We start from the raw sequence: 72,089 nt of genomic DNA on the forward strand, positions 1-72,089 counted from the left end.
TGCTTCCATTGTCATGAAAAAGGGCACTGGAAACGAAGTTGCCCCAAATACTTGTAGGACATCAAGGATGGGAAGATAAAACCCACCTTCACAGGTATTTATACTATTCTATCTAATAATTCATCACATGCTAGTTCTTGGGTCCTTGATACAGGATGTGGTTTTCACATTTGCTTTGATTTGCAGGGTCTAAAAAGAAGTAGGGATGTGGAGCACGGGAAGATGAACTTAATCATGGGGAATAGGAAAGTGTTTACTGTCACCAAGATTGGAGTCTATTCTTTATTGCTTAGTAGTGGGTTAAATTTAGAATTGAATAATTGTTGCTACTCGTCTGATATGGCGAGAAATATTATTTATTTTCATGGTTTATATGAGCAAGGTTTTACCTTTTTCATTTAATAATGAGATTGGTGGTATTAATGCTTATTATAATGGTAAATTTTATTTTGAAGCATTACCTTGTAATGGTATATATGAACTGTGATGGTTGTAGATAACTTAGGAAATAATGTGTTGCATATCGATTCATCCGATGATTTGGATAAAGCATTCTTTTGGCATTGTCGTCTTGGACATGTCAACAAGAAGCGCATAGCCCAACTCCAAAAGGATGGAGTGTTGGAATCATTTGACTTAAATGAGAAGACACATGTGAATCTTGTTTACTTGGAAAGATGACCAAGTCACCCTTCACTGGTTCTTGTGCAAGGGGTGAGGGTTTATTAGATCTCATACACACCGATGTGTGTGGACCCTTCAGATAGGGATGCTAACCGATTCTATGTGACTTTTACTAATGATTATAGTAGATATGGGTATATTTACTTAATCAAGCATAAGTCAAAAACCTTTGAAAAATTCAAAGGGTTTAAACAAGAAGTGGAGAATCAAATGTGCAGGAAGATAAAGATGTTTCGATCTGATCGAGGTGGTGAATATCTTAGTATCTAGTTCCACGACCATCTTAAGGAATGTGGAGTTATTTCAAAATTGATGCCACCTAGGACACCGCAGCTTAATGGTGTGGCTGAGAGGTGCAATCGAACCCTGACATGGTTCGTTCCATGATGAGTCAAGCTTCATTACCTATCTCATCCTTGGGGTATACCTTAGAGACTGCCACCCATATCCTTAATCTAGTCCCAACTAAAAAGGTTTCCAAAACACCTCACGAGATGTGGACAGGGAAGGTTCCCTCGTTAGCACATATCAAGGTTTGGGGTTGCGTGGCTTTCGTAAGACAAGAGACTCACGACAAGCTCGAACCTCGTATTGAGCGATGTATTTTCATCGGCTACCCACATAAGTCCTTTGGATATCTCTTCTATAGACCGAGTGACAATGTTGTCTTCGTTGCGAGGAGAGGGTTTTCCGCGAAAGAGAGCTCATATACAAAGAGGACAGTGGGAGGCAAATTGACCTTGAAGAGCTTCAAGAGTTAAGTTATGAAGGAACCTCAAACAGTAGCGCTCAATCCAAGGAGGAAACTCCTGTTGAACTGATTGACGAGTCCGTACCTCTGAGACGTTCCAATAGAGTTAGTGTTTCACCTGTGTTATATGGTTTTCATATAACAGTTGAAGGTGATACATTTATCAGTGATAGTACAATGGTAAATTTTGATGAACCTAACAACTACAAGGAAGCCATGGCAGGTACCGATTCTGTAAAATGGAAAGAGGCGATGGATAGCGGGATTCGGCCCATGTATGATAATCAACTTTGGAACTTGGTTGACAATGTACCAGGTCGTAAGACGGTCGGGTGCAAATGGATCTTCAAGAAGAAGACCGACATGGATGGGAAAGTACACACTTATAAGGCACGATTAGTTGCAAAGGGCTTTACTCAAACTCCTGGAGTTGACTATGATGAAACCTTCTCACCAGTAGCAAAGATTAAATCTATAAGGGTTATGCTAGCCATAGCTGCATTTCATGATTATGAAATATAGCAAATGGATGTCAAAACCGCTTTCCTTAATGGGAAGTTGGCTGAAGATGTTTACATGAGTCATCCATAGGGTTTTGTCAATGGAAAGTACCCTAATAGAGTGTGTAAGCTTGAGAAGTCCATTTATGGATTAAAACAAGCATCTCGCAGATGGAATCTTTGTTTTGATGAGAAAGTCAAAGAGTTTGGTTTTTCGAGAAGCGATGATGAGTCATGTGTATATGTTAAAGCTAGTGGGAGTAAAGTTTGCTTTTTAGTATTGTTTGTAGATGACATAATACTCATAAGAAACGACATTCCACCCTTGCAGGAGGTTAAGTCCTGGCTTGGAAAGTGTTTCGCTATGAAGGACCTTGGGGAAGTTGCTTACATTTTGGGGATAAGGATATTGAGAAATAGGAGTAAAAGACTAACAAGACTTAGTCAAAGTACCTACTTGGACAAGGTGTTGAAACGTTTCAACATGGAGGATTCCAAGAAAGGAGAATTTCCTATCCAGAGCAATACCAAACCGAGTAAGACTCACAATCCGAGTACCGATGCTGAGATAGCATAAATGAGTCGAATACCATACGCTTCTGCAATTGGCTCGATCATGTATGCTATGACATGTACTCGCCTTGATGTAGTCTTTGCTTTAAGCATGGTTAGTAGATATCAAGGGAACCCTGGTAAAGCTCAATAGATTGCAGTAATGAACATTCTTAATTACCTGCAGAGGACTAAGGACTGGGTCCTTATCCTCAGTGGGAGTGATGACTTGAGAGTGACAGGGTATAACGACTCCAAATTTCAGACCGACAAAGTTAATTTCCATTGTCAGTCGGGCTGGGTATTTACCTTAAATGGAGGAGCAATAACTTGGAAAAGTTCCAAACAGGACATTGTAGCTGATTCAACGTGCGAATTAGAATACATAGGTAGTGGTATTATTAGATGTAACGCCTGTGTTTCTGGGCCTGTCATTAATGTTGATATAATAGTCTAGGTTAACCTTTGTAACCCGTTTTGAAATAATAGAAGTATATTATTTGAGTATTATGTGTTTTGTGCTTAATTGCTTAATTATGTGGTTCGATTAATTAAGAATAAAAATAAGCGTCAAAATTTAAGTGTAAAATAAACTTGATATCTTTGGATAATGTTGTAGTAGTTGAAACGAGGTTTCCGAATATATAAAGAACGCCCAAATCTGACTTCGTATGAGGAAGTTATGATTTATTGAAGTTTCGACTTAGCGGTATGCAGCCTGAAATACTCGATTTGAGATCGAGCAGTTTTTAGCCGAAAGAATATAAACGAGAATCGAAGATCTCGTTGTTGGTATCGAAGCGATAAAAAGTTAGGCGAGAACGGATGTCAAACGAAGAAGTTATGAATTAAAACGAAGTTTTTCTGTTCCGGCCTACTAAAAATAAATAATAAAAATAAATTCAAGATTAGCCGACGGAGTCTAAACGAAAGTTGTAGAGCGTAGTCTCACCTACGCGTGGATATAAAGAACGTCGAAAACGGAGTTTGTATGAAGAAGATATGAATTTTCGAAGTTTATTAAATAATTAATACTTAAATTTAATTATTAAATCCGACATTATCCGAAGAGGAGTCATCGGACTCATCCGAAGTACGCCCAGTGTACTAGCGTATGCCCCGCGTATAGCGAAGCATGACACGCCTCGCACTCGAGTTCTTCGGATACGTAAGCAATGACGATTCTGAGGCAGTACGCCCCGCGTACTCCGAGGCTCCAGCCTCCTATAAATAGGATGCGAGGGCAGCCGACTCCTTTCCTATTTTCTCTCTTCTCTCTCCCGTTTTGCATCGATTTGCGTGCCAGAAATACCCCGAAGCCCCGGTATTATTCTCGAGCCCCGAAGCAAGTCCCGAGATCCCGAAGATCCCGAGAAGTGCGGTTCCCGAGCCGAAGCTCTGCCCGCGAGAAGTTCGATTTTTGTAGAGATCTTCCAGATCTGCTGAGGATTACTACTTTTGCAAGCCATAGTGCTGTCTGATCGTCTTCTGATCAAGTGAGTGTATACTACCTTTCATAAACACGATAATAATACAAGTATGGTTTGAGTGTATTAAGTATATTGTTGTTTATGTGTATAATTTTGTTGTTATAAGTGTGGATGTATATTCATTCTCTTCTATCTCATAGATCTGATTTACTTTCTATGAAATACGTGTTATGTGGGTGTGCCTCATCTGTTATGTGGAATATGTATTGAATGAAATTGATATACATGTTTTAAACTATGTATGAAAATATATATTTTTATCTACTAATATGTTGGGTAGAACATGGGTAGAGATAGTTGGTGTGTAATAAACAGATGAGAGCCCTCGATGTTGTTGTTGTTGTTGATCTAGTTATTCAGCGGAGTATGGATAACGACCACAGACTCTTTCTAGACAGTCCTGTGGAACGCTAGCAGGTTCATAACCTGTAGGTGTTGTGAACGATGTGTTCATCGGTGTACTCTATCCCCCTCATGGTTGCCTTTAGGATATCTATTGTTGAGGAAACCCCTTAGCAGTAATGTCCGTCCCGATGAAAATCCTAGATTAGGTCCCTTGAGATAGATGTTATTTTAGGGACGTAAAGTGAGGATAACGGGAATGGGTAATCGGGATAGTGATTGGTTGGTGAAAAGAGGAAGTTGGTGAAAAGAGGAAGTTCGATGGAACTTCAGGGTCCAACAAGAAAAACAAGTTCTCGAAATCTGGTTCAAGAGGAAGTGGAGGAGGTGAAGCGAAATGGTGCGAAAAATGTAAGAAGAAGCATCATGGGAAGTGTGAAGTGGTGGCCACATGCTACAAATGTGGAAAGCCAGGGCACTATGCCAATGAATGCACACATACCAAGAAAGTTTGCTATGGTTGTGGTGAGGAGGGTCACATGTCGAGGGACTACCCTAAGAAAAAAGAAGCAGCAAGACCCAATATTCCTCCAAAGCCAAAGGCGAGAGCATTCCAGATGACACTGGAAGCTGCTAAAGATGAAGTTGATGTCGCTTCAGGTACCTTTCTCGTAAACACAATGTCTGCCCAAATTTTATTTGATTCTGGAGCCAACTACTCCTTTATATCGCATGAATTTGGTAGAAAACTAGCTTTGCCTGTTGTTAGACTAGATAATGCCTTATTAGTCGAAGTTGCTAGTGGCAAGTTTGTACCTGTTAGCCATCGTATGAAAAACATCTTAATCGACTTGAATGGGAATAAGTTCCACGAGGAATTATTGCCTATAGGACTTAATGGTTTTGAAATCGTCTTGGGAATGGATTGGCTTAGTGCCAATGATGCCGAAATTTTATGCAAGAAGAAGATAGTTAAAGTAAACCCACCTGGGAAAGATTCGTTTATGGTGTATGGGGACAAACGCAGAGTGAATTCTGGAATCATTTCCCTAATGAAAGCCAGAAAATGTTTGACCAAGGGATGTACATCATATTTAGCATTCGTGATCAATGCTAAGAAGGAAAAGAAGGTGATGCAGAATATTCCTATTATGTGTGATTATCCGGAAGTATTTCCCGAAGATCTTCCTGGATTATCGCCTGATCGACAAGTGGAGTTTAGAATAGACTTGTTACTAGGAACAACGCCAATTGCAAAAGCACCTTATCGATTAGCACCGACGGAGATGAAGGAGCTGATGATGCAACTTCAGGAGTTATTGGACAAAGGTTTCATTAGACCTAGTTCATCGCCCTGGGGAGCTCCGGTGTTATTTGTGAAGAAGAAAGATGGAAGTATGAGAATGTGCATCGATTACAGAGAGCTTAACAAGGCAACAATAAAGAATAGATATCCGTTGCCAAGGATTGATGACCTGTTTGATCAATTGCAAGGTTCGAGCTATTTCTCGAAGATCTACCTAAGGTCAGGATAACATCAGCTGAAAGTAAGAGAGCAGGATATAAAGAAGACTGCATTCAGAACCCGATATGGACACTACGAGTTTTTGGTTATGTCGTTTGGACTAACCAATGCTCCAGCGACATTCATGGATTTAATGAACAGAGTTTGTAATCCGTTCCTAGATAAATCTGTGATAGTGTTCATAGATGACATTCTGATTTATTCGAAAAGCCAAGAGGAGCATGGCAGACACTTGCGAGAAGTGTTAGAAGTCTTGAAGAAGGAGAATATGTATGCTAAGTTCTCCAAATGTGATTTTTGGATTCGTGAAGTCCAATTCTTGGGTCACGTGGTCAACCAAGAAGGGATAATGGTTGATCCAGCAAAGATTGAAGCTGTAATGAAGTGGAAACAACCGAAAAGTCCCACGAAGATCCGAAGCTTTTTGGGATTAGCCGGATATTACCGAAGGTTTATCCAAGGTTTTTCTTCGATCGCTAGTCCATTAACAGCTTTGACCCACAAAGGAGCTACTTATGCTTGGAGTGATAAGCATAAAGAAGCATTTGAGAAGCTAAAGAAGAAGCTATGCGAGGCACCGATACTTTCTCTACCCGATGGAGTTGAAGACTTCGCTGTTTATAGCGATGCGTCTGGGGTTGGATTGGGTTGTGTTCTGACCCAAAGAGAAAAGGTGATAGCATATGCGTCTCGACAGCTGAAGGAGCATGAAAAGAATTACCCGACTCATGATTTGGAGTTGGCAGCGGTAGTTTTCGCTCTAAAAATATGGAGGCATTACCTCTATGGCACGAAGTGCAAACTTTTTACTGATCATAAGAGTCTCCAATATCTCTTTAATCAGAAGGAATTGAATATGAGGCAACGACGCTGGCTAGAATTACTTAAAGACTACGATTGTGAGATACTTTACCACCCTGGTAAGGCTAATGTTGTTGCTGATGCTCTCAGTCGGAAAGTCAATCTTGAAAGGAAAAGGCCAAGAGCGTTGAGAATTGAAGTTGTCTCGACCATTGTGGGAAGTATAAAGAAAGCTCAAGAGGAAGCTTCTGAAAAGAATGGCCGAAAGGAGGAACGTTTGGGAAAAACGTTGGTGTTTGATACAAACGGTCATGGACTGAAGGTATTCCAAGATCGTATTTGGGTACCTAAGTCAGGAGGAATTAGGGATCTTCTGATGGAAGAAGCTCACAAAACCATGTACTCGATTCATCCTGGTAGCACTAAAATGTATAGGGACCTGAAACCCTACTACTGGTGTCCGACGATGAAGCTTGATGTTGCAAAGTATGTGGCTGAGTGTGTGACTTGTGCGAGAGTAAAGACACAACATCAGAAACCATATGGGAGTTTAGAACCTTTGCCTGTGCCTATGGGTAAGTGGGAAGACATTGCTATGGATTTTGTCACTAAACTGCCCAGAACAATGAATGGTCACGACATGATTTGGGTGGTCGTTGATCGATTCACTAAGAGTGCGTATTTCATAGCAGCCAAGGAGAAATGGTCTATGGAAAAGCTTGCGAATTCTTACGTGAAGGAGATTGTGCGCTTCACGGTGTTCCGTTAACGATTGTGTCGGATCATGATAGCCGTTTCACCTCAAGGGTTTGGAAAAGTCTACAAGAGGAATTGGGTACCAAGTTGTGTTCAAGTACAGCTTACCATCCACAGACTGATGGTCAGAGTGAAAGAACGATACAAACACTTGAAGATATGCTGAGAGCATGTACTCTAGAATTCCTAGGTAATTGGGATGAACATTTACCTTTGGTAGAATTTTCCTATAATAATAGTTTTCACTCGAGCATTAAGATGGCACCTTACCAAGCTTTGTATGGACAGAAGTGTCGTACGCCGTCTTGTTGGCTTGAGGCTGGGGAAAAGCAGTTTATGGGACCGGAGATGGTTCATCAAACTGCTGAAAAGTAGAAAATAATTAGGGAAAGAATGTTAGCAGCTCAGGATCGCCAAAAGAGCTACGCTGACAAAAAGCGAAGACCGATGACTTTTGAAGTTGGAGATTCGGTTTTGCTTATAGTCTCGCCGTGGAAGGGACTTATAAGATTTGGTAAAAGGGGAAAGTTGAGTCCAAGGTTTATTGGACCGTTTAAAGTTCTTCATAGGATCGGGAACCAAGCTTACAAGCTCGAACTACCAGAAGAACTGAATGGAATTCATAACACTTTTCATGTGTGTTATTTGAGGAAGTTCACAGGGGAAGTTCCCGACATGATTCCACTTTCGGAGTTGAGAATCGATGAGAACAAAAGGTTGATTGAAGAACCAGAGGCAATCGTTGACCGAAAGACTAAGAAGTTGCGACGCAAGATGGTAGAGTTAGTGCTTGTCCGATGGAAACACACGAATGGGCCGAATCTCACCTGGGAGACAGAGAGTGACATGATGGGTCGCTATCCGCAGTTGTTTGTTGATGTGTGATTCCGGGGACGAAATCATTCTAAGGTGGAGAGAATTGTAACGCCTGTGTTTCTGGGCCTGTCATTAATGTTGATTTAATAGTCTAGGTTAACCTTTGTAACCCGTTTTGAAATAATAGAAGTATATTATTTGAGTATTATGTGTTTTGTGCTTAATTGCTTAATTACGTGGTTCGATTAATTAAGAATAAAAATAAGCATCAAAATTTAAGTGTAAAATAAACTTGATATCTTTGGATAATGTTGTAGTAGTTGAAACGAGGTTTCCGAATATATAAAGAACGCCTAAATCTGACTTCGTATGAGGAAGTTATGATTTATTGAAGTTTCGACTTAGCGGTATGCAGCCTGAAATACTCGATTTGAGATTGAGCAGTTTTTAGCCGAAAGAATCTAAACGAGAATCGAAGATCTCGTTGTTAACGATGTGTTCACCGGTGTACTCTATCCCCCTCATGGTTGCCTTTAGGATATCTATTGTTGAGGAAACCCCTTAGCAGTAATGTCCGTCCCGATGAAAATCCTAGATTAGGTCCCTTGAGATAGATGTTATTTTAGGGACGTAAAGTGAGGATAACGGGAATGGGTAATCGGGATAGTGATTGGTTGGTGAAATTAAATATAATTAATTTATTGTGTGTTGAAAACCCTATATGCTCACCAAGCTCCCAAGCCTGACCCACTAAGTTTTATTTGTATTACAGGAAGTGGCGCAAGGGCGTAAGATGGATGAATCATCGAGTTGTTTTGTTTACAAGTCTGTATATGTATATATTTGTTGAATCACTTGTAATGTTATCGTTTATGCTTTATGGTCTGTATCGGAACATGACATCCCTAGTTTTGACTATATAATGAAAATGCATCTCTTGATGAAATGCTTTGATAAATATTATTTTATCATGTTTTGTTTTGGGAACAAATTCTGCAACACTTTTAAATCAAAAGGATTTACTTTGAAATTATTTTAAAAAGCATAAATGAAATCGGTCTTTTCTGGCCGTGATTTTGGGGATGTCACATTAGACTCAAATAATTGAATAATTAATATGGATTTAATGCCTTAACGTTATGGTGGGATCGTTCAAATTTTACTAAACTAATTGAACAAGAAAGATACTCCCCTTTGGAGATATAGAAACTCAATACGCTATTGTTCTGTCTTTTAGATGATCAAGAAATTCGAAAGAAATCTTTATCTTTTGAGAATGCATCTCTTATTTCTTGTCACACCCCAAAACCAAGAACGGCGGAAACGTTTTGGGGCGGAGGACGTCATGTAAAGTATCACAACACAGTAAATGTAAATAAGCAAACAACATAATCCATTGCATTAAATATATAAGTTTAATACAAGCGTGTTCTGTACAGTTTTAGACACCAAAAATATAAGGTAAATCAAAATAATAATATGATGAGTCTTGAATGCGATCCATCTCCTCAAAAGCTGGCATCGGTACCTATCTATTGATGACCTGAGAATACAAGTGGTTTTGAAAGAGTTTATTAGCATTAAGCTGGTGAGTTCATAAGTATTTTAGTGTCGGTGTTTGTTATCAAAAATGTTTGAACGTGTCTCAAGTATAAGTCCGTGAAGTGTATGTAAGTGTTTGTAAAAGTTTGAATCTCTCATAAAAACCTATATTTTCTAATAAAGTAGCCTTCTACCAAGGCTTAACTGTTTTGTATGTTCGTTTGTTGTAAAAGTGTGTAATTTCCCAAGTGCAACTATCTTTTAACAAAATATAGTTTGTATATTAAAGTTCAAGTGAGGTTATCACTAAAAATATGTAATTGGTAAATCATTGTAGTACTGTAGATTAGTTTTTTTTAGTAACTTCTGCTGTACTAACTACTTTAAACCGGATTTATATTAAGGTAAAATGTGATAATTGCACCATGCTATCGACTGGTAACAACGACATACGAATGGTCGTAATAATGGAATGACGTTTGGCACCCGCAGACCTGCAGGTCCGGCTGTAGCTAGCAACAAGGTGTAGGATAGTCAATCCAGTATAGATCTATACGCAAACTCAACGCTCTCCCTCCAAGAGAATTCTGGCTACAACTTGGGCCATGACATTTAAGGCATGCTCCGATACAGTGGATCACAATTGTTAACGTATTAATGTAAGGGTAGTGTTTCTCGTTCTAGTGTAGTTGTATATGTTCTCTTCCTAGTATAGTTGTATATGTTCTCATAGTATAGTTTTATATGTTCTCATAGTATAGTTGTATATGGACTCATGAATGAACTGACTCATTGATCTAGTAGTTGTAATAGTATGATCCTGTGTTACCCCGATGGTAACTTACTAATGGTGTGTCTAGTACGTATGAATATGGAAGTACTTTTATGTCTATATATGTATATTTGATATATATTTAATATTGAAACGACCTTCGGATGGTCACCCGAAATCCCACTAGACCACATCCAAATCGAGAAAAAGGAAATAGGGCGGATGGCCTTCCTAAGCCCTTTAAGCATTATTTATACATCTATACATATATGGGCATGCAATTTATAATATGAAAGCATAAATAAGTTTTTATAAGACATTTGAAACATAAGTATTATTTTAAGAAAAGATCGACTTGATGTCAATCTATAAAACAATTTGAAGGCATAGGTTTGATAAAACAGTTTAAGTATAAGGAACATTTGTTTGAATCACAGTTGTAAATAAGTTTGAAAAGTAAAAGGGTTTGTAAAACATTTTGAAGTAAAACAGTTTGATAGACAGTTTGAACAGTGATAAAATCACTGGTTTCCCTAGTTATTAATCACACGTGATTAATGCAATCACATGTGATTGAAGCAATAACTATAAGTATTTAACTTGTATTCCCCCCCATAAGTATTTAAAACATTTAAAATCATTTCAAAGGTTGATTAAAGGGGTATGAACTCACTTGAAAGTTTGAAGATAGCGAGATGGAAAACCGGGCAGAGTTTCCTCTTGGGAAACGGATTTTTCTCGGGATTCTCAGGAATCTCGGGAGTAAAATCGACCCTCGGGACTTGAGCAAAAAGACTAGAGCTTCGGGTTTGAACGGGCACGGAAATCGAGGCAAGATCGTGAGAGAAAGGAGAGAAATGGGGTGATTTTCCCGGAACCCTCGCATTTCTATTTATAGGGGGTCTGAGAAGCCTCGGTACGCAGGGCGTACGCTTGTACGCAGCGCGTACGCATACGTCATGCATGAGCGATTCCTCGACTGCCTCGGATTCGGATGGGACGGATCGGATGGGACGGGTCGGACGGGGCGGGTCGGATGGGGCGGGTCGGTAGCTTCGCATAGGGGCGACGTGGACGATCCGAGGCCCTTGATTCGAGTACGCGGGGCGTACGAGGGTACGCAGGGCGTACTCCGGTCCTATCTGCTGACTCCCCTTCGGATATTACCAAGAATTTATATTTAAATTTATATTTATTTTAAATAAACTTCTAAAATTCATATCTCCCTCATACGAACTCCGTTTTCGACGTTCTTTATATCCACGCGTAGGTGAGACTAAGATCTACAACATTCATTTAGATTCCGTTGGCAAATTATGAAATTATTTTTATTATTTATTTATTAAAATGACGTGATTAAGGAATTTCTTCAAAAATTCATAACTTCTTTATCCGACGTCCGTTTTGGACGTTCTTTTTATGTACGCTCACGGTTTGAGGTTATCTATAACTTTTATTTAGATACTTAAGGCTAAAAACTATTGTATTGAAACGTCGCGTTTTTCGTTTAATCACTGTTGCCGGTTTTGCCGAGAATCTTCGGTTGGTTATAACTTCTTCGTTATAACTCGGATTTTAGGGTTCTTTATATGTACAAAAACCTTGATACGATTCCTACTACTTTATTTAACCCAAATAAGATTTTAGGAACGTTATATTTAGTCCTAGATTTGATTGGTTTTACATTACATTGTCTCGAAATATCGGGTTGTCACATCATCCCCCCGTTAGAAGGAATTTCGTCCCGAAATTCGAATTTAAGCAAGTAAGAAATTACAAATAACTAAGCAAAAAGGTGAGGGTATTTCAGTTTCATCTGATCCTCACATTCCCAAGTGAATTCCGGTCCTCGCTTGGCATTCCAGCGAACCTTCACGATAGGGATACGGCTTTGCTTTGTCTGCTTGGCCTCACGGTCCATGATCTCTACAGGTTCTTCCACGAAGTTGAGGCTCTCGTTGATCTCGATCTCGTCGAGTGGGATTACAAGAGTCTCGTCAGATAGACACTTTTTCAAGTTAGATACGTGGAATGTAGAATGTACGTTACGAAGGGCGTCTGGTAGGTCGAGTTTGTAAGCTACGGGGCCGACTCTTGCAAGAATCTCGAAAGGCCCTATGTACCTCGGATTAAGCTTCCCACGCTTGCCGAAGCGTATCAAACCCTTCCAGGGCGAGACTTTGAGAAGGACTCGGTCTCCCACCTGAAATTCCAAAGGTTTTCTTCGTTTATCAGCGTAGCTCTTCTGTCGGTCTCTAGAGGCTTTCAATCGTGCACGGATCTGAACGATTTTCTCTGTCGTTTCCCGAATGATCTCCGGACCAGTGAGAGTACTATCGGAAGCATGCCCCCTGGCTAATTAGGTATCACCCACCTCAGCCCAGCACAGAGGGGATCTGCACTTTCGGCCGTAGAGAGCTTCAAATGGAGCAGCCTTGATGCTCGAGTGATAACTGTTATTATAGGAAAACTCGACAAGGGGTAAATGAGTATCCCATGCCTTCCCAAAGTCAATCACGCAGGCTCGCAACATATCTTCCAGTGTTTGGATGGTCCTCTCACTCTGTCCGTCGGTCTGAGGATGGTAGGCTGTGCTCATGTGCAGCCTTGTTCCCAGGGAATGTTGTAGTGATTGCCAAAATCTTGAGGTGAACCTACTATCTCTATCGGAGATAATGGACATAGGTACACCATGTAGCCGTACGATTTCCCTAATGTATGTTCTCGTAAGTTTCTCCATCTTGTCGGTTTCTTTGATAGGCAGGAAGTGTGCAGACTTGGTCAATCTATCAACGATGACCCATATGGTGTCAAGTCCACCCGTTGTCTTGGGCAACTTGGTTATGAAATCCATAGTGATCCGCTCCCACTTCCATTCCGGGATCTCTGGTTGTTGCAATAAACCAGAGGGCTTCTGGTACTCGACCTTAACCTTTGCGCAAGTAAGGCATTTACTTACGAAGGTAGCAATCTCTGCTTTCATATTAGGCCACCAGTATAGCTTTTTAAGATCCAGATACATCTTATCTGAACCTGGGTGGACGGAATACCGAGTGTTGTGCGCCTCGGTCATGACCAAGTCTCGGAAACCACCGTGTTTCGGTGTCCAGATCCGGTTCATGAAATATAAGGCTCCGTCACCCTTGGCTTCTAAATTCTTGTCCATTCCTCTAAGGGATCCATTCGTCAGATTTTCAGGTTGCATGGCTTCAAGTTGAGCCTCCTGAATTTGCTTAGACAAGTGTGAATGGATGGTTATTGACAATGACTTGACTTTGCGACCAGAATATTCCTTCCGACTTAGGGCGTCTGCTACTACGTTGGATTTACCCGGATGATAACGAATATCGCATTCGTAATCACTGAGTAGCTCGACCCACCGTCGTTGTCTCATGTTGAGCTTCTTTTGATCGAAAATGTGTTGTAAACTCTTGTGGTCGGTAAAGATAGTGCTCTTCGTTCCATACAAGTAATGTCTCCAGATCTTCAGAGCAAACACTACTGCTCCTAGTTCAAGATCGTGGGTCGTGTAGTTAACCTCGTGTGTCTTCAATTGCCTCGAGGTGTAGGCGATGACCTTACCTCGCTGCATCAGAACACATCCGAGCCCTTGATTTGATGCATCGCAATAGACTACGAAGTCTTCTATTCCTTCAGGAAGGGATAGTATTGGCGCAGTGCACAAGGCTCTCTTGAGCGTTTGGAACGCTCTCTCTTGTTTCTCTTCCCAGTCAAAGGCCACGCCTTTCTGGGTTAGGGTTGTAAGAGGTTTTGCTATTCGAGAGAAGTTCTGAATGAATCTGCGGTAGTAGCCAGCGAGACCTAGAAATTGATGAATTTATGTAGGCGTCTTAGGTGCTGACCAGTTCTCAACGGCTTTAATTTTGGATAGGTCCACGTGGATTCCCTCTTCGCTTACCACGTGTCCTAAGAATTCGACTCTCCGGATCCAAAATTCACATTTCGAGAACTTCGCATAAAGCTTCTCTTTTCGTAATGTCTCTAGAACTTGTCGCAGGTGATCGCCATGCTCTTTCTTACTTCGGGAGTAGATCAAGATGTCGTCAATGAAAACGATGAAGAACTAATCCAAGTAAGGTCGGCATACTCTATTCATCAGATCCATGAAGACTGCGGGCGCATTGGTCAATCCGAATGGAATCACCACGAACTCGTAATGTACGTAACGAGTTCGGAAGGCTGTCTTCGGCACATCCTCCTCTAGCACTCGTAACTGGTGATATCTGGATCTCAGATCGATCTTAGAAAAATAGTTCGCCCCTTGCAGTTGGTCGAATAGATCATCTATGCGAGGCAGAGGGTAACGATTCTTGACCGTCAGTTTGTTGAGTTCTCTGTAGTCAATACACATACGGAATGATCCGTCTTTCTTCTTAACGAACAAGATCGGTTCTCCCCAAGGTGAGAAACTCGGTCTTATAAAGCCCTTGCTGAGCAGTTCGTTAAGTTGACCAGAGAGTTCCTGCATCTCAGCTGGTGCTAAGCGGTAGGGCGACTTGGCTACTGGGGTAGCTCCTGGGACTAAGTCGATTCTGAACTCGACCTGTCGTTGCGGAGGTAACCCAGGTAGTTCTTCTGGGAAAACGTCGGGGAAGTCGCTCACTACAGGGATGTTCTTTAGTTCTTTCGTTTCGAGGCTCGTGTCGACGACGTGAGCAAGGAACGCATGGTATTCCTTACGCAGATACTTCTGTGCTTGAATACTTGATATGATGCGAAGACTTGCACCGGGTTTGTCGCCGTAGACTATAAGAGTTTCGTTAGACGGAAGGTTTAGACGGACTGCTTTCTCATAGCACATGATATCGGCGCGATGAAGGCTTAACCAATCCATGCCAATGATAACGTCGAAACTTTTTATTGAGACTGGCATGAGGTCGATTGGGAATGAATGGTTATCTAGAGTTAGGGTACATCCTAAGTATATGCTACTCGTACTTTCAGTTTTTCCATTAGCCATTTCTAATTGTGAATAGTTCTTTGAGTGCGTGCGGTGATTGATTGAGCATGCGAGCAAATTTATGGTTTACGAAGCTTCGCTCCGCTCCACTATCGAACAAAATGCATGCATAGGAGTTATCGAGGAGGAACGTACCAGTCACCACTGTCGGGTCAGCAACTGCTTCCCCGTGGCCTATAGCTAGTACCCTTCCTGCTCCACCAGCATTCCTTGCTTTGGGGCAGTCCCTCTTATAGTGGCCTACTTCGCCACATCCATAGTAGGTCGGGCTCGCGCCAGAGCCAGGGACTTGGTTGATAGGTTGTGTCCGGAACTTACAGAAACGGACGGTGTGTCCTTTCCTGTTGCAGTTAGAGCACTGCATTTCACGGCAGGGGCCGTTGTGGTGGTAGTTGCATTTGTTGCACTTGGGCGAACTTCCAGCATACCGACCCACCGGAGCAGTAGTAGCAGCAGCAGGGGTTATTGCGGCATGTATTGCCATAATTTGCTGCTTTTTGGCAGCCTGTTGCTTCTTCCTTTCATCCCAGAATTTCCGCTTAGTACCAGCGGGTTTGGAGGGTTCCGGGATGGCTAGGGTGGTTGTGATTGCAGGGGTTTTGACTCCATGGTCAATGAGTCGTTGTGCCAATCGTTGGGCACTGTCGAAGGTAGCGGGGTTTGATGCTAGAACATTCCCCTGATACGGAGGCACTAGCCCCCATATGTACCTCTCGATCTTCTTCCCCTCGGTGGGAACCATATTGGGGCAGAGGGCCACCAGTTCGCTGAATCGGGCAGTATAAGCGACCACGTTGGTGCCCTTCATTGTCAGGTTCCAAAGTTCCTGCTCCAATTTCTGGACTTCGCCCCTCGGGCAGTATTCCTCAATCATGAGGTCTTTCATCGTTTCCCAGCCTATGTCGTTGGCTACGACGAGGGTTAGTGCCTTAACATGGCCATTCCACCATGTCAGGGCCTTTCCTTCAAAGGTGCATGCGGAATATTTGACTTTGCTCGCAGTAGGGCATGAACAGATTTCAAAGACTGATTCAGTCTTCTCGAGCAATTGCGAGAGGGAAATGACTCTGCCGGTGCCGTAAAAAGGCTTCGGTTTGCAATTTGTGAAATCCTTGTATGAGCACTCAATCGAGCGCATAGGGGTTTCAACCGGGGTTGATTCCACAGGGGTTCCACCTCTGCTGGCATCAGAAGAGTGATACTGAGCCATGGCAGTTGCCACTGCTGCAGCTACCGCAGCATTCAGGGCTACAGTATCGATGACCGGAGGCGGAGGAGGTGGTGGTGCAGGAATATTCCTAGGAGATTTGCGAGGAGGCATCTTTCAACTATAAGTTTATAAAGATAAGAAAAATGGTAAGAATCAATTTGCAAGCAACGTGAGAGTGACACATGAACTAACTAACCATAGCCCAACAGTTGAATGAGTGTTTGAAATCACAATAAGAAATATTAGTAGGAAAGCACAAGTGTATAGATTTTTCCCACAGATTAGATAGATTTCAATAATATTGGTATTACTGATGTAATAAGTTCAGGGAAAATCGACCTAACAGTACGTCTTACATCATACCACATAGAAAAGTTTGACAGTTCTTAGATTCCTAATTAGAGTACTGAAAGTTAGGAATATTTTACAGACAAGTGCTACTTAGAGCACAGATGCTAAAGGCTATTCTTTAATCAAAAAAATAGAGATGTACTAGACATCATCTAACGGCGATGGGAATTCCTCAGGCGAGCCATGAGGTCGGACACTTGACGAAACATCTCTTGAAGGTGTAGATCCTGAGCCCTCTGACGAGCTCGAAGTTCCAAGATTTCAGCTCGTGAGGCAGCCAGCTGCTGCTGCAGGGTTTCATTGGTTCTCCGGGTCCGTTCCATGTTTTCTTCAAGACGGCGGATGCGGACTGTGTTGACACCTGAGTTGGCATCAATCTCCATGACCCGGTCGATGGCTGCTCGACCTTGCTCGACATTACGAGCTATTCTGCGGATAATGACAGGGAGAGCTCGGTCAGCAGAGCCACCATCGCTGACGTTGTAAAAGCTTCGGTCCCCAAAGTATGGTAAGGGTTGACCCTGTTCATCACTCCAGCGATTCAAGTTGTTTGCCCACAAGGGAGTAGGACCTGGAAAAGCTGGTCGATGGTTGTTGTTCGGGGCTTGACCTACGAGCGGTAGGTTGTTGACTTCAGGCTCGGAGTCGGATCTATCAGAAAAGCCTTCTGCGAGGTGATCATCCAAAGGGATTGGATGCTCATCTTCGGGCTCTTCATCGACCCGGCATTGCCTTCATTTGGAAAGTACGGGTCGCCGTGATGGAATCCAGCCATTTAAATCTAAGCGAGAAGAGAGGTATAAGAATATAGTATACGTGTAACTAGTAGTACAAAATACACCTATAGTATTTTAAGTTTCAGTTATACTGATCTTCTTGTGGTATCGTTGGTAAGTTTTTAGACTTGTTAACCTATCACAACCATTCTAGGGCATATGCTAATCACTCCTAAGACCAGCATAGTTGATCAGGCTATGCCATTTCCAGGACTGACCATACATCCCCGAGCTCACTTGTGATATTTAACAATCGTAATACTTTTGTTCTTGTCATTGTGACACTGATTTTAGTATGAATGCAGACTAGTATACTTAATTAAATATTTTATTATTTAAACTATAGACTCTGGGTCAGACTGCTTTAATCCCTTTTGGGTTTATAGTTTAGTATATCTTTTATGGGTTGATATACTTGATTCACTATAAACAATGCTCTGATACCAATCTGTCACAACCCAAAACCAAGAACGGCGGAAACGTTCTGGGGCGGAGGACGTCATGTAAAGTATCACAACACAGTAAATGTAAATAAGAAAACAACATCATCCATTGCATTAAATATATAAGTTTAATACAAGCGTGTTCTGTACAGTTTTAGACACCAAAAATATAAGGTAAATCAAAATAATAATATGATGAGTCTTGAATGCGCTCCATCTCCTCAAAAGCTGGCATCGGTACCTGTCTACTGATGACCTGAGAATACAAGTTGTTTTGAAAGAGTTTATTAGCATTAAGCTGGTGAGTTCATAAGTATTTTAGTGTCGGTGTTTGTTATAAAAAATGTTTGAACGTGTCTCAAGTATAAGTCCGTGAAGTGTATATAAGTGTTTGTAAAAGTTTGAATCTCTCATAAAAACCTATATTTTCTAATAAAGTAGCCTTCTACCAAGGCTTAACTGTTTTGTATGTTCGTTTGTTGTAAAAGTGTGTAATTTCCCAAGTGCAACTATCTTTTAACAAAATATAGTTTGTATATTAAAGTTCAATTGAGGTTATCACTAAAAATATGTAATGGGTAAATCATTGTAGTACTGTAGCTTAGTTTTTTTTTAGTAACTACTGCTGTACTAACTACCTTAAACCGGATTTATATTAAGGTAAAATGTGATAATTGCACCATGCTATCGACTGGTAACAACGACATACGAATGGTCGTAATAATGGAATGACGTTTGGCACCCGCAGACCTGCAGGTCCGGCTGTAGCTAGCAGCAAGGTGTAAGATAGTCAATCCAGTATAGATCTATACGCAAACTCAACGCTCTCCCTCCAAGAGAATTCTGGCTACAACTCGGGCCATGACATTTAATGCATGCTCCGATACAGTGGATCACAATTGTTAACGTATTAATGTAAGGGTAGTGTTTCTCGTTCTAGTGTAGTTGTATATGTTCTCTTCCTAGTATAGTTGTATATGTTCTCATAGTATAGTTGTATATGGACTCATGAATGAACTGACTCATTGATCTAGCAGTTGTAATAGTATGATCCTGTGTTACCCCGATGGTAACTTACTAATGGTGTGTCTAGTACGTATGAATATGGAAGTACTTTTATGTCTATATATATGTATATTTGATATATATTTAATATTGAAACAACCTTCAGATGGTCACCCGAAATCACACCAGACCACATCCAAATCGAGAAAAAGGAAATAGGGTGGATGGCCTTCCTAAGCCCTTTAAGCATTATTTATACATCTATACATATATGGGCATGCAATTTATAATATGAAAGCATAAATAAGTTTTTATAAGACATTTGAAACATAAGTATTATTTTAAGAAAAGATCGACTTGATGTCAATCTATAAAACAATTTGAAGGCATAGGTTTGATAAAACAGTTTAAGTATAAGGAACATTTGTTTGAATCACAGTTGTAAATAAGTTTGAAAAGTAAAAGGGTTTGTAAAACATTTTGAAGTAAAAAAGTTTGATAGACAGTTTGAACAGTGATAAAATCACTGGTTTCCCTAGTTATTAATCACATGTGATTAATGCAATCACATGTGATTGAAGCAATAACTATAAGTATTTAACTTGTATTCCCCCCCATAAGTATTTAAAACATTTAAAATCATTTCAAAGGTTGATTAAAGGGGTATGAACTCACTTGAAAGTTTGAAGATAGCGAGATGGAAAACCGGGCAGAGTTTCGTCTTGGGAAACAGATATTTCTCGGGATTCTCGGGAATCTCAGGAGTAAAATCGACCCTCAGGACTTGAGCAAAAAGACCAGAGCTTCGGGTTTGAACGGGCACGGAAATCGAGGCAAGATCGTGAGAGAAAGGAGAGAAATGGGGTGATTTTCCCGGAACCCTCGCATTTCTATTTATAGGGGGTCTGAGAAGCCTCGGTACGCAGGGCGTACGCTTGTACGCAGCGCGTACGCATACGTCATGCATGAGCGAGTCCTCGACTGCCTCGGCTTCGGATGGGACGGATTGGATGGGACGGGGCGGGTCGGATGGGGCGGGTCGGTAGCTTCGCATAGGGGCGACGTGGACGATCCGAGGCCCTTGATTCGAGTACACGGGGCGTACGAGGGTACGCAGGGCGTACTCCGGTCCTATCTGCTGACTCCCCTTCGGATATTACCAAGAATTTATATTTAAATTTATATTTATTTTAAATAAACTTCTAAAATTCATATCTCCCTCATACGAACTCCGTTTTCGACGTTCTTTATATCCACGCGTAGGTGAGACTAAGATCTACAACTTTCGTTTAGATTCCGTTGGCAAATTATGAAATTATTTTTATTATTTATTTATTAAAATGACGTGATTAAGGAATTTCTTCAAAAATTCATAACTTCTTTATCCGACGTCCGTTTTGGACGTTCTTTTTATGTACGCTCACGGTTTGAGGTTATCTATAACTTTTATTTAGATACTTAAGGCTAAAAACTATTGTATTGAAACTTCGCGTTTTTCGTTTAATCACTGTTGTCGGTTTTGCCGAAAATCTTCGGTTGGTCATAACTTCTTCGTTATAACTCGGATATTAGGGTTCTTTATATGTACGAAAACCTTGATATGATTCCTACTACTTTATTTAACCCAAATAAGATTTTAGAAACGTTATATTTTGTCCTAGATTTGATTGGTTTTACATTACATTGTCTCGAAATATCGGGTTGTCAAATTTCTTGTATGGGAATTTCACAAGTATATATGATGCCACAGTTATCTATATGTGATCCTCTTGGTCTAACTACCACAAAAGGGCATCCTAAAATTTCTAGTAGATCAAGTCTTCTTTAGGAGCACAAGAAAAATGAACATGCTCTTATTGTCAAGGCTGGGGTCATTACGCTACTAGTTATTCAAAAAGAAAGGTACTTATAAAAGATAATTACTTTTCATGATTTTAGAACTATGATAATTATATTAACAATTTTTTTACTTCTCATGAAACAGACAGATGAAACGTTGCAAGAGAAACATTGATGAGATGTGTAGTTTTTACGAGAAAAAGAAAAGTCCATATGCTTCTTGACATTTTTGACACTCCTTTTTGGTTAACCATGTATGAAGAATCTGGAAAAAATTTATGTTTGTTAACAAGTTTTAATGTTTTCTAATGAAATTTGTTGATTGTTTATGATTTATGTATTTAAAATTGAAATTTGGGTGCTACTATATGTTTCAAATGAAAGTATGATGTCATTTTGTGAAAAAACAAAAATGTAATGCTATTTTGTGATAAAAACGAAAGTCAGGTGTTATTTTATGAAAAAACGAAAGTATGATGCTATTTTTTGATTAAAACAAATGTATTTTCCTATTATTAGTTAAAAAAGAAAATTGGATGATGTTATGTGTTTGAAATGAAAGTAAGAAGTTATCATGGGAAATAGCTCCACCATTATTCACAAGGTCAGTAAACAAACACATCATACAACCAACTAGGAAATCTAGAAATTTAATCATTAACATTTCATTAAAAAATCTGGGAATTAGGAAAGTTAGTTTCACACTCAAAATTCATTAAAAAAATAAAACATATATCAATATACAATGGTGTTTGTACACCTTTGCTAAATTATAATCCAACATTATGGCACTTTATGTATCTGTTTTGCTCCATGCTAATATTTCTACATGTTTGCCTCAAAAACTATATTTGATCATCTGGTTGAGACAATTTATGCTCGTTTGAATCATGCTTGATTAAAAACCATAAAATATGTGCTTCGTTTTTCACCACCTACATAGAAGAGCCCATGCTTTGTTTTTTGATGCAAAAATCCTAGCAACTTATGTAACTAATGATTTGCTAAAAGACATAATGTTTTAATTCTCAACCATTGATCGATATACTGTCACAAAACAGAACAGTGGATTATATTAGGTTTTTTTTTAACGGCTAAGCGTGTGTTTGGTTGGGAAATTTTTTTTCCACATTTATATGAAAATTTTCAAATGAAAATGAAAATTTCTGAAAATGCATTTTGTTGATTCAGTTTTTAAAAAAATTCCAAGGAAACGAAAATGTTATGTTTTCCAAATTGTATGTAAATTAGAAAAGTAGTTTTTACATTTTTCCACAGTTATCTAAAATTTTAAAACGTAAAATGAAAACTCTATCGGTTTCAACCAAATGAGTTTTCTAACACTTTTATTGAAAACTAAAAATGGAAAATCAATTCTATTTTCTGAAAATGTTTTCTAAGAAAAATGAAAATAATTTTTGCACAACGAAACGCACCATAAAATTTCCGGCGATTTCGGAAAGTATTGATTGATCGGTGGCGTTGTATTCCGGCTCAGCCCTTCTTCTTCGGTGGGAGCAAACGCCGGCAGGGCTCGGGCTATACGTCTGCGCTCTCACTTCTAATTGATTTCTTCTCTAGGGTGATCTCGGTGTCTGGTTCGCAATACACGTGTTGTGGAGTATTTCTAATCAAGACTGAACATCCCAATGGCTTCTAATCAACCCAATTTCTTGTGCGGTGAGGTTTGGAAGAAAAATAGGAATCATGTAGGTTCCAATGAAAGATTTCATGCAACTCCCTGGTCTGATTCACAATTGTAACACTGGTTCCCAATGTGTATTTTAAATTTAAATAATTGCATGTTTTACACTAGGACTCGACGAGTTGGAGGCCCAACTAGTCGAGTAGACTAGACTTTGGACGCAGGTTTTAAGTAACCTACTCGATGAGTCGGGAGCCCGACTCGGTTAGTAGGTCTATTTGGATGAAACCCTAATATTTAGGGTTGCACCCTATTTAAACGCATTATCTTGTCCCAATCCAACCTCCATCGTCTCTCATAGTCAAGAAAAGCCCTAACTCGAAACCCTAAATCATTTGGAGTGTTCTTGAGCCATTTAGTGTGTTTTTGGTTGTTTGAAGCTTGAAGAAAGAAGTGGAAGCTTGGGGGTTCCAGAAGAAGCAAGTAGATCCAAAGCTTTTGCTTCATTTCTAGCTTATTCAAGGTAAAAAGCTTCAACCTTGACCATCTATCTCTTACATCTCTAGTTAGGGTTCATTTCTACCTTTTCTAAGCTTTAGTAGATCCATTTTCGGGATTTTGTGGTTCTATGGTGGTATAACTCCAGATCTTGAACCATTGAGGGTTCCCATGGCATAAGTTGCCAACTTTATGGCCATGGGGAGTCCCATGCACCTTGTAGACTTCATTTTGGGTCCTTATGAGCTAATTAACCCATGCATGCACGTAAGGTTTGTAACTTTACTTGCTATATCAATCCTAGGAGGTCAGATCTATGTTCTAGATACATTGATCCCGACTAAAATCAACTTGGTAGAATTGGACTTTGGGGGACTTGGTAAGTCGCTCATAGGACTCGACAAGTCGGGATATGGTTCCCCAGCCTTTTCTGTTTTTGATCGAACTAGTTGAGTCTAGAAGAGGACTCAACAAAATGGATGTGAATATGGACTTGATGATCATGGAACTCGGCGAGTTCAAGATTATGTCCCAACTACATGAAGACGAACTCGACGAGTTCATAAGGAACTCGACGAGTCCAGGACTAGATGTACCTTCTTGCATGAAGAAGGACTCAACGAGTTCAAGGATGAACTCGGTGAGTCATTGGTAGAAGACTTCATATGAAGGAGAACTCAGCGAGTAGGGTCGAAGCTTTAGTGTTGTAACGAATACGGAACTCGGCGAGTTGGTGGGTCAACTCGGCGAGTTGAGTCAGCCAGATGTTAACTTTGACCAAGGTGTTGACCTTGAATTTGACTTTGACATCAGTTGACCATGAAATGGTAATTAAGGAAGATCGTTATATGTAGGAATCGAGAGGAGTTGATCTTGGCAGCGTGGACAATTCGGACACTTCACGGCACTGAGGTGAGTTACCTTCCAGTAGAAGTGAGTCTAAGGCACCAAGGTCGGCCCACTAGTAAGAGATTATAGTAGAGATGGTTGTATTTGTGGTGATTATCTGGTATGTTGTTATCTGTTATGATTATGTGCTAGGATGCTAAATGTGTTAGTAGTAGTAGGGGCGAGACAGTCCCCGGTTACCGGTTGAAAGATACCAAAGGGGTAGAAAGCACCCATGCATGCCAAGATATATGTTCTTGATATGTTATTATGTTGGTAGTGGTAGGGGTAAAATAGTCCCCAGTTACCAGTTGAAAGATACTGAAAGGGAGGTTAGCTCCTGGCTACCGGTTGAAAGATACCGAACAGGAGGTTAACTCCTAGTTACTGGTTGTAAGATACAGAAGGGGAGGTTAGCTCCCGATTACCGGTTGTAAGATACCGAAGGGGGAGCCCAGCTCCAAGTCATGCCAGTTAGATAATGGTTGAAAGATACCGAGGGACATGCCTTATGTGGTATGTGGTATGATGGGGGAACTCACTAAGCTTTGTGCTTATAGTTTTTAGTTTTGTTTCAGGTACCTCTTCAGCGAAGAGGAAGGAGCCGACACAGTAGCAACGCATCGCACACACATGATTTCCGCACTATGATGTTCTTGGGATTGTACTATGACATTATTGTTATTCCTCGACATGTTTTATGCTACTTGACTTATGGAATTATGGGTTGTTATGATATGATGATGTTTTTCAGTAAACTGCTTTATAAGTTACTTAATTAAAAACGAAATTTTTGGTCTTGATTTTTGGGGTGTTACAAGTTGGTATCAGAGCATTGGTTTGAGGGATTCGGGCACACTCTCAGGTGTGTCCAAACTCAAACTAAGGAGTTGGTATGGAAATTTTCAAAAGTAAAATCATTTAATAAAATGGAGTCTGAAAAGAAATTTAAAAGAGAAAAGAACTTTGGAAAGAACAAAGTGTGTGATGCGTGCAACCGGCCGAGATCAAGTAAGTTTTCCCCAAGATACCCATACATTTATGCTATGTTATGATTATAAGAATTGCATGCTAGAGTAGGGATAAGGATCTTGGAAGCATGCCTTTTATGCCTATTGTATATGTATGAGAACTGCATGATAGATTAGGGATAAGGATATAGGAAGATGCCTTATGTGCCTGCTATATGTACTTATTGAGTTACATGCTAGTCTGAGTAGTAAGTGATATGATGGTCTGGATAGGATATGTTTGGTTTGGGTTACTCAATGCCCGAATGCTGCTTGCTTTGTGCTATTAGGAATTCTAATTACCTTTAATTAACTAGTAAACAAATACGTACTAAGTTACATATTATGATGACTAAATAATTTCAGAAGGTTAGGTCTAGCTCTATTTCGCAGCTCTTGTTTGAGTCCAACCAATGTAGGGCAGGACCTCTCATTTGAAGAATTATTTGGTCTTAGTAATAAGTAATGGTATTCGCGAGCTAGTTAGGGAGAGATAACATGGACTTCTTATGCAGCTGATGGTAGAGAGTAGGTCAGAGAATTACCCTAAGGTAAGCCTAGGATGAGAATAGTGCAGCGAGCAGTGGTAGTAGAGTGACTTGGTGAAGTCAAGGTAATCCTTGAGGAAAGTACGGATAGATGTGGAAGGTAGTATGGGCCCGTAATACAGAAAGCAGAGGATACATACTTGAGTCAAGGAGGGCCGAGATAGAACCAGGTAACTTGTAGTATGTGAGACCTTCTAAGGTTATGTATGACCCTGGCGATGATGTGTTTTGTTTTAGAATAGTGATGATTACGCGACATGGAGGAGGAGGTTCAGGATCAGGATCAGGTTTAGGATCAGGTTTGGGATCAGGTTTGAGGATCAGGTGTCGAGCTGGTTGATGAGGGACTACGTGAGTTCATTGCTTCAGAGATCACTAGAGGCATCCTTTAGTCGACCCCAGTGATTTTCAGGTCGATCTAGGAAGGGATTATTGAGCTGATGGAGGATCGCCTCAGGGCGTTTAGGAGTGACATGGAATCCATCCAGTCAGGATCGCACACACTGTCCTTTAAGGACTTCAGGGGGTGTGGTGTGTTAGACTTTCATGGGGATTAGGACCCCATCATGGCTAGGAGGTGGATTGCAAACATGGAGTCTGCTTAGTTGACTAGCTTCTGCCTTGAGGGGTCGAAGGTTCGATATGTTGTTGGATGTTTGAGGGACAGGGCTAGAGATTGGTGGGAGTCAGGTGGTGATTCTTTGGGAGCCTCAGCCATCGAGGCTATGACCTGGTCAGAATTTGTGACCAGGTTTAGGGCTGAGTTTGCACCAGCTGTAGAGCTTCAGCAGCTGGCCAGGGAGTTTCTCGACATGAGACAGACTACTGAGACGGTGGTGGAGATTACTGCCAAGTTTCGTGAGAGGGCCTTATTGGTGCCTTAGTATGCCGGAGATGAGGAGATACGGAAGACCCGTTATCATGACATGTTGAGGGCGGACATTCGGGAGCATGTCAATTACTCAACATGCCCGACCCTAGATTCTATGATTGCGAGGGAGAGGGAGATTGACTTGGAGCACCTCAGGAAGAGGAAGACAGAGACGGAGCAAGTTACTGGGGCTTCAGGGAAGAAGCCCAAGGGATTCGACTCTAGGTCGAAGGGCCAACAGGGATGGAGCCGCTGTGGGAAATACGGTAGGTCGTACGAGGGAGTTTGCCGCACTGGGTCGGGATCAGGCTGCTATAAGTGCGGCAAGACCAGGCACTTTAGCAGGGATTATACTGCCCCTGCCCCCACCATTCAGATATCAGACCTGATTTAGTTTCATTGCAATTAGAAGTGCCATAAAAAGGCCAATTTCCCTAGATTGATGGCGGCAGCAACGCCAACTCCAGCGACCCTGCAGATTACTGATGGCCGGCAGGGCAAGATAGAGGCTCCAGTGGTGAGGAACCGAGCTTTCCAATTGACTTCCGAGGAGGCACGCGTCGCACTCGATGTGGTGACGGGTATGATTTTTTCTCCCTATCTTTATTTATATGTTGTTTATGATACTGTTGTGCCATATTATGTGTTTTGTTTAGGATCCATCCATGTGAACGGTATTCCAGTTCAGGTGCTGTTCGAATCGGGTGCTACTCGATTATTTGTCTCTCTTGCACTTAACAAGCGGTTTGCTGAGTCTTCGGGCATGTTGGATTGCCCTTTAGAGGTCGAGATTGCCGACGATCGATCAGTACGAGTATCATAGGTTTTTAGAGATTGTATTCTGAGACTGTATGAGGAGCGCTACCTGGTAGACTTGGTTCCCATTCTATTGCGTGGGAACAAAGTTATTATAGGCATGGATTGGTTGAGCCCTAATGGGGCAGTGATCAACTGTGTGCAACAGTTGGTACGGGTCAGAACCCCAAGTGGGGGAGAGCGGGTGATTTAGGGCGACAGACCATAACGTGGACCGACTTTATGCTCAGCAGCTAGGGCTAGGCACTACCTTCAGCAGGGTTGTGTAGGGTATGTCGCCTATGTTATGGATACCCATGAGGCGGGTAGGGCGATGGTGAGCGATGTACCAGCAGTGCGAGAGTATGCGGATGTGTTCCCAGAGGAGCTTCCTGGGATACCTCCGGAGAGATAGGTAGAGTTCAGGATCGACTTGGTCACTGGTGCAGCTCTGATAGCGAAGGAACCATATCGGTTGGCTCCTCCCGAGATACAAGATTTGTCTACATAGTTGCAGGAGCTGTTAGACAAGGGATTTATTAGACCGATTAGTTCACCCTGGGGAGCCCCGATCCTATTTGTGAAGAAGAAGGACGGGTCGCATCGGATGTGTATAGACTACCGGGAGCTGAATAAGGTAACGGTGAAGAACCGTGACCCACTCCCGAGGATTGATGATCTTTTCGACCAGCTTCAGGGGGCATCTTGGTTTTTGAAGATTGATTTGCGTTCAGGATACCATCAGATGAGGGTCAGAGATGAAAATGTACAGAAGACTGCTTTCCAGACTCTCTATGGCCATTACGAGTTTGTGGTGATGCCCTTCAGGCTCACCAATGCTCATACCACGTTCATGGACCGCATGAACCGCTTATGCAGACCGATGCTGGATCGGTCTGTGATAGTTTTTATTGATGATATCTTGGTTACTCTAAGACGTAGGAGTAGCATGAGGAGCACATGCAAAAGGTTTTGGATACCCTGAGGAGGGAGAGCTTGTACGCTAAGTTCTCAAAGTCAAAGTTTTGGTTGCGCGAGGTGCGGTTTCTTGGGTACCTTGTCAACCAGATATGTACTCTGGTTGACCCGGCCAAACTAGAGGCCGTGATGAGCTGGGAGGTTTCGAAGTCTCCATCCGAGATTCAGAGTTTCCTAGGATTGGCAAACTATTACCGGAGATTCATTCAGGACTTCTCCAAGATAGTCGTACCCTTGACCTAGTTGACAAAGAAAGTCGTGGTCTTTCGCCGGGGGCCTGAGCAGCAGCCAGCATTTGATACATTGAGACAGAGGCTATCTGAGGCGCCGATCCTCACCCTGCCAAAGGGAGTGGAGGATTTTGTGGTATACTACGATGCATCCATCTCAGGGTTGGGTGCGGTATTGATGCAGAAAGGGCATGTTATCGCCTATGCTTCGAGGCAACTGAAGCCTCACGAGGTGAACTACCCGACGCACGATTTGGAGTTAGAGGCGGTTGTCTTCGCCCTCAAGATTTGGCAGCACTACATCTATCGGGTTCGATCTACCATTTACACGGACGACAAGAGTTTGAGGTACCTCATGGATCAACCAAATCTGAATATGAGGCAGCGTGGGTGGCTAGATGTGGTGGAGTATTACGATTGTGAGATCCTCTACCAACCGGGGAAGGCCAATGTGGTAGACGATGCTCTTAGCCACAAGGCTGTCCCGATCAGAGACATTTGCTTACGGATGACAGTAGTGACTCCACTGTTGGAGCAGATCCGAGAGGCCCAACAGGAGGCTATGAAGGAGGAACATCGGAAGAACGAGCATATTGTGGGGCAGGTTTCCTCCTTTAACTATGATAGTAGTGGGTTGTTGACACTACACCGTAGGGTGTGGCTTCCGTATCATGGAGGTGTGCACCAGGTGCTGATGGAGGAGGCGCAGAAAACCAGGTTTTCTATTCATCTCGAGGCAACGAAGATGTACAGAGATCTTCGTCCAGATTACTGGTGGCCATGCATGAAGCAGGATGTAGCCCGGTACGTTGAAAGGTGCCTGACCTGCAGGAAGGTCAAGGTGGAGCACCAGTGGCCTCATGGAAAGACATAGCCATTGGACGTCCCCATGTGGAAATGGGAAGATATTACTATGGATTTCATCACCAAGCTTCCCAGGACCGCACAGTGAATAGATTAGATTTGGGTCATCGTGGATCGATTGACCAAGACTGCCCATTTCATACCGATCCAGGAGAGCATCTCGGCCGAGAAGCTGGCCGATATCTAGATCCGAGAGGTAGTAGCTTAAGACAGAGTGCCAGTCTCTGTGATTTCTGGCAGACACGTGCGGTTCACTTCCAGATTCTAGAAGAAGTTTCACGACGAGTTGGGCACCCATATGCATTTCAGTACTGCTTTTCACCCACAGAAGGATGGTCAAAAAGAGCGGACCATCCATACCTTGGAGGATATGTTGCGGGCATGTGTCTTAGACTTCGGTGGTAGTTGGGACACCTACCTTCCCTTGGTAGAATTTTCCTACAACAATAGCTACCATGCGAATATTGACCGTCCTCCCTTCTAGATGTTATACGGGAGGAAGTGCAGGACCCCGATATGCTGGGGAGAGGTTGGTCATAGGGTCATGGGGAGTACCGAGGTGGTACTAAAGACAACAGAGAGGATCCAACAGGTTCGGAAAAGTTATACCAACAAGTGCCGTTCGGACTTGGAGTTTCAGGTCAGGGATATGGTCCTCTTGAAGGTGTCACCTTGGAAAGGTGTCACCCAATTCAGGAAGTAGGGAAAGTTAGGCCCTAGGTATATTGTACCTTTTAGATTTGCAGCTCAGGTGGGCAGGGTGGCATACAGGTTGTATCTGCCAGCCGAGCTAAGCCAGATTCATAGTACCTTTCACGTCTCCCAGCTGCAGAAGTGCCTGGTATACGACTCTTCCGTGGTGCCTCTAGAGGATATTCAGTTGGATGACAACATGAACTACATTAAGCGACCAGTAGCTATCCTAGACAGGAAGTCGAAGGATCCGAGGAACAAGTGGGTCGACCTAGTGAAGGTGCAACAGAAGCACAACAAGGGCTCATAATGGACTTGGGAGCCGGAGGACGAGATGAGAGAGCACTACCCGAACTTTTTCCGAATGCAGCAGCAGACTTCGAGGATGACGTATGAAATAAGTGGGGGAGAGTTGTAACACTGGGTTCTCAGTATGTATTTAAATTTTAAATAATTGCATGTTTTACATTGGGACTCGACGAGTTGGAGGCCCAACTTGTCGAGTAGACTAGACTTTGGACGCGAGTTTTAAGTAACCTACTCGGCGAGTAGGTTTGTCTGGATGAAACCCTAATATTTACGGTTTGAACCATATTTAAACAGCTTATCTTGTCCCAATCCAGCCTCCATCATCTCTCATAGTCCAAAAAATCCCTAACTCGAAACCCTAAAGCATTTGGAGTGTTCTTGAGCCATTTTTGTGTGTTTTTGGTGGTTTAAAGCTTAAAGAAAGAAGCAGTAGCTTGTGGGTTCCAGCAGAACAAGTAGATCCAGAGGTTTTGCTTCATTTCCAGCTCATTCAAGGTAAAAAGCTTTAACCTTGACCATCTATCTCTTAGATCTCTAGTTAAGGTTTATTTCTACCCTTTCTAAGCTTTAGTAGAGCCAATTTCAGGATTTCATGGTTCTATGGTGGTATAACTCCAGATCTTGAACCATTGAGGGTTCCCATGGCATAAATGTGCCAGCTTTATGGCCATGGGAGTCCCATGCACCTTGTAGACTTCATTTTGGGTCCTTATGAGCTAGTTAACCCATGCATGCACGTAAAGTTTTTAACTTTGCGTGCTATATTGTTCCCAGGAGGTCAGATCTATGTTCTAGATGCATTGAGCCCGATTAAAATCGATTTGGTAGACTTGGACTTTGGGGGACTCGACGAGTCGGGCTATGGTTCCCCAACCTTTTTTGTTTCTGATTGAAATGGTTGAGTCTAGAAGAGGACTCAACAAAATAGACGTAAATATGGACCTAAAGATCATGGAACTCGGCGAGTTCAAGAACAGAACTCGGCGAGTTCAAGACTATATCCCAACTGCATGATGACGAACTCGACGAGTTCATAAGGAACTTGACGAGTCCAGGACTAGATGTGCCTTCTTGCATGAAGAAGGACTCAACGAGTTCAAGGATGAACTCGGTGAGTCGGTGGTAGAAAGTCCCGACTTTGTATGAAGGAGAACTCGGCGAGCTATTGAAAGACTCGGCGAGTACGGTCGAAGCTTTAGTGTTCTAAGGAATATGGAACTCGGCTAGTTAAGTGGGTCAAATCGGCGAGTTGAGTCAGCCAGATGTTGAATTTGACCAAGGTGTTGACCATGGCTTTGACTTTGACATGAGTTGACCATGAAATGGTAATTAAGGAAGATCATTTGTGTAGGAATCAAGAGGAGCTAATCTCGGCAGCGAGGACAATTCGGACACTTCACGACACTAAGGTGAGTTACCTTCCAGTAGAAGTGGGTCTAAGGCACCAAGGCCGACCCACTAGTAAGAGATTATAGTAGAGAGGTTTGTCTTTGTGATAATTATCTGGTATGTTGTTATCTATTATGATTATGTGCTAGGATGCTAAATGTGTTAGTAGTAGTAGGGGCGGGACAGTCCCCGGTTACCGGTTGAAAGATACCGTAGGGGCAGGAAGCACACATGCATGCCTAGATATTTGGTCATGATATGTTATTATGTGGTAGTGGTAGGGGTGAAATAATCCCCAGTTACCGGTTGAAATATACCGAAGGGGAGGTTAGCTCCCGGCTACCGGTTGAAAGATAGCGAAGGGGAGGTTAGGTCTTGGTTACTAGTTGTAAGATACTGAAGGGTAGGTTAGCTCCTGGTTACCGGTTGTAAGATACCGAAGGGGGGAACCTAGCTCCCATTCATGCTAGTTTGATACTGGTTAAAATATACCGAAGGACATGCCTTATGTAGTATGTGGTATGATGGCGGAACTCGTATGCTCTGTGCTTACAGTTTTCAGTTTTGTTTCAGGTACCTCTTCAGCGAAAGGGAAGGAGCCGGCATGGTAGCAGCGCACACACATGATTTCCGAACTATGATGTTCTTGGGATTGTACTCTTACATTATTGTTATTCCTCGTCATGTTTTATGATACTTGACTTATGGGATTATTGTTTGTTCTGATATCGATGATGTTTTTCAGTAAACTGCTTTGTAAGTTACTTAATTAAAAACGAAATTTTTGGTCTTGATTTTTGGGGTGTTACAACAATCCTTTTATATTATGAATTTCGCTTAATATATCATTCATTTCGATTTATGGCATACATGTTCTCGGTTTGGAAAATTTTGTGATGTTTTTATCTCTAAAAAGATGTCACATATGGGGAAACGTTTTGATTTCGATAGATTTTCGGGCAGTGTTAATGTTGATCATATGATCAAAAATCTCTATGATGTGTGGTTCAGGTATCATAAGATGTTTGCTTCTGTTCCTTGGACTCCTAAGAAAGATCTTAGTATCCATAAGGTCTTGCCTATGTTTGAGAAGAAACTGGAGAATTATCTATTTCATATGCAAATGTGGTAAGAGGTAGTCATAGAGAGAAACCATTTTCAGAAAAAGAAGATTCGATCATTGTTCTTGATTTTGGGAATTTTGTTATTGACAACAAAAAATTGGTGTGTTTAGCTAAGGCTCGTGACTTTAGTACTCTTCCTAATTTGGGAATGGTGTGCCATGATGAATGTTTTGATTATTTTACTATTCGGTATGTGGGTGGCCTTTGGGTGATGTTTGAATTTATGTCCAAAGATCCATGTAAAAACTTCTTGAACTGTGATGCAGTTAATCATTGGATTTCTGAAAAAAGAAAATGGGACAAAAACTTCATGCCATCTGATCGTATTGTGTGGGTTGATGTGGAAGGTCTACCCTTACGTGCTTGGAGTAAAAATTCTTTTAGACAAATCTTGGCCAAATAGGGTTCAATTGTTCATCTTGATGATAACATTGGAGAAGACGTGTATAAATCATGTGTATGTATTCTCACCTCGTTTCTTGGTATAATATCTGAAGTGATCAAAGTTAGGATTGATGGTGAAATATTCCCCATTCGTATCATCGAAGCTCCTGGTTGAAATCCTTCTTTTGTGTGTGATTTTAATAATATTCATAATGATAGTGTTGATGCATTTCACCGATTTAAACAAGATGGTAGTAATGCTTCATTAGTTGACAAGGAAGATGCCTCACTAGATCCTTTTGGTATTTATGGTGTAATGGAAAAATTAGATAACCAAGAGATGTTAAATAAAACATCCAAGCTGCACAAGTTTTCTTCTCAGGGGCATTATCAGAATTCAACTTCAAAAATTGAAAAATCCAACTTGCCATATTCCCCTCGTGTTGTTGTTTCTAGTTCAGTTCCCATTGCTCAACCATTTCTTGATATTGTTGATCGAGTGTAGCCATCTTCACAGCAACCAGTTCCACCGGCAGCAACTACTGTTGCCACAGTTCTGACAAAACTCCTATTGTCACTATTCCAATAGTAACTCCATCAACAACTCCTGATGCTGTTTTGACAACTTCTCCTCCTATTTTGCCATCTCCTCTTGCTAATAACTGTGAAGTTAATTAGAATTCAAGGGGTAACAATGATATTTTTATTGAAGATTTTCCTTCTAAGGCTCGGGTCCATAGTAATTTAGTGGGGTTTTCTAGAGGTTTTGGACGGGTTTCGAGTATTAATTGTTCTGAAGATGATCTTTCTCATCCTCTGGATTTTTCAAATCATTTTTTTCTTTTTTGGAGAATAATCAAAGTGTATCTGATGGTGTTAATAAATATAATTCATTTTTAAATGAATTACATAAAACTATTGAAATGGGAGAATCGTTGGGGTATAATATGGACGGTTCATGTTAGAGAAATCTTAAAAGGGCACATTGAGAGACAATTTCCAAAATGAATTGTATTTCAATAAATATTTGAAGGGGAGGGCTCCTTAGATAAGAGCAGTTGGATTAGAAAATTGTGTACTTGACATAAAGTTAATTTTTTAGCAATACAAGAAACTAAGTTTGAGTATGTTGACTTAGTTATGGTTAGATCTCTTTGGGGTAATTCTTCTTTTATGCACACTTTCTCTCCTTCTCGCGGAGCTTTCGACAGTGTTCTTTTTATTTGGGATTTAGATTCTATTTCCCACAATCGAGTTTTTATTCATGATGGGTTTGTTGCTATTGAGGTGGTTTGGGTTCGTTCGGCTCTTCAAGTGCTTTTTATTGCTGTGTATGCTCCTCAAGGCTTAAATAATAAAATACTTCTTTAGAACGAAATTTATAATACTATTTCCAACTTCTCGGGTGAATATATTGTTATGGGTGATTTTAATGAAGTTAGAGATGATTCTGAGATATTGGGATCGAATTTCAATATGTCTTTTGTGAGAGTTTTTAATGATTTTATTGACTCTCTTGATCTTGTGGATATTCCTTTGGGTGGACCCCATTTCACTTGGAGTGATAAATGGAGTTCCAAATTCAGCAAGCTTGATAGATTTTTGGTCATGGAAGGTTTTTTGGTTTCTTTTCAGTATCTTTCAACTATTGTCTTGGAAAAGAATATTCCTGATCACCGTCCTATTCTTCTGTTGGAGCACCGGGTTGATTATGGTCCATTGCCTTTTCGTTTATTCCATTCATGGTTTGATATGGCTGGGTTTGATAATTTTGTATGGGAGGCTTGGTCTACTTCGATGGTGGGGACATAGTTGATTAACCCTTGGGTCATCTTTAAGAAAAAAACTTCAGCTTCTTAAATCTAAACTAGGGGTGTGGAACTCTAATCATCGGGACATGGTGGGTATTAAAAGGAAGAATATGCAAGATTTATTAGAGACTATTGATAGTAGTATCATGGAGGATGAAGGGTATGCTATTTTGAGAGAGCAGAGAGTATCCTTATTGAAGGAGATGTCAGATCTTGATCATTTACTTCAGGTTGATCTTGCTCAGAAGGCTAAAATCCAGTGGGGGGATGAAGGGGATGAGAACTCCATATTTTTCCAAGGGATTCTTAACCGTAAAAGGAGACAAATTGCTATCTGTGGTCTCATGATTGATGGAGTGTGTGTGGATTAGCCGGTCCTGGATAGAGAGGGGTTTCATGACTATTTTCAGTCTCTTTTTTAGGATTGTACTTCGTAGAGACCTGCGACAGATCCTGCTCTTTTTAGTACACTAACCCAATTGCAGGTTGATTTTTTGCAGTCTCCTTTTACTTATGAGGAGATAAAAAGGGCAGTTTGTGATTGTGGTTCTACTAAGGCCCTAGGTGTAACATCCAGAATTCCAGGTATCAAATTTTAATTAATTATTTTATGTCAAGAAGAGGGACTCAATGAGTTGACGCCTAGACTCATCGAGTAGGATCGTGATTGCTGACTAGATTTAATGAATGGACTCGACGAGTCCGCGCTGTGGACAGAAACCCTAAATCCTCGGGCATGTGCCCTATTTAAGGGATCTTATGGCCCTCATTTGCGGCCACCTTCACCCTTGAGAGCACCAGAGAACTTGAGAGCATCATGAGTGAGAAAAGAAGCCATTTCCTTCATTTTTAGTGGGATTTTGCAAGAAAGAAGGAAGGAGGGCAAGCAAGGCATATTGAGTAGCTCGGATCTTCCACCATTTTAGCAGAAGAGGCTGCTAGAGGTATAAATCTATGCTCATCCTCGTGTATTCGGTGATCTACTTGAATCTAGGGTTTTCTTATGCCCTATTTAGCTTGGATTCGAACCATTTCAGGTGCCAAGGTGGAATTCTTCTTAGATCTGGACCTTAAGAGGTCCAGAGAGTCCCATCTATCCTGCTCTATGCTACTCCTTTGGAGATATGACCCTAGGTTGCCATTTTAGAAGCTATTTCACCAAAGGAAGCCCTATGAGTGTTGCATGAGTATAAAGGTTGGACATTTATGTGATTATTGTGTATGGGAGGTCAGATCTATAGATTAGAGAAATAGATCTGACCTCAGAAGGTCTTTTTGATTGTTGCCATGGAGGGAACTGGCCGAGTCCACAAGGGGGCTCGACGAGTCGAGTCGGGTTACCTCGCAATTCGTGTCCAGTGGTAACCCGTCGAGTGAAAGGTTAACTCGACGAGTCGAGTGAGGACTTATAAGGAGTAAGAGGACACGTATGGACTCGCTGAGTCACATGAGTGCACTCGACGAGTTTGGTCAAAGTTTGACCATTAACTAGAGTTGACTTCAGTTGACCCTAGGGTTTTGGTCAAGCTGGTTCAAGAAAGGCCAGGAGGAGGTAGAATGGTTTTCTACCCATTCTTTGGAAATGAGGACAAGGGAAAGTATTGATTAGAGATGTTATTATGTTGATAGGAGGAGGCTACGTTGGGTTATCGAGCACGAGAGGTTATCCGACTTTGTACGAGGTGAGTATTCTCAGTATACTGTACCTAGAGTGGTAATTATGTGTGACCAGAAGTTCTTATGTGCTATAAGGAGTATGTGATGTATGTTGTTATATGATATTTATGTGTGATGTTATGTTATGAGTAGTATGGTATGGACCGGAAGGTCATTATGATATGGGCCGGAAGGTCAAGATGATATGGACCGGAAAGTCGAAAAATGAAGACCGGAAGGTCTATCCAGAATGTAGGACGGAAGTCCCCTGAGACACATGGACCGGAAGGTCTTGTAGAGTTATATCCTTGAGTGGCGTATGTGTGCATGTGGTATTTTGGGGAACTCACTAAGCATTTATGCTTACCGTTGATGTGATATGTGTTTTGGGTACCAGCGAGGAATGCAGGAAGGCGCAGCATGACTGTACACATTGATGGAGTTTTTATGTATTTGAGATCTTGGGATTGTTTTATTTGAATGACATGTGTTACATTGGGTTTTGATATTTCTTAGGAATGAAATTATGTTTTAAAAATGAAAAATTGTTTTGGAAATCCATGTTGTTACAAATTGATATCAGAGCCTTGGTTTGAGGGATTCGGATGCACCTTCGGGTGTAGTTGAACTCAAACTGAGGATTTGAGAAAGTTTTTCATAGAAAGGAACATTTTTTCTAAAAAGTAAAGGAATTTGAGGAAAGCAGAAAGAAGCAGTGTGTACAATTAGCCAGCGCCCGAACGGTGATTTCCCAAAATACCCTTACATTATGTGTTATGAGATATGATATGATATGTTATGCGTGCTAGAGTAGGCTAGGTATTCCTATTAGGACTAGAGTGGCCTCATTTGTGATGCCTTAGCCTAGGAGACTACTGCTGCTATGAGATGCTTCGAGAGTGAGTAGGTAGCAGTGAGGAGCTTATGAGAAGTCTATCGAAGGGTAGCCTATGCTTAGCGAGATGTAGAGTACTTGTGATCTGGGATTATAGGAAGAGGACTTGAAATGAATGTTGATGCGGTGTGGAAGGTAGTATAGGGACCGTGCTACTGAAAACACTGGATCTGTGCGCAGTCCAAGTAAGAATCCTTAGGGTACCAGGGAGCAAGTAGGGTTGAGTCATCGAGTGCAAGTATACTCGAGCGAGTCTCTGATATTTTTATGTTATATTCAGAGACATAATGGTTGGGACACGCCACAGACCAGAGACCAGTGGTGTGAGTGACGAGGAGCTTTGTCAGATGATCCACGATGAGGTGGCTGCAGCTATCCGGGCAGAGATACCATAGATGTTTGAGTCTATTAAGACCACGTTGATTGAGACATTCGATGAGCGGTACGCCGCGGTTATTGAGGCTGCAGCCGCTGCAGCTTCGACAGTTGTTGCTGCTACTAGACCTCAGGGGGTGACTCGTTGCTGTTCCGGGAGTTCAGCAATATGAAGCCACCAGAGTTTGATGGGACACAGGACCCAATTACTACGATGAGATGGATTTCTGATATTGAGGGATACTTCTACACCTGTTCGCGTCCCGAGCATCTGAGGGTATGGTTCGTGCTAAACCAGCTCCGCCTGGGAGCGAAGGATTGGTGGAAGTTTGTGACGGCAAACTTCACTCTTGCAGAGATCTCAGAGGTGACCTGGGAGAGGTTCACCACCATGTTCAGAGACGAGTATGTTCCCCCGGTGGAGAGGGAACGATTGGCACAAGAGTTCTTGTCCCTCAAGCAGGGGACGGAGTCCGTGACTGTGATTACACGGATGTTCCACGAGAGGGCGTTGTTTTGCCCTGAGCACGACTCATCTGAGCAGGCACGCATGAGCCAGTATTTGAGCATTCTGAGGAGGGACATTCAGGAGTTCGTGGCGAACTCGACTTACCGGACATTTGCTGAGCTCCAGGCAAATGCCCAGGTGAGGGAGATTGAGTTAGGGACTCAGGCTAGGGAGGAGGCTGAGACTCAGGGGAGGGACAGGCGACCAGTACAGGTACAGCCGGCAGCCAAGCAGGATAAGCCTGCTGATACAAAATCTGGAGGCCAGAAGGGTGCCTCAAGGGATTTATGGTTTGCTTTCAGTGCAACCAGACGGGTCACCAGAAGGCCGAGTGCCCTCAACTGTTACAGGGACCAGCGCAGGGATCTGCCCCTGCTACTGCACGAGCTACTAATGGTCAACCAGTGAAGGCCGATGCACCGAAGGCTCGCGGGAGAGCCTTCCAGTTGACAGCGGAGGAGTTCCGTGCAGCGCCCGATGTCGTGGCTGGTATGTATTCGAGATCTTCGGTGTTGAGTTCTGGATAAATTTGGTCCAGATTACAATGGGGGACATTTGTGTCATAGTGGGCATGGTTTGGTTGAGCCGATTTGGGGCGGTAATAGACTGCGAGCGGCAGATGGTTACGATACGAGAACCTAGTGGGGGAGTGCTAACGGTATATGGTGAGGGTACCCGATATGGGTCAACATTTTGTTCGGCTGACAGAGCGAGACAGAGTTTACAGCAGGGCTGCAATGGATTTGTAGCTTATGTGATGGATACACGAGTGGCTGCAGGGAGGCCGAGTTCGGTTGATGATGTTTGGATAGTGCGTGAGTTCCCGGATGTTTTCCCTAAGGAGCTGTCGGGTGTAGGCAGGTGGAGTTTCACATCAATTTGGTTCTGGGGGCAGCGCCTATCGCCAAGGTGCCTTATCGCCTTGCGCTGCCAGAGATGCAAGAGTTATCCTCGCAGCTTCAGGAGCTACTGGGGAAGGGGTTTATTCAACCGAGTAGCTCGCCGTGGGGAGCGCCGATCCTTTTTGTCAAGAAAAAGGATGGTTCACACCAGATGTGCATTGATTAGCGGGAGTTGAACAAGTTGTCGTGTCGTGTCAACAATTGCCACCCCTAAGAACCGTTACCCTTTATCGAGGATCGATGATCTGTTCGATCAGTTGCAGGGAGTGTCTTGGTTCTCCAAGATAGATTTGAGGTCTGGATATTATCAGATGAGAGTGCGGGATAAGAATATCCAGAAGACGGCGTTCAGGACTTGACATGGGCATTACGAATTTGTGGTGATGCCTTTTGGGCTCACCAATGCACCGGCGGCGTTTATGGATCTCATGAACACGGTGTGCAGGCCGATGTTGGATTGATCGGTGATCGTGTTCATCAATGATATTCTGGTGTATTCGAGATCCCGAGAGCAGCATGAGGAGCATTTGAGGGAGATCCTCGGAGTTTTGAGATCGGAGAGGCTTTACGCCAAATTCTCCAAGTGTGATTTTTGGTTATGAGAGGTCCAGTTCTTGGGGCATCTCGTTAATTAGAATGGGATATTGGTCGATCGAGCCAAGATTGAGGCAGTGATGAGTTGGGAGGAGCCAAGATCCCCCACCGAGATCAGGAGTTTTCTGGGGCTGGCCGGCTACTATCAGAGATTTATCAAGGATTTCTCCAAGATTGTAGTGCCTCTCACCAGGTTGACTTGGAAAGGCATTGCTTTTATGTCACACCCCAAAACCAAGAACGGCGGAAACGTTCTGGGGCGGAGGACGTCATGTACAGTATCAGAACACAGTAAATGTAAATAAGCAAACAACATCATCCATTGCATTAAGTATATAATTTTTCATAAAAGCGTGTTCTGTACAGTTTTAGACACCAAAAATATAATGTAAATCAAAATAATATGATGAGTCTTGAATGCGCTCCATCTTCTCAAAAGCTGGCATCGGTACCTGTCTACTGATGACCTGAGAATACAAGTTATTTTGAAAGAGTTTATCAGCATTAAGCTGGTGAGTTCATAAGTATTTTAGTGTTAGTGTTTGTTATCAAAACGTTTGAACGTGTCTCAAGTATAAGTTTGTAAAATGTATGTAAGTGTTTGTAAAAGTTTGAATCTCTCAGAAAAACCTATATTTTCTGTTAAAGTAGCCTTCTACCAAGGCTTAACTGTTTTGTATGCTCGTTTGTTGTAAAAGTGTGTAATTTCCCAAGTGTAACTATCATTTAACAAATATAGTTTGTACATTAATGTTTAAGTGAGGTTATCACTAAAAATATGTAATGGGTAAATCATTGTAGTACTGTAGTTTTGTGTTATAGGAACTACTACTGTACTAACTACCTTAAACCGGATTTATATTAAGGTATAATGTGATAATTGCACCATACTATCGACTGGTAACAACGACATACGAATGGTCATAATAACGGAATGACGTTTGGTACCCGCAGACCTGCAGGTCCGGCTGTAGCTAGCAGCAAGGTGTAGGATAGTCAATCCAGTATAGATCTATACGCAAACTCACGCTCTCCCTCCAAGAGAATTCTAGCTACAACTCGGGCCATGACATTTAAGGCATGCTCCGATCCAGTGGATCACAATTGTTAATGTATTGTTGTATATGTAGTGTAATGTTTCTCGTTCTAGTATAGTTGTATATGTTCTCCTCCTAGTATAGTTGTATATGTTCCCTTTCTGGTATAGTTGTATATGTTCTCCTCCTAGTATAGTTGTATATGTTCTCTTCCTAGTATAGTTGTATATGTTCTCGTAGTAATGTAATGCATATGTTCTCATAGTAATGTAATGTATAGACTCATGAATGAACTGACTCATTGATCTAGAAGTTGTAGTAGTATGATCCTGTGTTACCCTAATGGTAACTTACTAGTGGTGTGTATAGTACGCATGAATATGGAAGTACTTTTATGTCTATATATGTATATTTGATATATAACTAATATTGAAACGACCTTCGGATGGTCACCCGAAATCCCACCAGACCACATCCAAATCGAGAAAAAGGAAATAGGGCGGATGGCCTTCCTAAGCCTTTTAAACATTGCTTATATATCTATACATATATGGGCATGAAATTTATAAGAAGTATAACAAAGTTTAAATAAAAGTATTTGATAAGTAAAAGAGTTTGTAAAACATTTTGAAGTAAAACAGTTTGATAAACAGTTTGAACAGTGATAAAATCATTGGTTTTCTAGTTATTAATCACATGTGATTAATGCAATCACATGTGATTGATTTCAATAACTATAAGCATTGAACTTGTATCCCCCCCATAAAGTATTTAATACATTTAAAAGCATTTCAAAGGTTAATTAAAGGGGTATGAACTCACTTGTGGTGAGTGGTTTGGATTGTAGTGTCGAATACCGTGCTAGGTGGCAAACGGAGACTTGTTCACACGCACGAGCCTAGTTATCATATAATAAGCATATATATAACTAATTAGCCAAATAATAACTTACTGAAATAAGTTGGGACACTTAGGAACATGTAAACACTTTGTATAAGTGTTATAGGTCCTAATGGTTGCATCTAAGTTGATATGGGACAAGCTAAAGGGGTTTAAAGCTTCCAAGAACCTTGAATAAGAGTTTACTACCCAACAAACCCCACCCTTGGAGTTTACGGTCGTAAACCCTTGAGTTTACGGCCGTGAACTCCAACCTTGGTGGTTTTGGGTGTTTTAAGGTGCTAAATGATTTCTAGAATAAGCCTAGCTTGGTGGTTTAATCCTTTAGGTAGTTTAGGGCATAGATTATACTCCTTGGAGGAGTTTATGGCCTAAAGACCATACCCCTTAGAGTTTACGGCCGTAAACTCTCATGGGGTGGATGTTTTAATTCTTTTAAGTCCCTTGCACAAGTAGGATAATTTCTAGGCTTTTGATTTAGGCTAAGGGGGACCCTAGGCACACTTTGGTGCCTTTACTTGGAGTTTACGGCCCAAGAGCATTTCTTGGCTGTAAACTCCCTTTTAGGGATGATTTTGATGTGTTAAAGTCCCCATTTTAGCTACAAGTAATAGAGGGTTAAAGTCTAAAGCCTTAGGGGTTGATTAGGGCACATTAAGCCCTTGAAAAAGGTGTTTACGGTCCAAGAAATTCTTGGGATGTAAACTCCTAAAACTATATGATTTTGATTGTTTTCTAGCCTCAAATGATCATACATATTATCCTAAGGTAGTTGCCTAACAAGGAATTGGGACTAGATAGCCTTAAAGCTTCATTTTGGAGTTTACTCCCCAAGAACGTTCTTGGGCGGTAAACTCCCGGATCTCACGTATTAGACATGCAATCTATGTTAATAAGCATAAAACAAACATTATAACACAACTAGAGAAGTGTACTCATGATTTGGGATGAAAACCCGAAGATCCGTGAGAGAGAATATGGCTTTTCTCTAGTTGGAAATGTGAATAATGAATGAATTTAGTTCAGAAATCTATTTATAGTCCTGAAATATTTTGGCAGAAAATGTTTTTATTATGGAATTGGACTCTAACATTATGAAGTGTTGAAATGCTCAAGTTTCACAAACCCATGAGCATCCACTCTCCTGATATCTCCTTAAACGTAAACCCTAATGTACACAAACTTATTCGTAGAAGTCTGAAGTTCATTGAAACTGGGCTAGCTTCTATTGAATAGTTAATGTTCGTACAAAAATGGAAATTTCAGGTTGTCACAGCATCCCCCCGTTAGAAGGAATTTCGTCCCGAAATTAGACTTTAAGCAAACAAGAAGTTACAAACAATTAAGCAAAAGATGAGGGTATTTCAGTTTCATCTGATCCTCGTGTTCCCATGTGAATTCCGGTCCTCGCTTGGCGTTCTAGCGGACCTTCACGATAGGGATACGGCTTTGCTTCGTCTGCTTGACCTTACGGTCCATGATCTCTACTGGTTCTTCCACGAAGTTGAGGCTCTCGTTGATCTCGATCTCGTCGAGTGGGATTACAAGAGTCTCGTCGGACAGACACTTTTTCAAGTTAGATACGTGGAATGTAGAATGTACGTTACGAAGTGCGTCGGGTAGGTCGAGTTTTTAAGCTACGGGGCCGACTCTTGAAAGAATCTCGAAAGGCCCTATGTATCTCGAATTAAGCTTCCCACGCTTTCCGAAGAATATCAAGCCCTTCCACGGTGAGACTTTGAGGAGGACTCTGTCTCCCACCTGAAACTCCAAAGCTTTTCTTCTTTTATCCGCGTAGCTCTTCTGTCGGTCTCTAGAGGCTTTTAATCGTTCACAAATCTGAACGATTTTCTCTGTCGTTTCCCGAATGATCTCCGGACCGGTGAGAGTACTGTCGGAAGCTTGCCCCCTAGCTAATTGGGTATCACCCACCTCAGCCCATCACAGAGGAGATCTGCACTTTCGGCCGTAGAGAGCTTCAAATGGAGCAGCCTTGATGCTCGTGTGATAACTGTTATTATAGGAAAACTCGAAAAGGGGTAAATGAGTATCCCATGCCTTCCCGAAGTCAATCACGCAGGCTCGCAACATATCTTATAGTGTTTGGATGGTCCTCTCACTCTGTCCGTCGGTCTGTGGATGGTAGGCTGTGCTCATGTCCAGCCTTGTTCCTAAGGAATGTTGTAGTGATTGCCAGAATCTTGAGGTGAACCTACTATCTCTATCGGAGATAATGGACATAGGTACACCATGTAGCCGTACGATTTCCTTAATGTATGTTCTCGTAAGTTTCTCCATTTTGTCAGTTTCTTTGATAGGCAGGAAGTGTGCAGACTTGGTCAATCAATCGACGATGACCCATATGGTATCAAGTCCACCCGTTGTCTTGGGCAACTTGGTTATGAAATCCATAGTGATCCGCTCTCACTTCCATTCCGGAATCTCTGGTTTTTGCAGTAGACCAGAGGGCTTCTGGTACTCGACCTTAACCTTTGCGCAAGTAAGGCATTTACTTACGAAGGTAGCAATCTCTGCTTTCATATTAGGCCACCAGTATAGCTTTTTAAGATCCAGATACATCTTATCTGAACCAGGGTGGACGGAATACCGAGTGTTGTGCGCCTCGGTCATGACCAAGTCTCGGAAACCACCGTGTTTCGGTGTCCAGATCCGGTTCATGAAATATAAGGCTCCGTCACCCTTGGCTTCTAAATTCTTGTCCATTCCTCTAAGGGATTCACTCGTCACATTTTCAGGTTTCATGGCTTCAAGTTGGGCCGCCTGAATCTTGCTTAGACAAGTGTGAATGGATGGTTATTGACAATGACTTGACTTTGCGACTAGAATATTCCTTCCGACTTAAGGCGTCTGCTACTACGTTGGCTTTACCCGGATGATAACGAATATCTCATTCGTAGTCACTGAGTAGCTCGACCCACCGTCGTTGTCTCATGTTGAGCTCCTTCTGATCGAAAATGTGTTGTAAACTCTTGTGGTCGGTAAAGATAGTGCTTTTCGTTCCATACAAGTAATGTCTCCAGATCTTCAGAGCAAACACCACTGCTCCCAGTTCAAGATCGTGAGTCGTGTAGTTAACCTCATGTGTCTTCAACTGTCTCGAGGCGTAGGCGATGACCTTACCTCGCTGCATCAGAACACACCCGAGCCCTTGATTGGATGCATCGCAATAGACTACGAAGTCTTCTATCCCTTCGGGGAGGGATAGTATTGGCGCGGTGCACAAGGCTCGTTTGAGCGTTTGAAAGGCTCTTTCTTGTTTCTCTTCCCAGTCAAAGGCCACGCCTTTCTGGGTCAAGGTTGTAAGGGGTTTTGCTATTCGGGAGAAGTTCTGAATGAATCTGCGGTAGTAGCCAGCGAGGCCTAGAAATTGATGAATTTCAGTAGGCGTCTTGGGTGCTGACCAGTTCTTAATGGCTTTAATTTTGGATGGGTCCACGTGGATTCCCTCTTCGCTTACCACGTTTTCTATGAATTCGACTCTTCGGATCCAAAATTCACATTTCGAGAACTTCGCATAAAGTTTCTCCTTCCGTAATGTCCCTAGAACTTGTCGCAGGTGATCGCCATGCTATTCCTTACTTCGGGAGTAGATCAGGATGTCGTCAATGAAAACGATGACGAACTGATCCAAGTAAGGTCAGCATACTCTATTCATCAGATCCATGAAGACTGCAGGCGCATTGGTCAATCCGAATGGCATCACCACGAACTCGTAATGTCCATAACGATTTCGGAAGGCTGTCTTCGGCACATCCTCCTCTAGTACGCGTAACTGGTGATATCGGGATCTCAGATCAATTTTTGAAAAATAGTTCGCCCCTTGCAGTTGGTCAAATAGATCGTCTATGCGAGGCAGAGGGTAACGATTCTTGACCATCAGTTTGTTGAGTTCTCTGTAGTCAATACACATATAGAATGATCCGTCTTTCTTCTTAACGAACAAGACCGGTGCTCCCCAAGGTGAGAAACTTGGTCTTATAAAGCCCTTGCTGAGCAGTTCATTAAGTTGACTAGAGAGTTCCTGCATCTCAGCTGGTGCTAAACGGTAGGGCGACTTGGCTATTGGGGTAGCTCCTGGGACTAGGTCGATTCTGAACTCGACCTGTCGTTGCGGAGGTAATCCAAGTAGCTCTTCTGGGAAAATGTCGAGGAAGTCGCTCACTACTGGGATGTTCTTTAGTCCTTTCATTTCGAGGCTCGTGTCGACGACGTGAGCAAGGAATGCATGGATTCTTTACACAGATACTTCTGTGCTTGAATACTTGATATAATACGAAGATTCGCACCAGGTTTGTCGCCGTAAACTATAAGAGTTTCGTTAGACGGAAGGTTTAGACGGACTGCTTTCTCGTAGCACATGATGTCGGCGCGATGTAGACTTAACCAATCCATGCCAATGAAAATGTCGAAGCTTTTTATTGAGACCGGCGTGAGGTCGATTGGGAACGAATGGTTATCTAGAGTTAGGGTACAACCTAAGTATATGCTATTCGTACTTTCAGTTTTTCCATTAGCCATTTCTACTGTGAATTGTTCTTTGAGTGCGTGTGGTGGTTGTTTAAGCATGCGAGCAAATTTATGGTTTACGAAGCTTCGCTCCGCTCCACTATCGAACAAAATTCATGCATAGGAGTTATCGAGGAGGAACGTACCAGTCATCACTGTCGGATCAGCAACTGCTTCCCCGTGGCCTATAGCTAGTACCCTTCCTGCTCCACCAGCATTCTTTGCTTTGGGGCAGTCCCTCTTATAGTGGCCTGCTTCGCCACATCCATAGCAGGTCGGGCTCGCACCAGAGCCAGGGACCTGGGTGATCGGTTGTGCCAGGAACTTACAGAAACGGACGGTGTGTCCTTTCCTGTTGCAGTTAGAGCACTGCATTTCACGGCAGGGGCCGTTGTGATGGAAGTTGCATTTGTTGCACTTAGGCAAACTTCCAGCATACTGTTTCCCCGGAGCAGTAGCAGCAGCAGGGGTTACCGCGGCATGTACTGCCACAATTTGCTGCTTTTTGGTAGCTTGTTGCTTCTTCTTTTCATCCCAGAATTTCCGCTTAGTGTCAGCGGGTTTGGAGGGTTCCGGGATGGTTAGGGTGGTTGTTGTTGCAGGGGTTTTGACACCATGGTCAATGAGTCGCTGTGCCAGTCGCTTGGCACTGTCGAAGGTAGCGGGGTTTGATGCTAGGACATTCCCCTGATACGGAGGCACTAGCCCCCATATGTACCTTTCGATCTTTTTCCCCTCAGTGGGAACCATATTGGGGAAGAGGGCCACCAGTTCGCTGAATCGGGCAGTATAAGCGACCACGTTGGTGCCCTTCATAGTCAGGTTCCAAAGTTCCTACTCCAATTTCTGGACTTCGCCCCTCGGGCAGTATTCCTCAATCATGAGGTCTTTCATCGTTTCCCAGCCTATGTCGTTGGCTACGACGAGGGTTAGTGCCTTAACATGGCCATTCCACCATGTCAGGGCCTTTCCTTCAAAGGTGCATGCGGCATATTTGACTTTGCTCGCAGTAGGGCATGAACAGATTTCGAAGACTGATTCAGTCTTCTCGAACCATTGCGAGAGGGCAATGACTCCGCCGGTGCCATAGAAAGGCTTCGGCTTGCAATTGGTGAAATCCTTGTAGGAGCACTCTATCGAGCGTACAGGGGTTTCAACCGGAATTGATTCCACAGGGGTTCCACCTCTGCTGGCATCAGATGAGTGATACTGAGCCATGGCAGTTGCCACTGCTGCAGCTACAGCAGCATTCAGGGATGCAGTATCGATGACCAGAGGCGGAGGAGGAGGTGGAGGTGCAGGGTTATTCCTGGGAGATTTGCGAGGAGGCATCTTTCAGCTATAAGTTTATAAAGATACGAAAAATGGTAAGAATCAATTTGTAAGCAACGTGAGAGTGACACATGGACTAACTAACCATAGCCCAACAGTTGAATGAGTGTTTGAGATCACAACAAAGAATATTAGTAGGAAATACAAATGTACAGATTTTTCCCACGGATTCGATAGATGTCAATAATACTGGTATTACTGATGTAATAAGTTCAGGGAAAATCGACCTAACAGTAGGTCTTACATCATACCATACAGAAAAGTTTGACAGTTCTTAGATTCCTAATTAGAGTACTGAAAGTTGGGAATATTTTACAGACAGGTGCTACTTAGAGCACAGATGTTAAAGGCTATTCCTTAACCAAAAGACAGAGATGTACTAGACATCATCTAACGGCGATGAGAATTCCTCGGGCGAGCCCTGAGGTCGGACACTTGACGAAACACCTCTTGAAGGTGTCGCTCCAGAGCCCTCTGACGGGCTCGAAGTTCCAAGACTTCAGTTCGGGAGGTAGCCAGCTGTTGCTACAGGGTTTCATTGGTTCTCCGGGTCCGTTCCATGTCTTCTTCAAGACGGTGGATGCGGACTGTGTTGACACCAGAGTTGGCATCAATCTCCATGACCCGGTCGATGGTTGCTCGACCTTGCTCAACATTACGAGCTATTCTGCGGATAATGACGGGCAGAGCTCGGTCAGCAGAACCACCTTCACTGACGTTGTAAAAGCTTCGGTCCCCAAAGTATGGTAAGGGTTGACCCTGTTCGTCACTCCAGCGATTCAAGTTGGTTGCCCACAAGGGTGTAGGACCTGGAAAAGCTGGTCGGGGATTGTTGTTCGGGGCTTGACCTACTAGCGGTAGGTTGTTGACTTCAGGCTCGGAGTCGGATCCATCAGAAAAGCCTTCTGTGAGGTGATCATCCAAAGGGATTGGATGCTCATATTCGGGCTCTTCCTCGATCCACCCGACATTGCCTTCATTTGGAAAGTATGGGTCGCCGTGACGGAATCCAGCCATTTAAATCTACGCGAGAAGAGAGGTATAAGAATATAGTATACATGTAACTAGTAGTACAAAATACACCTATAGTATTTTAAGTTTAAGTTCTACTGATCTTCTTGTGGTATTGTTGGTAAGTTTTTAGACTTGTTAACACATCACAACCATTCTAGGGCATGTGCTAATCACTCCTCGGACCAGCATAGTTGATCAGGCTATGCCATTCCCAGGACTGACCATACATCCCCGAGCTCACTTGTGATATTTAACAATCGTAATACTTTTGATCTTGTCATTGTGACACTGATTTTAGTATGAATGCAGACTAGTATACTTAATTAAATATTTTAATATTTCAAGTATAGACTCTGGGTCAGAGTGCTTTAATCCCTAATGGGTTTATAGTTTAGTATATCTTTTATGGGTAGATATACTTGATTCACTATAAAAATTGCTCTGATACCAATCTGTCACACCCCAAAACCAAGGACGGAGGAAACGTTCTGGGGCGGAGGACGTCATGTACAGTATCACAACACAGTAAATGTAAATAAGCAAACAACATCATCCATTGCATTAAGTATATAATTTTTCATACAAGCGTGTTCTGTACAGTTTTAGACACCTAAAATATAATGTAAATCAAAATAATATGATGAGTCTTGAATGCGCTCCATCTTCTCAAAAGCTGGCATCAGTACCTGTCTACTGATGACCTGAGAATACAAGTTATTTTGAAAAAGTTTATCAGCATTAAGCTGGTGAGTTCATAAGTATTTTAGTGTCGGTGTTTGTTATCAAAACGTTTGAACGTGTCTCAAGTATAAGTTTGTAAAATGTATGTAAGTGTTTGTAAAAGTTTGAATCTCTCAGAAAAACCTGTATTTTCTGTTAAAGTAGCCTTCTACCAAGGCTTAACTGTTTTGTATGCTCGTTTGTTGTAAAAGTGTGTAATTTCCCAAGTGTAACTATCATTTAACAAATATAATTTGTACATTAATGTTTAAGTGAGGTTATCACTAAAGATATGTAATGGGTAAATCATTGTAGTACTGTAGTTTTGTATTATAGGAACTACTGCTGTACTAACTACCTTAAACCGGATTTATATTAAGGTATAATGTGATAATTGCACCATACTATCGACTGGTAACAACGACATACGAATGGTCGTAATAACGGAATGACGTTTGGCAACCGCAGACCTGCAGGTCCGGCTGTAGCTAGCAGCAAGGTGTAGGATAGTCAATCCAGTATAGATCTATACGCAAACTCACGCTCTCCCTCTAAGAGAATTCTAGCTACAACTCGGGCCATGACATTTAAGGCATGCTCCGATCCAGTGGATCACAATTGTTAATGTATTGTTGTATATGTAGTGTAATGTTTCTCGTTCTAGTATAGTTGTATATGTTCTCCTCCTAGTATAGTTGTATATGTTCCCTTTCTGGTATAGTTGTATATGTTCTCCTCCTAGTATAGTTGTATATGTTCTCTTCCTAGTATAGTTGTATATGTTCTCTTCCTAGTATAGTTGTATATGTTCTCGTAGTAATGTAATGTATATGTTCTCATAGTAATGTAATGTATAGACTCATGAATGAACTGACTCATTGATCTAGAAGTTGTAATAGTATGATCCTGTGTTACCCCGATGGTAACTTACTAGTGGTGTGTATAGTACGCATGTATATGGAAGTACTTTTATGTCTATATATGTATATTTGATATATAACTAATATTGAAACGACCTTTGGATGGTCACCCGAAATCCCACCAGACCACATCCAAATCGAGAAAAAGGAAATAGAGCGGATGGCCTTCCTAAGCCTTTTAAACATTGCTTATATATCTATACATATATGGGCATGAAATTTATAAGAAGTATAACAAAGTTTAAATAAAAGTATTTGATAAGTAAAAGAGTTTGTAAAACATTTTGAAGTAAAACAGTTTGATAAACAGTTTGAACAGTGATAAAATCATTGGTTTTCTAGTTATTAATCACATGTGATTAATGCAATCACATGTGATTGATTTCAATAACTATAAGCATTGAACTTGTATCCCCCCCATAAAGTATTTAATACATTTAAAAGCATTTCAAAGGTTAATTAAAGGGGTATGAACTCACTTGTGGTGAGTGGTTTGGATTGTAGTGTCGAATACCGTGCTAGGTGGCAAACGGAGACTTGTTCACACGCACGAGCCTAGTTATCATATAATAAGCATATATATAACTAATTAGCCAAATAATAACTTACTGAAATAAGTTGGGACACTTAGGAACATGTAAACACTTTGTATAAGTGTTATAGGTCCTAATGGTTGCATCTAAGTTGATATGGGACAAGCTAAAGGGGTTTAAAGCTTCCAAGAACCTTGAATAAGAGTTTACTACCCAACAAACCCCACCCTTGGAGTTTACGGTCGTAAACCCTTGAGTTTACGGCCGTGAACTCCAACCTTGGTGGTTTTGGGTGTTTTAAGGTGCTAAATGATTTCTAGAATAAGCCTAGCTTGGTGGTTTAATCCTTTAGGTAGTTTAGGGCATAGATTATACTCCTTTGAGGAGTTTATGGCCTAAAGACCATACCCCTTAGAGTTTACGGCCGTAAACTCTCATGGGGTGGATGTTTTAATTCTTTTAAGTCCCTTGCACAAGTAGGATAATTTCTAGGCTTTTGATTTAGGCTAAGGGGGACCCTAGGCACACTTTGGTGCCTTTGTTGGATAAGGTGTCTAAGTCCATAACTATTTCGGGTATGTACTTGACCCGACCCGGCATGGTCCATTTGGGTTGCATGGCACCATGCAATTGGATAGACCAAATAAGAGAAATAACACTTGGAGATTATTAATATATTATAAGTTCTAATATATTAATAATATTATTTGATTAGTTTGATCAATAATTAATTTAGAATTTATTAAGTGATCAAAAGAGAACTAATTAAATATATGGGTTGATTATGTAAATCATCCATATCTTGTATAGTGGGCTAAGAGGCTCCATGGATTATCAAGTTGGGTTCTACCCATAAGATGCTCCATGGATGCTCCATGGGAGTTACAAACCCATGGGTCATGGAAATGAAGAGTCGTGACACATTAGGGTTTACATGGTGTAACCCTAGATGTGTCAACACTATATAAGAAGCATATTCTCCACCAAAATCGGTGCTACACTAAGAAACTAGAGGGCTTGGCCGATTTTAGAAGTGTGTACTATCTCAAGAGTCTTTCCAAGAGCATTTGGTGTTGTGTGAAGCATTTGAGGCATCACACTTGGGGTGCTAGGCTCACAAGGTTTCAAGGAACACAAGCAACAACAAGGTAAGTTATTCTATCTATTACTCAAGTTAAAATTGTTCCCCAATGTATGCTAGATAGGAATATAACCTTGGAATTCAACTTAGCATGATAATTAGACAAACATAGATCCAAGGTTATTAGGGTTGCATGTACACTTAGGAAGTGTTAGAATGCTCAAAATCCATCAGTGGTATCAGAGCCTAGGCTTGTTTGTTTGTTATTTGTGCTTAAAAGTTGAAGAAAGTCGAAAATCTTGCTATCTGACTGATGGACTCGGCGAGTCCATGGGGAGGACTCGTCGAGTTCACTTGTATCTTCAACCTACTCGGCGAGTAGGTTTATGCACTCGGCGAGTAGGGTCGACAGAGTGCAGAATTTCGACTTCAGTTGCTGAAAATGGATTAGAAACATTACCCTAAATTGTTTTGGTACTTGTAAACTTGTTTTAGAAGGTGTAATGTCTTTTCTAACTCATTTACAACAACTAGTTATCAAAATTACAAAGATTAAATGTGATTTTGATTCTTGAAGATGTTCATATTCATATTCTTGTTCTTATAATGTTTAAATGATCATAGGAATTATTTGTAACCTATGTGGTAGATTAATTCATGATCATAATGTGTTTTAATGGAGTCCATAACTTGTCCTCAAGTTATGGAAAACCAAAAGTCTCTTGGATTAAAAACCATTAAAAGAACACAAGAGTTAGGAAAAATGAAAAGTCCTCATTTTATTACTCTATTAAACTCATAAGTTACAAGAAATGAAAAGTTCTGAAAGTTTACAAAACTTGCCCTCAAGTTTTGGAACAAGTAAAGTTAAGTTAAAACTTTAGTTCCAATCCCTAGAATTTTAAAAGTTAAAATTCAACCCTTATACTTATATTATTATGATTTAATAATTATATATATATGTATAAGAACAAAGTCGTCTTACCGCTAGTACGCCTCATTCACGAAGCCGGTCTATAAGGTGGGTATAAGGTTGTTGCCTATAAAATGGTGACTTAATGGGTGTCCACTCTCACCCACCGCTTGCTTGATCGGTGGAGGGTCGTTAGCCGAACGGGTAAGACAAGGACTTATTAATTCTCATTCTAAGTATGATGAATATTATAAAGTAACTAAATGTTTTATTGAATTCCCAATCTTAGTTACTTTAGGAAAAATGTGAATAAGGTGCTATTCCATGAAATTACACTTTACACTTTGATTAAGTCGTTGGTGGAGCGTGTGTGGTTAACCGGCACACTAACTTGGACTTAACAAGGTAGGTAAAGGGTGACTTAGGGTTTATTATAGTATCGATGGAGCGTGTGTGGTTTACCGGCACATCGATTGAGTGATAAACTTTAAGGGTGCCAAGTGATTTGCATGGTTACTTCACACCTCGTTTTGTGATCCTCGGTATCCCAGTCACAAAACTTGGAGGGCACACTCGAGATTGAAACATGCCTTTGAAAAAGTTCATTGAATCTCAAAGAATCTAGGAATTTCTAAGAACCATTCAAAAACCTAATACTAAAATATTGCGGTTTTCGTGGTGGAAATTGGTGAATCGTCATTCACCTACCTTTCAAATATGATATAGCTTAGATTACGGCATACCTTTTCTAAGTTATATTATATTGTGATTGGATCCTAGCCTTAATATTACATTTGGGTGTTTTATTAAGGACTCTCTTATATCTAATCTAATCTTGTTCTCTTTTCTTCAGATGTCTTTCCAAAATACTTATGGCTCTAATCCTAATGGCTCCTTTACCCTTATGAACTTGTGTGGGAAAGTCACCTTTGATGGATCCAACTTCAATGAGTGGATCAGAAACATCAGGATGATTACCCGCTACGAGGACAAAGAATATGTCCTTGACAAGGAGCTTAAGGAGATTGATGAGACCACTGCAACTCCTCAGGAGATCGCTGACTTCCGGGCACATGAAAGGGATGCTACGAAAGTGGCTTGCATCATGATGGCCACGATGACAGCGGAACTCCAAAAGTCTTATGAGGATTTCTACCCTTATGAAATGCACCAAGATTTGATGGAAAGATACCATCAAAGTGCAAGACAAGAGAGGTATGAAATCATCTGCTCCATGATAACAACCATGATGAAGGACGGGGAATCCGTCACGAGCCACATGCAGAAAATGCAAAGGTATGTGGATCGTTTGCTGAAGCTTAATGTGAACTTCCCGGAGGATCTTGCAATAGATATCATTTTGCACTCCTTACCATCGTGCTATGATCAATTCCGCATGACATATCACATGAACAAGGAAGAAGTCACCCTCAGCAAACTTCAGGGACTTCTCAAGACCGCAGAATCAGGTCTTAAGGGGAAGTCGGTTGCTATCACTCCTACTCAAAACTCTACTCCGGTTTTGGCAATCGGGAAAAGTCGAGGGAGGAAGAGAAAGAGATCTTCGAAGGGTACCAAGGCTTGGACCCTTGATGGCTCTTCTTCAAGTGGAACCAAGAAAGGTTTCATTACTCCTTCTTCTGACCCAAAAGAGGCTGAATGCTTCTATTGCCATGAAAAGGCTCATTGGAAGCGGAGCTGCCCAAAGTACCAGCAGGATGTGAAGGATGGGAAAGTCAAACCCAACCATGCAGGTATTTACACTATCATTTCTAATAACTCACCCCATTCTAATTCTTGGGTCCTTGATACCGGTTGTGGTATTCATATTTGTTGTGACTTGCAGGGACTAAGAAGAAGTGAGGATGTGGAGCAAGGAAGAATAAACTTGATCATAGGGAATAGGAAAGCTTTACCTGTTACCAAGATTGGAGTTTATACTTTATCGCTAAGTAGTGGGTTTAGTTTAGATTCGAATAAATGTTGTTATTCGCCAGGAATGGCAAGAAATATTATTTCCTTTCATGCTTTGTACAAACAAGGGTTTACCTTTTCGTTTAATAATGAAGTTGGTTCTATTGATGCTTTCTTTAATAATGTTCTTTAGTTTAAAGCATTACCTTGTGATGGTGTGTATGAAGCTGTGTCTGTTGTAGATAATTTAGGAAATAATGTTTTGTGTATTGATTCTACTACTAATAATAACTTGGATAAAGCATCATTATGGCATTGTCGTCTTGGACATATAAGCAAGAAACGCATAGGCCAACTCCAAAAGGATGGAGTTTTGGAGTCATTTGACCTAAAGTCAGATGATAGTTGCGAATCATGCTTACTTGGAAAAATGACAAAGTCAACCTTCACAGGTTCGTGTGAGAGGGGTGAAGGTTTGTTGGACCTTATACACACGGATGTGTGTGGACCATTCAAACATGCCACAAGGGATGCTAATCGTTATTATTTGACTTTTACTGATGATTACAGTAGATATGGATATGTCTACTTGATCAAGCATAAGTCAGAGACTTTCGAAAGGTTTAAGGAATTTAAACAGGAAGTCGAGAATCAATTGGGCAGGAACATTAAGATGCTTCGATCCGATCGTGGTGGTGAGTATCTTAGTTCAGAGTTCCTTGACTATCTAAGGGAATGCGGGATAGTCTCACAATTGACACCTCCCAGGACACCACAGTTGAATGGTGTAGCTGAGAGGCGTAATCGAACCTTGTTAGATATGGTTCGTTCCATGATGAGTCGAGCTTCGCTACCAATCTCATTCTGGGGGTATGCCTTAGAGACTGCCGCCCATATCCTTAATCTAGTCCTTACAAAGAAAGTTGCCAAAACTCCTCACGAGATGTGGACTGGTAAAGTACCTAAACTAGACCACATCAAGATTTGGGGTTGCGAGGCCTTCGTGAGACGCGAGACTCATGATAAGCTCGAACCTCGAAGCGAGAGGTGTATTTTCATCGGTTACCCACAGCGATCCTTTGGTTACCTCTTCTACAGACCTAGTGACAATGTGGTCTTTGTAGCAAGAAGAGGAGTCTTTCGAGAAAGAGAGTTTATAAGCCAAGGAGACAGTGGGAGACAAATTGATCTTGAAGAAATTCAAGAATCAAGTGGTGAAGGAACTTCAAACTCTAGCCCTTAACTTGAGGAGGAAACTCCTGTTGAGCCAATTGACAAACCTGTACCTCTGAGACGTTCCACGAGAGTTAGGAGTCCACCTGAGCATTACTATGGATTCCATATTACTGCAGAAGGTGAGACACTTATTAGTGATGGGACACTAGTAAGTCAAGATGACCCTAACAGCTACGAGGAAGCCATGGCAGGCCCCGAGTCTGCTAAATGGAAAGAGGCTATGGATAGCGAAATACAATCCATGTATGACAATGAAGTTTGGAACTTGGTTGAAAATGTACCAGGTCGTAAGACAGTAGGGTGCAAATGGGTCTTCAAGAAAAAGACCGATATGGATGGTAATGTACACACTTATAAGGCTAGACTGGTTGCAAAGGGCTTCTCTCAAATTCCTGGAGTGGATTATGATGAGACCTTTTCTCCGGTAGCCAAGATTAAGTCTATTCGGGTCCTGTTGGCCATAGCTGCATTTCATGACTATGAAATATGGCAGATGGATGTCAAAACCGCTTTCCTTAATGGAAAGTTGGCTGAAGATGTTTACATGAGCCAGCTAGAAGGTTTTCTCAGCAGCAAGTACCCTAATAGAGTTTGTAAGCTTGAGAAATCCATCTATGGATTAAAGCAAGCACCTCGCAGATGGAATCTTTGCTTTGATGAGAAGGTCAAGGAATTTGGCTTTACTAGGAGTGAAGATGAATCTTGTGTGTATGTCAAGGCTAGTGGGAGTATAGTTAGCTTTTTGGTACTGTATGTGGATGACATACTACTCATAGGAAACGACGTTCCAACCCTGCAGGAAGTTAAGTCCTGGCTTGGGAAGTGTTTCGTTATGAAGGACCTTGGTGAAGCTGCCTATATTTTAGGGATAAGGATCTTGAGAGATCGGAGTAAAAGACTAATTGGACTTAGTCAGAGTACCTACCTGGATAAGGTGCTGAAAAGATTCAGCATGCAGGATTCCAAGAAAGGAGAGTTACCCATCCAGAGTAACACCAGATTGAGTAAGACACAAAGCCCTAGCACTGAGGCTGAGATAGCAAAAATGAGTCGAACACCTTATGCTTCGGCTGTAGGATCGATCATGTATGCTATGACGTGTACTCGACCCGATGTAGCCTTTGCCCTGAGCATGGTTAGTAGGTTTCAGGCGAACCATGGCAAGGCACACTGGACTGCGGTAAAGAATATCCTCAAGTACCTACGAAGGACTAAGGATTGGGTCCTTACCCTCGGTGGGAGTGATGACTTGAGAGTAGTAGGGTACAGTGATGCTAGCTTCCAGACTGATAGGGATAATTTCCGCTCTCATTCAGGCTGGCTCTTTACCCTAAATGGAGGAGCAATTTCTTGGAAAAGTTCCAAGCAAGAGACAGTGGCAGATTCTACTTGTGAATCAGAGTATATTGCAGCTAGCGAGGCAGCAAAGGAGGCATTATGGCTGAAGAACTTCATTGGTGACCTTGGAGTTGTACCAGCTATTAAAGAGCCAATGGAAATTTTCTGTGATAGTGAAAGTGCTGTTGCCTTAGCCAAGGAACCAAGGGATCACGGGAGATCCAGACACATCGACAGAAAATACCATTTTATCAGACATCGGATCGAAGAAGGACTCCTCGTGGCAAAGAGGGTATCATCAGATGAGAATCCGGCAGATCCCCTCACAAAGGGACTGACTCGGGTTAAGCATCTTCAGCATGCTCGGAGCATAGGGCTGAAGGATGATATTAGATTTAGTAGTTAGATAACCTCGAAATTTGTAAAGTGTAATTGACATTTGATGATGAACAAAATTTTTTTTATTTATGAGTAAGGTGTTGCTATCTCTTGTCGATCGTTTACTATATTTCTTTTGCATGTTTTGACTTCCAGAATAATTTTTGTTTGGTATAACATATTATTCAAACCTCCACAGTCAGTCATATGTCGGAAGTAGGTATGAATCAAGACTGCCATGTTTAGTTGTAGAGGTCTTGGACAAGGCTACAACAATCATCAGTGCTCATAAGTTCTGAGCATTGGACTCAACCCACGCTCACTGGAATCACTTCATGGAATTCTATCTCGAGTGATCGTGAGACGGTAATATCGTATAAGTCTTCAAACCTAGAGATATGATTTGTTACTTACAAGTTGGTTATGCATTGATTGTACGAAAAAACGCATTGGTAACTCGATGTTATAAATCGTGCTCTCGTGTGTAATTCAATGAGTGGTAGAACAAACATATGAGTCGAAGTTTATCTGTTCCTTCTTGGATTAGAAGCTGATATATGGGCCCCTCGATGATTTTGTTTTGACCCATGTACCGGGCCCGGTCAGAACTAAGTTGATGTGTTCAATTAAGTTCTTTGTCAAACAAATCGGAAATCGGGAAACAAATGCTGGAAAATAAGCAAGACAATGTTCCATGTATTTGTCCGGCTGATATCTAGAACGGAGGATTATATGATCACTTATCTTAAATGGCGTATCATCATCTTCTCAGTTCCGAGAAATCTTGAAAGAGCTACGATTGCCGGTCGGTTCCTGAAGTACTAGAGATATAGTTATTAGACTTATCCAAGTGGGAGACTGTTGGATAAGGTGTCTAAGTCCATAACTATTTCGGGTATGTACTTGACCCGACCCGGCATGGTCCATTTGGGTTGCATGGCACCATGCAATTGGATAGACCAAATGAGAGAAATAACACTTGGAGATTACTAATATATTATAAGTTCTAATATATTAATAATATTATTTGATTAGTTTGATCAATAATTAATTTAGAATTAATTAAGTGATCAAAAGAGAACTAATTAACTATATGGGTTGATTATGTAAATCATCCATATCTTGTATAGTGGGCTAAGAGGCTCCATGGATTATCAAGTTGGGTTCTACCCATAAGATGCTCCATGGGAGTTACAAACCCATGGGTCATGGAAATGAAGAGTCATGACACATTAGTGTTTACATGGTGTAACCCTAGATGTGTCAACACTATATAAGAAGCATATTCTCCACCAAAATTGGTGCTACACTAAGAAACTAGAGGGCTTGGCCGATTTTAGAAGTGTGTACTATCTCAAGAGTCTTTCCAAGAGGATTTGGTGTTGTGTGAAGCATTTGAGGCATCACACTTGGGGTGCTAGGCTCACAAGGTTTCAAGGAACACAAGCAACAACAAGGTAAGTTATTCTATCTATTACTCAAGTTAAAATTGTTCCCCAATGTATGCTAGATAGGAATATAACCTTGGAATTCAACTTAGCATGATAATTAGACAAACATAGATCCAAGGTTATCAGGGTTTCATGTACACTTAGGAAGTGTTAGAATGCTCAAAATCCATCAGCCTTTACTTGGAGTTTATGGCCCAAGAGCATTTCTTGGCCGTAAACTCCCTTTTAGGGATGATTTTGATGTGTTAAAGTCCCCATTTTAGCTACAAGTAATAGAGGGTTAAAGTCTAAAGCCTTAGGGGTTGATTACGGCACATTAAGCCCTTGAAAAAGGTGTTTATGGTCCAAGAAATTCTTGGGCTGTAAACTCCTAAAACTATATGATTTTGATTGTTTTCTAGCCTCAAATGATCATACATATTATCCTAAGGTAGTTGCCTAACAAGGAATTGGGACTAGATAGCCTTAAAGCTTCATTTTGGAGTTTACTCCCCAAGAACGTTCTTGGGTGGTAAACTCCCGGATCTCACGTATTAGACATGCAATCTATGTTAATAAGCATAAAACAAACATTATAACACAACTAGAGAAGTGTACTCATGATTTGGGATGAAAACCCGAAGATCCGTGAGAGAGAATATGGCTTTTCTCTAGTTGGAAATGTGAATAATGAATGAATTTAGTTCAGAAATCTATTTATAGTCCTGAAATATTTTGGCAGAAAATGTTTTTATTCTGGAATTAGACTCTAACATTATGAAGTGTTGAAATGCTCAAGTTTCACAAACCCATGAGCATCCACTCTCCTGATATCTCCTTAAACGTAAACCCTAATGTACACAAACTTATTCGTAGAAGTCTGAAGTTCATTGAAACTGGGCTAGCTTCTATTTAATAGTTAATGTTCGTACAAAAATGGAAATTTCGGGTTGTCACAGCATCCCCCCGTTAGAAGGAATTTCGTCCCGAAATTAGACTTTAAGCAAACAAGAAGTTACAAACAATTAAGCGAAAAGATGAGGGTATTTCAGTTTCATCTGATCCTCGCATTCCCAAGTGAATTCCGGTCCTCGCTTGGCGTTCCAGTGGACCTTCACGATAGGGATACGGCTTTGCTTTGTCTGCTTGACCTTACGGTCCATGATCTCTACTGGTTCTTCCACGAAGTTGAGGCTCTCGGAGATTTATCAAGGATTTCTCCAAGATTGTAGTGCCTCTCACTAGGTTGACTTGGAAAGGCGTTGCTTTTATGTCACACCCCAAAACCAAGAACGGCGGAAACGTTCTGGGGCGGAGGACATCATGTACAGTATCACAACACAGTAAATGTAAATAAGCAAACAAAATCATCCATTGCATTAAATATATAATTTTTCATACAAGCGTGTTCTGTACAATTTTAGACACCAAAAATATAATGTAAATCAAAATAATATGATGAGTCTTGAATGCGCTCCATCTTCTCAAAAGCTGGCATCGGTACCTGTCTACTGATGACCTGAGAATACAAGTTATTTTGAAAGAGTTTATCAGCATTAAGCTGGTGAGTTCATAAGTATTTTAGTGTCGGTGTTTGTTATCAAAACGTTTGAACGTGTCTCAAGTATAAGTTTGTAAAATGTATGTAAGTGTTTGTAAAAGTTTGAATCGCTCAGAAAAACCTATATTTTCTGTTAAAGTAGCCTTCTACCAAGGCTTAACTATTTAGTATGCTCGTTTGTTGTAAAAGTGTGTAATTTCCCAAGTGTAACTATCATTTAACAAATATAGTTTGTACATTAATGTTTAAGTGAGGTTATCACTAAAAATATGTAATGGGTAAATCATTATAGTATTGTAGTTTTGTATTATAGGAACTACTGATGTACTAACTACCTTAAACTGGATTTATATTAAGGTATAATGTGATAATTGCACCATACTATCGACTGGTAACAACGACATACGAATGGTCGTAATAACGGAATGACGTTTGGCAACCGCAGACCTGCAGGTCCGGCTGTAGCTAGCAGCAAGGTGTAGGATAGTCAATCCAGTATAGATCTATACGCAAACTCACGCTCTCCCTCCAAGAGAATTCTGGCTACAACTCGGGCCATGACATTTAAGCCATGCTCCGATCCAGTGGATCACAATTTTTAATGTATTGTTGTATATGTAGTGTTATGTTTCTCGTTCTAGTATAGTTGTATATGTTCTCCTCCTAGTATAGTTGTATATGTTCCCTTTCTGGTATAGTTGTATATGTTCTCCTCCTAGTATAGTTGTATATGTTCTCTTCCTACTATAGTTGTATATGTTCTCGTAGTAATGTAATGTATATGTTCTCATAGTAATGTAATGTATAGACTCATGAATGAACTGACTCATTGATCTAGAAGTTGTAGTAGTATGATCATGTGTTACCCCGATGGTAACTTACTAGTGGTGTGTATAGTACGCATGAATATGGAAGTACTTTTATGTCTATATATGTATATTTGATATATAACTAATATTGAAACGACCTTCGGATGGTCACCCGAAATCCCACCAGACCACATCCAAATCGAGAAAAAGGAAATAGGGCGGATGGCCATCCTAAGCCCTTTAAACATTGCTTATATCTATACATATATGGGCATGCAATTTATAAGAAGTATAACAAAGTTTAAATAAAAGTATTTGATAAGTAAAAGAGTTTGTAAAACATTTTGAAGTAAAACAGTTTGAATAGTGATAAAATCATTGGTTTTCTAGTTATTAATCACATATGATTAATGCAATCACATGTGATTGATTTCAATAACTATAAGCATTGAACTTGTATCCCCCCCCCCCATCAAGTATTTAAAACATTTAAAATCATTTCAAAGGTTAATTAAAGGGGTATGAACTCACTTGTGGTGAGTGGTTTGGATTGTAGTGTCGGATACCGTGCTAGGTGGCAAACGGAGACTTGTTCACACGCACGAGCCTAGTTATCATATAATAAGCATATATATAACTAATTAGCCAAATAATTACTTACTGAAATAATTTGGGACACTTAGGAACATGTAAACACTGTGTATAAGTGTTATAGGTCCTAATGGTTGCATCTAAGTTGATATGGGACAAGCTAAAGGGGTTTAAAGCTTCCAAGAACCTTGAATAAGAGTTTACTACCCAACAAACCCCACCCTTGGAGTTTACGGTCGTAAACCCTTGAGTTTATGGCCGTGAACTCCAACCTTGGTGGTTTTGGGTGTTTTAAGGTGCTAAATGATTTCTAGAATAAGCCTAGCTTGGTGGTTTAATCCTTTGGGTAGTTTAGGGCATAGATTATACTCCTTTGAGGAGTTTAAGGCCTAAAGACCATACCCCTTAGAGTTTACGGTCGTAAACTCTCATGGGGTGGATGTTTTAATTCTTTTAAGTCCCTTGCACAAGTAGGATAATTTCTAGGCTTTTGATTTAGGCTAAGGGGGACCCTAGGCACATTTTGGTGCCTTTACTTGGAGTTTACGGCCCAAGAGCATTTCTTGGCCGTAAACTCCCTTTTAGGGATGATTTTGATGTGTTAAAGTCCCCATTTTAGCTACAAGTAATAGAGGGTTAAAGTCTAAAGCCTTAGGGGTTGATTAGGGCACATTAAGCCCTTGAAAAAGGTGTTTACGGTCCAAGAAATTCTTAGGCCGTAAACTCCTAAAACTATATGATTTTGATTGTTTTCTAGCCTCAAATGATCATACATATTATCCTAAGGTAGTTGCCTAACAAGGAATTGGGACTAGATAGCCTTAAAGCTTCATTTTGGAGTTTACTCCCCAAGAACGTTCTTGGGCGGTAAACTCCCGGATCTCACATATTAGACATGCAATCTATGTTAATAAGCATAAAACAAACATTATAACACAACTAGAGAAGTGTACTCACGATTTGGGATGAAAACCCGAAGATCCGTGAGAGAGAATATGGCTTTTCTCTAGTTGGAAATGTGAATAATGAATGAATTTAGTTCAGAAATCTATTTATAGTCCTGAAATATTTTGGCAGAAAATATTTTTATTATGGAATTGGACTCTAACATTATGAAGTGTTGAAATGCTCAAGTTTCACAAACCCATGAGCATCCACTCTCCTGATATCTCCTTAAACGTAAACCCTAATGTACACAAACTTATTCGTAAAAGTCTGAAGTTCATTAAAACTGGGCTAGCTTCTATTGAATAGTTAATGTGCATACAAAAATGGAAATTACGGATTGTCACATTTTACGTGGGGTCCAGAGTAGTAGACCTCGTTTGAGACTCTTCGCCAGAGACTGTGCGAAGCCCCAAAGTTAGCCCTTCCAGAGGGAATGGAGGATTTTGTGGTGTATTGTGACGCATCAATATTAGGGTTGCGTGTGGTGCTTATGCAGAGAAGGAACGTGATAGCATACACATCGAGGCAGCTGAAGCCTCACGAGGTGAGGTATCCCACCCATGATCTGGAGTTGGGGTGGTGGTGTTCGACCTCAAGATATGGCGTCATTATTTGTATGGGGTTCGGTGTATCATATACACGGACCACAAGAGTTTGAAGTACTTGATGGATCAGCCCAACCTGAACATGCGCCAGAGGAGATGGTTGGATGTGGTAGAGGATTATGACTGCGAGATTCTGTACCACCCGGGCAAGGGAAACACTGTAGCCGATGCCCTAAGTCGTAGGGTGGAGAGTGCCCCGATACGAGATATTTGTATGAGGATGACGGTGATGACTCCGGTGTTGGACACCATCTGAGACGCCCAGGCAGAGGCGGTGAGACCGAAGAACCGTACGAGAGAACGGGTGATTGGGCAGGTATCAGAGTTTGTTACTGATAGTCGAGGGCGTATGATCTTTTAGTGTCGGATTTGGGTGCCGTTTATAGGCGGGGCACATACCATCATGATGGAGGAGGCACATAGATCGAGGTTCTCGATCCATCCCCGGGCCACTAAGATGTATTTGGACCTGAAAAGAGATTATTGGTGGCCCTATATGAAGAGGGATGTTGTGTGGTTCGTTGAGAGGTGCTTGACTTGTCGTAGGGTTAAGGCCGAGCACCAGCGTCCGCATGGAAAGTTGCAGCCACTTGAGGTTCCCCAGTGGAAGTGGGAACAAATTTCTATGGATTTCATCACCAAATTGCCGAGAACCGCGAGGGGTGTCGATGCAATCTGGGTGGTCGTTGACCGGCTGACGAAGAGCGCTCAATTCCTTGCTATCAGTGAGATCTCTTCCACTGAGAGGCTGGCAGAGATGTATGTGAGAGAGGCGGTATCGCGGCATGGAGTACCTATCTCAATTGTGTCAGATTGAGATGTACGTTTCACTTCCAGATTCTGGAAGAAATTCCATGAGGAGTTGGGTACGAGGTTGCATTTCAGCATCGCTTACCACCCACAGACAGACGGACAGAGTGAGCGGATGATTCAGACGCTCGAGGACATGCTTTAAGCATGTGTGTGGACTTCGGTGGAAGTTGGGACACATACTTACCATTGGCTGAGTTTTCCTATAACAACAACCACCATTCAAGTATTGGTATGCCTCCCTTCGAGTGGTTGTATGGGAGGAGGTGTCGAACTCCCATCTGCTGAGGAAAGGTAGGGCAGCGAGTGATGGGTAGCACTGAGATAGTGCTTCAGAAAACTGAGCAGATACAACAGGTCAGGCAAAGGTTGCTGACAGCTCATAGTCGCCAGAAAACTTATGCGGATAGGCGACAATCCGAACTCAGTTTCAGGTTGGTGACCTCGTACTCCTGAAGGTATCTCCTTGTAAAGGATTGATCCGAATCAGGAAGAGGGCCAAGTTGGGGCCCCGGTACATTGGTCCTTTCAGGGTGACCGCGAGGGTGGGCAGAGTAGCGTATCGTTTAGAGCTACCTACGGAGTTGAGCCAGATACATGATACCTTCCACGTGTCTCAATTAAGGAAGTGTATAGCCAAAGAGTCGGCGGTAGTGCCATTAGAGGATATTCAGGTGAATGCGAGCCTGAATTATGTTGAAAGGCCGATCACGATCTTGGGTCATAGGATCAAGGTTTTGAGGAACAAGGAGGTGCCCCTGGTTCAGGTCCAGTGGCAACATCGGAAAGGGTCCGAGCTGACTTGGGAACCGGAGTTGGAGATGCGGGAGCAGCATCCAGAGTTTTTTGCAGAGCAAGACTTCGAGGGAAAAGTCTGATTCTAGTGGGGGAGAATTGTAACATTCGGAATTCCAGGTATCAAATTTTAATTAATTATTTTGTGTCAAGAAGAGGGACTCGACGAGTTGACGCCTAGACTCGTCAAGTAGGAACGTGATTGCTGACTAGATTTAATGAATGGACTCGACGAGTCCGCAATGGACAGAAACACTAAATCCTCGGGCTTGTGCCCTATTTAAGGGATCTTATGGCCCTCATTTGCGGGCACCTTCACCCTTGAGAGCACCAGAGAACCTGAGAGCATCGTGAGTGAGAAAAGAAGCCATTTCCTTCATTTTTAGTGGGATTTTGCAAGAAAGATGGAAGGAGGACAAGCAAGGCAGACTAAGGAGCTCAGATCTTCCACCATTTAAGCAGAACACGCTGCTAGAGGTATAAATCTATGCTCATCCTCGTGTATTTGGTGATCTACTTCAATCTAGGGTTTTCTTATGCCCTCTTTAGCTTAGATTCAAACCATTTGAGGTCCTATGGTGGAATTCTTCTTAGATCTGGACCTTACGAGGTCCAGAGAGTCCTATCTATCCTGCTTTATGCTACTCCTTTGGAGATATGACCCTAGGTTGCCATTTTAGAAGCTATTTCACCAAAGGAAGCCGTATGAGTGTTGCATGAGTGTAATGGTTGGACCTTTACGTGATTATTGTGTATAGGAAGGTCAGATCTATAGATTAGAGAAACAGATCTGGCCTCAGAAGGTCTTTTTGAGTGCTGTCATGGCGGAAACCCGCCGAGTCCACAAGGGGGCTCGACGAGTCGAGTCGGGTTACCCGCGATTCGTGTCCAGTGGTAACCTGTCGAGTGAAATGTTAACCCGACGAGTCGAGTGAGGACTTATAAGGATTAAGAGGACACGCATGGACTCGCTGAGTCATACGAGTGCACTCGACGAGTTTGGTCAAAGTTTGACCATTGACTAGAGTTGACGTCAGTTGACCCTAGGGTTTTGGTCAAGCTGGTTCAAGAAAGGTCGGGAAGGGGTAGAATGGTCTTCTACCCATTCTTTGGAAATGAGGACAAGGGAAAGTATTGATTAGAGATGTTATTATGTTGATAGGAGGAGGCTAGGTTGGGTTATCGAGCACGAGAGGTTATCTGACTTCGTACGAGGTGAGTATTCTCACTATACTGTACCTAGAGTGGTAATTATGTGTGACCAGAAGTTCTTATGTGCTATAAGGAGTATGTGATGTATGTTGTTATATGATATTTATGTGTTATGTTATGTTATGAGTAGTATGGTATGGACCGGAAGGTCATTATGATATGGGCCGGAAGGTCAAGATGATATGGACCGGAAAGTCGAAAAATGAAGACCGGAAGGTCTATCCAGAATGTAGGACGGAAGTCCCCTGAGACACATGGACCGAAAGGTCTTGTAGAGTTATAGCCTTGAGTGGCGTATGTGTGCATGTGGTATTTTGGGGAACTCACTAAGCATTTATGCTTACCGTTGATGTGATATGTGTTTCGGGTACCAGCGAGGAACGCTGGAAGGCGTCGGCATGATCTGTACACATTGATGGAGTTTTTATGTATTTGAGATCTTGGGATGGTTTATTTGAATGACATGTGTTACATTGGGTTTTGATATTTCTTATGAATGAAATTATGTTTTAAAAATAAAAAATTGTTTTGGAAATCCTCGTTGTTACACTAGGAACTGATGGTTTTACTTTTGGGTTTTTGAAGAGATACTGGGAACTTGTTGCAACTGATTTTGAGGCGTTTGTTAATCGTTTTTCTGTCATTTTGTTATTCCAATGGGGTGTAATGCCTCTCTTTTCACTATCATCCCAAAATTCAGAGACCCGAAGACTCCAAAAGATTATAGACCCATTAGTCTTATTGGTTGCTAATACAAAATTACTGGTAAACTTCTAGCAAATCGTCTTATGGAGGTTATTCATAGTGTTGTCAGCCTTGAACAATCTGCCTTTATCAAAGGCAGACAGATTATGGATGGTCCATTTCTCCTGAATGAAATGGTAGCTTGGAGTAAGGCTTCTAGAAATCCTATAATGCTGCATAAGGTAGATTTTGAGAAAGCGTATGATTCGTTATCACAGGATTACTTATTGGAAATCATGTCGATTATGAGATTTGGTTCTATGTGGTGTCGGTGGATTTAGGAGTTATTGACCACTGCTAGGGCTTCGTATTGGTTAACGGTTCCCCGACAGATGAACTCTAAATTCATCGTGGGTTGAGACAAGGTGATATGTTGTCCCCTTTTCTTTTTATTTTGGTTGTGGAGGGTTTACATGTTGCTTTGATTAGGGCTCTAATGGGGAAAGCTTTCAGGAGAATTTCTATTTCAGGAAATGAGATTTCTCATCTCCTTTACGTTGATGATGTTATGTTGGTCTCTTCTTGGGATCCTGAAAATGAGAATTGTCTTATTCGTATTCTTAGGTTTTTCTATTTGGCTTCAAGGCTGAAAATCAATTTAACTAAAAGTAAATTGATTGGTGTGGGAATTCCTCTTTCCCAAGTTCTCGTTGTGGCAAATATGATTGGTTGTGCAGCTTCTACTCTCCCGTTTTCCCATCCTGGTGTCCCGGTGGGTTAGGTTATGACTCATACTTCTTATTGGGTTTCTATGATTGATAGGTTTCGATCTAAGCTTTCGAATTGGAAGGATAAGTGTCTTTGATTTGGAGGTTGGCTTACGTTGGTGAAGTCTGTGTTGGGATCGTTAGGGAGCTACTTGATGTCCGTTTTTCTTACTCCTCTTTCGGTATTGAAGGCTTTAGAGGAAATGAGGGCGAGATTTTTTTGGGGTGCAAACCGGGATGAACGTCGTATGCATTGGGTTAGATGGTACATAGTTATAACTTCCAGGGAAGAAGGAGGATTAGGGATTGGTAGTCTATTTTATCTCAGTGGTGGTGGAGGATTTATCAGTGCCCTGGCCTTTTGTGGGTTAGAGTGATAAAATCTATTTACGGGTCGGATGATGCATGTACGAAGTCGAGCCATCCGATTATTGGCCAAGGCCTTGGGTTGGGCTTATTCATATGTTCTCCAAGTTGCGCCAGAAAGATATTGACCTTCAATCTCTTTGCCCCATTAGAGTTGGAGATGGTACTTGTACTTCTTTTGGCATGATGTGTGGAGGGGTGATGTGCCTTTGGCTGCCTCTTTTCCTAGACTTTATGCTCTAGATTTGCATAGACATGTTTATATTAGTGACAAGGTGTCTATGGGATTGGGGGTTAATACCCTTAGACGTATTCCTAGAGGTGGAGTGGAACAGGAATAATGGGATAATTTACATTACTTGTGCAGGATTTCCAACTCAGGCTGGTTCTAGATAGACTGGGTTGGGTTAATGATTTGTCAGATACCTTTTCTATTTCTTTAGCTCATAGATATTTGGATGGTTTTACGCTTAGCACTGGGGGTATTTCTACTCGTTGGAATAATTGGATTCTAATTAAGATCAATATTCTTATTTGGAGGATTAAACTTTCTAGTATCCGTACTAGAGAACGTTTATCTTATAGGGAGTATTTTGGTGGATTCTATTCTTTGTCCTGTTTGCTCCTCTAGAGTGGATATTGCTGATCATATTTTTGCAGAGTGCTGAATTGATTGCTTTATGGTCCCGTATTACGGTTTGGTGGGGCTTTAACCTTCATTCTCAGATTATAGTGGACTCTCTTATCAATTGGGCAACTTCTGCCTCATTGAGAATCGGTCAGCGTCAAGATTTTGATGCAGTGATCTTGACCTCTTTTTGGTGCATTTGGAATTTCAGAAATGCAACAATTTTTGGAGCGGCTACCCCTTGTAAATCCATGATTTTTGATGATGTGGTTTATAAGTCTTTTATTTGGCTTTCTAGTAGGTGTACAAAAGCCAAGTTTAGTTGGTGTTCTTGGCTTCATAATCCTATTTCAGCTACTATTCTGATTTAATTCTTTTTCTAGCTTCTTACTAGTTTTAATAATATTCTTCCGTTCCAAAAAGAAAGAACCAAATCACAAAGAACAATCCGTACCAATAACTCTAGTGGAAAATATTGTGTTTACAACAACCTCTCACCTAATGTCATCATTGATTGATTTTCTCTCTGCATAAACCAATCAAAAATTGTAATACACAATTTAGTACTAAAATAAAAAAAGGTCCAAATTTACCTCTTGAAATCACATATCCACGAAGAGCCATGAAAATCAGCATTGTAAAATTGAAACTATGCTGCAATTGTGGGTTAAAAATGATAGTAAGCTGTCATTATGCGTTAAAAATGAAACTATGTTGCCATTATGTATTATAAATGAAAGCATGTTGTCATTATGGGTAAAAAATGAAATTATGTTTCCATTATTGGTTAATCTGTGCTTGATTTCCTTTGTCTTAATTGATGTGTACCCTCAAACCTAGATATAAATTTCGTAATGTAAGAATTCATAATAATTGGACCTAGTTTTATCCACTTCCATTGCTTTTGGAATCAATAGCTCTATAAGGTCTCCAAAATGCATAACTACCTAATCAGGTATAAAATCATCTTGGCTACAAAAGAGGGAAATCCCTCATTATTCTTGTTACCTAACTAACAAATAAACAAAAATTGAAGAACAAGTTGACTACAACATAATCTCATCAAGATATTTTCCAAAAACGTATCAAAATGATGAGAAAAATATAAAAAATATGAGGAGCATGTATTGAAATTTTTGATTTTGAGTGTTATATGAGTTGGCATTATGTCGAACACATGGTGGGTGTAATTTAAGCTGTCATAATTCCCCTGTATACAAACATCAACAACATTGCCAATTCTAGCACATACTTTCCAAATATCTCTAGGTTCAATAGAGGTTGGAAAATTCATAAAGTAAATTAATGTTACACTTGGACTTACATGAGAAAATTGCACCTGAGAATTCCTAAAATGCTCCAATACCGATTCCATGTGATGTGACTCCTTGTGGTGCGATTACCTTTTATGTGTAACCTCAATCTATTCGCTATCTGCCTTCCATCGATCATCCATAGCCGCAACAATCCAACTAAACCTCACACGACTACCAAAGAAACATAACTAAATAGTATCCAAACACCAATTTCACCCAAATGGTGGATGGTGAAAACATTTAATGGAACCATGGTCGGAGACATGACATAAAAATGTGCCTCCTTGAATCATTGAACATGAGAAATAAAACGAAAAACGTGTTCATGGAATTAATCGGGAACCGATGTTCTGAAAAATGATGATGTGAAATCAGAAATATTCTTAGAGACGAAGTTCTAGAAAAACAAGGAAAGAATAAGGTAGCGTACTACTATCAATACCCTATTTTCACTTATCATACCTCCTTGATGATTACTTTTTGGGTAGAATAAAAAAACTAACATTGTTTTCCGTTAAATTGATTTCTCTCTCTCACTTATCATATATCTTTAATGATTACTTTTCAATTATTATTATATTATATGATTTAAAGTTAATTTTTTCTTTTAGTTTTTAAAATAAATTAAATAATATATATATATATATATATATATATATATATATATATATATATATATATATATATATATATATCATTTTAAAAGAAGCTAAGTACTATAATGATTATTATTTTAATTATTTAACATAATCTTATTTTCCTTGGTTTTTATTAATCTTATTTTTGATGTTTTGTTCGAATATAATGTCATTTTGTTTTGAATACAATTTTTTTTCTTGACATTTTATTTATGTTTTTAAAATATCACTTTTATTTTATTTTTACGTTTTGCTCAAATGTGTTATTTAATGATCTTTTTAAACACTTTTTTCCTTTTTGAAATATAGATGTGCACAAATAAAAATAAAATTTTAAAAATAATGATATTTATCGATTAAAATTTAGATTTAAAAAAAAATTCTTAGTCGGATATTTTTGAAGATCTTAATAACTATTTATTTTTTTAAAATAAGTTGGAATGTAAAAAAAAAAATCAGATTATAAAAAGAACATTTAAAAATAGAATCTTAAAATAAACATAGACAATTAAAACATAGAAAACATTCGAACAATATTTTAACAAAACGTCAAAATTATATAACGAATAAACAACAAAAAAAATATTAAAAAATTTTATTCCAACAAAATGTCAAAATATTTTTAAAAAATTATTGAAAAAACATCAAAAAAAACAAACAAAAAAAACATAAAAAATGAAAGGTTTTTAAAATTTAATTAGTAAAACGTCAAACATTTCATTTTCTTTAATCTACTCATCCAAAAAAATAAAGATTTTTTTAAAATATATAAACAAAGATAAATAAATAATTTAAATAAAAAAATTAATAAATAATTCGAATTTAAAGAAAAAAAAAGTATACTCTATATTAGAAGACATAATGATTAAAAAGTTCGATGAAAATGAAATTACATTTATTAATATATAATAATAGGTCAAATGTAAAATTATTAATTAATGATTATGGTTAGAAGAAATTACTGAAATTGTCCTTATGGTTTG

The 72,089-nt window shown here is 41.0% G+C and overlaps 1 protein-coding gene across 1 annotated transcript; it reads left to right on the top strand.

Annotated features, from left to right (window-relative positions):
* The first annotated feature begins 34,781 nt into the window (after positions 1-34,781).
* On the top strand, positions 34,782-35,174 carry LOC145060276 (uncharacterized). Its single transcript, XM_079007970.1, has one exon. It carries the CDS (start codon positions 34,782-34,784, stop codon positions 35,172-35,174), a length of 393 nt encoding a protein of 130 aa, XP_078864096.1.
* The last annotated feature ends 36,915 nt before the right edge of the window (positions 35,175-72,089 follow it).

The sequence above is a fragment of the Lactuca serriola genome, chromosome 6 (assembly GCF_051521515.1).
Source record: "Lactuca serriola cultivar US96UC23 chromosome 6, Lser_US96UC23_V15, whole genome shotgun sequence".
In the NCBI taxonomy this organism is placed as follows: Eukaryota; Viridiplantae; Streptophyta; class Magnoliopsida; order Asterales; family Asteraceae; genus Lactuca; species Lactuca serriola.

Bases quoted from the DNA above. Each gene is read 5' to 3' on its own strand.
- LOC145060276 (XM_079007970.1), top strand. From the start codon at position 34,782: ATGGGTGATTTTAATGAAGTTAGAGATGATTCTGAGATATTGGGATCG.